Consider the following 72,089-nt stretch of genomic DNA (forward strand, 5'->3'; position numbering starts at 1 on the left):
TAGCCAGCATGGATTTGTAAAGAACAAATCGTGTCAAACCAACCTGATAGCTTTCTTTGATAGGATGAGTCTTGTGGATAAGGGAGAAGCGGTGAATGTGGTATACTTAGACTTTAGTAAGGCATTTAATACGGTCTCGCATGATATCCTTAGCAGTAAACTAGGCAAATACTATTTAGATGGGGCTACTATACGGTGGGTGCATAACTGGCTGGATAACTGTACTCAGAGAGTAGTTATTAATGATTCCCAATCCTGCTGGAAAGGTATAACAAGTGGGGTTACTGCAGGGTCTGTTTGGGACTGGCTCTGTTCAGTATCTTCATCAATGACTTAGATGTTGGCATAGAAAGTATGCTTATTAATTTGCAGATGATACCAAACTGGGAGGGATTGCAACTGCTTTAGAGGACAGGGTCATAATTCAAAAATGTCTGGACAAATTGGAGAAATAGTCTGAAGTAAACAGGATGAAGTTTAATAAAGACTAATGCAAAGTGCTCCACTTAGGAAGGAACAATCAGTTTCACACATAAAGAATGGGAAGAGATTGTCTAGGAAGCAGTACGGCAGAAAGGGATCTAGGGTTATAGCGGACCACAAAACTAAATATGAGATCGAACAGTGTGATGCTGTTGCAAAAAAAGCAACATATTCTGGATGCATTAACAGCGTGTGTTGTAAGCAAGACACGAAGAAGTCATTTCTCCTGCTCTACTCTGCACTGGTTAGGCTCAGCTGGAGTATTGTGTCCAGTTCTGGCACGGCATTCAAGAAAGATGTGGGAAAATTGGAGAGGGTCCAGAGAAAGCAAACAAGAATGATTAAAGGTCTTAAGAACATTGACCTAATGAAGGAAGGCTGAAAGAATTGGTTTGTTTAGTTTGGAAAAGAGAAGACTGAGAGGAGATGTGATAGCAGTTTCAGGTATCTAAAGAGTGTATCAGGAGGAGGAGAAAACTTGTTGACCTTAGCACTCTAAATGATAGAAAAAGAAGCAATGGCTTAAACCTGCAGCAAGGAGATTTAGGTTGACATTAGAAAATTTTCCTAACTGTCAGGGTGGTTAAACACTGGAATAAATTTGTCTCGTGAGGTTGTTGAATCTCCATCTCTGAGATTTAAGAGTAGGTTAGATAAATGTCTCTCAGGGATGGTCTAGACAGTATTTGGTCCTGCCATGAGGGCAGGGGACTGGACTCGATGACATCTCGAGGTCCCTTCCAGTTCTAGAGTCTATGAATCTATGAGTCTATGAATCTATGATGGGGGAGTATCTCAAGATTCTGTGGGGACAGAGAGAAATACTAGGAATCACCTAGCTGTGGGTCGTTAATACTGTACCATGCCATCACACATTTGCCAATGGCAGTTTATGATCATCTAGATGATGGTCTAGCTAATACTTAGTCCTGCTTTGAATTCAGGGGACTGGACTAGATGACCTTTCGATCCCTTCCAGTCCTATGATTCTATGATCATGTCACCCCTTACTGTTATTCTTTGCAAAAGTGACTGGAAGACGTGGAGCAATGAGAAAGTGACCTGATTCTGCTCCTGCTCCTTATTGCAGGACAAATGGTTATGCAGTGGAATAGGTGACTGGGTGGAATTTTGGCAGAACTTTCTGACATGTCAAAGATGGCTAACCTTGAGGATCAATGGCAGCTTATTCAACTTAATACCTGGTATATCTCTGATTTAACCAAGCTATCATTCAGTAAGAATATTTCATCAAGGGGTATAATAAAGAGTTATGTTCTCCAAGTTTCCATACTTAAATACATTGAAGTGTTTTAATTAAAGACACAGCTAGCAAAGCATATGTTAATTAAGAATATTAACTAATTGAAAAAAGTTGAGCACAATCCTTTGATTAAAGACAACAGATTCTTTAGATATTTGCCAATGTAAGGAGGATCTGTATTTTGTAAGCATTATTGATGTTTTGCAGTTATTGCTTTCCTTTGCTTTGATTTAGTGCTCATGTTGAATCCAGCCAAGTCTGTTTCTAGAGAGAGTATCTTGTGAACAATGATCAAAGTGTAAATTTATGCAAATTCAATGCTTCACCTTAATTACCTTGATAGCGCTTGTCAGCAGCCTTTTCCATGGTTTCACTGATTAGCAAGCCATCACAAATAATTATTATTTCATCTGCAATTACAATGATGCTGTGCACTGGCGTATTGCCCAGCCACTGTATTGCTGCCCGGCCCTCAGTCTGCTCTTTTGGAGTTATGCCACATTGCGCATCCAGAGTAAGCAGTCCTATTTCATTCTATCAATCACCATAAATCTCTGAACTTTATGATCCCATAAGGCACGTTCTCTCTCAACTTCTACAAGCAGGATTACTATATAAAACTGTTAAATATGCCCACAGAGTGTTAGGGCTAGACAGGGCTGTCTGCTGCATGCCTATTTTACCACACTCCAACTCTCTGCTGAATAAAACCTTCCCCCTACACTGCAGCAATTTATTTTAGCAAATCGTAAGAAGCTACTGTTGATGGCTGAACTATAGATTTTACATGTTGGTTCAGTTAGGTTTCAGTTGCGTTAATAAGAAATGCAAATTAAGGTTATCACATCCCTCCCTAGCACCCCAACGCTGTAACAGCAAACAGGGCTCCACAAGAGGAAAAGACAGACAGCCTTACAGCCTCCAAAGCCCCCAGTGAACCCCAGTAGCAAGTGCAGTCACCCGCAACCCCCTGACAGGCAACCCAAAGAGGTGACGTCAAGTGCCCATTTGCTTCTGTTCCTATTTCAATACTCTGATAGAAACCTGTATAATTTAGTCTTGTCCCTGATTCAAGAACAGAGGTTGTCTATAATCACATCACACAGCTCATATTTTTTTCACTCTCAGCATCTCCAAAGTGTAACAGTGAGGGGTGGAAGGAATGCAGGACAAAGGCTGATGTATCTGTTTTAAGTGTAAATGATCCATATATAGTCTAAATCATCAGCAAGAGATAACAAAAAAATCAAAGCACAAACCAATCAATAAATAAAAATAAATGATAAGCAACAACGTATGACCAAATATACAGAGTCCCTCAGGTGAGAAGGAATGCTAGAGAAAGTATTGCCAGATAAGCCCGAGAAGCATTATTTCTAGATTTTAGGAGCAAAAGGATGCTAAGACTGGAACAGGGAGAGCTGGCTTTGGATGGAAATTTCACAGGCCTAGGCTACCCAGTTCTAGGAGAACTGCAGCCAACCACATAGATGCTGTGAGAAAGGAAGTCCGTACAGGATAACAGTTGGTGTCTGGAAATACCCTACGTATTGTTCTATTTATAGCCTGGGACCAGGAGCCTTGTAGTGTAGGGATGTCTCCTCTCTCAGCCAATCAGGACAAATTCCTGGAAGGAGGGCAGCATATAATCTGCCTCTTGCTATGTCACAGGTCAAAGAGATGATAGGAAGGTACTGAACACTAACCCAGCAGAGATGCTTTGTGAGGGGAAGGATGTTTTATTTCTGAGAGGCTTTGTTAACAGCTTGGGCAGGGTGACTAGGGTGGTTGAGACAGTCCCTCTTTTAAGCCCTGTCCCGACTGTTTTGGCAAAACTGTGAATTTGTCCCATTTACTCTTGCCAACTGATCATAAACTGGCAAGAGCAAATGGGACAAATGCACAGATTTGCCAAAAAAGTGTGGTGCGACCCCTAGCAGGGCACAGAGGAACATGTGGGGAGGGGGAGCAGCAATGCCAGCCTTGTGCAGGTGGGAGGGCTAGGGAGAGCAGCTCAGGCCAGGCTGGCCCCCAGGTGCGGGCGAGAGAAGAGGGTTGGGGGGCATGGGAGGAGATGGGGGGGACGGCCCTTTGGGAAAATATGGTCACCCTAAGTCTGAGTAGTGCTGGGTGGAAGTCATTTAAGGGATCATCTAGGACAGAGGTCGGCAAACTTTCAGCAGTGGTGTGCCAAGTCTTCATTTATTCACTTTAATATAAGGTTTTGTGTGCCAGTAATACATTTTAACATTTTTAGAAGGTCTCTTTCTCTAAGTTTATAATATATAACTAAACTATTGCTGTATATAAAGTAAATAAGGTTTTTAAAATGTTTAAGAAGCTTCATTTAAAATTAAGTTAAAATGCAGAGCCCTTTGGACCAGTGGCCAGGACCTGGGCAGTGTGAATGCCACTGAAAATCAGCTCGCGTGCCGCCTTCGGCACACTTTCCTTAGGTTGCCTACCCCTGATCTAGGAGAAGCCAGCTCAGAGTTGTAGCCTGCCAAATCATGTTAATGTTGCTTTGGGCCTTCTCCTGATCCTATTGAACTCCATATAACTGGGGGATCAGGATCAAAGACACTAAATACATGGAATAAAGCTTTCTGTAGCTTTAATAACAACTTAATAATTTCAGTTATAAAAGCAGACAAGAAAACCTCATGCAAGTTGCACGAGAAATCAGGAGGAATGGGAAGAAATCACGCAGTATCTTGTATTATTAAACCAATGCAATCAGAATGCAAGGAAGTGAACATCTTCTAGGGTGTTTGAGTTACTTCTCCCCTTACTTAAAAAAATCTGATGTAGAAACTCTAAAACTAAATGGAAACTACAGCAGCACTGTCATAAACAGATAGCTAAGGGTTAATGTCTCTTTCACCTGTAAAGGGTTAACAAACAATGAACCAGAACACATAACCAGAGGACCAATCAGGAGACAAGATACTTTCAAATCTGGGTGGAGGGAAGCTTTTGTTTGTGTTCTTTGTTCTCTGTCCGTGTTCTCTCTGGGGTCTGAGAGGGACCAGACGTAAGCAGATTCCTCCAATCTTTCTAAAACAATCTCTTCTGTTCTAATTCTAGTAAGTATCAGGATAAAGGTGACTTTAGTCTTTTTAATTGTTTTTCTTTATTTGCAAATGTGTAGTTTGCTGGAAGTATTTTAATTTGTATTGTGCTGTGGGAGGAGGTTTTCTCTCTAGTGTCTATAAGCTGAAAGACCCTGTAAAATTACATCTTGAATTTACAGTGATTATCTTTACTCTTCTTTCTTTTATTAAAAGCTTTTCTCTTAAAAAACCTAATTGATTTTTTTCCCCTTGTTAAGGCTAAGGTATTGAGTCTGTACTCACCAGGGACTTGGTGGGAGAGAGAGGAGGGGGGGAAAGTTAAATGTCCTCTTTGTTTTAGACTCACGGAGCTTGAACCTGTATTGCCTCTGGGTGAGGGAAAAAGGGGAGGGGGAGGTGGAATTCCTCTGTGTTTTAAGATTCAAGGAGTTTGAATCACAGTGATCTTCCAGGGTAACCCAGGGAGGGAAAGTCTGGGAGAGGCAATGGTAAGGGAAAGGGTTTACTTTCCTTGTGTTAAGATCCAGGGGATCTGGCTCTTGGGGTCCCCAGGGAAGGTTTTAGGGAGACCAGAGTTTATCAGGCACTCCAAGTCCTGATTGGTGGCAGCTATCAGATCTAATCTGGTAATTAAGCTTAGGGGGATTCATGCTGGTACCCCATCTTTTGGACGCTAAGGTTCAGAGAAGGGAATTATACCATGACAAGCACAAACTCCTAGAATGAAAATGAAACAGAAACTGACACAGAACTGAAGTATGTAAGAGCCTCAAGCCACAAAATCCTGACAAAAATAAAAAAATCCCATCAAATCACAAAGCAGCAAAAGATCATAGAATGCATTGGAATCCCTAAATACACAGCCACTGCAACTCCCACAAAAAGGGGGGGAAAATGGTTTGATATCAGCTGCCATAAACAAAAAGAGAAATGTAAGAGGAACAATCTAACTTGAAACAAAAAGAACCTCTAAATATTAACCTACATGTTGCTCACCATCACATATTTTGCCTCTACAAATCAATGCTAAAGAAAAATAAAAATCAGAGCACAGGAAGGAAAAACTAACACTAATTGCATGTGACAAGCAAAGCATGGAAAGAATTGAAAGCCAATAAAAAGCAAGCCCAGTGATTCAGACTGGTAAAGTCAGGACAGAATGCTTCCAAGATCCATACAAAGGAAAACAACCTGGAGGGGCGGGGAGCTCAAAATATACTGAAGGACATAGTTTGAAAAGACAAGTACAATGAAGTCACCATTAAAAACAATCCCCCACAGAGGCCTATAAAAATACAAGGACTGAAAGAAAAAGCTTCAGAAACTTAAACTCAGGAAATAAAATAGACCTGATGAAAATAGTCCTGCAAACAAATACACTGATATCTTACATAGGAAGCCCAAAGTAAAAATGGTTAGAGAGCAGAACTCTACCAATAACCTTCCCTATTTAACCCAAAAGAAAGAATGCTAAATTTCTGGTGCCCTCTCAGCCAAAGCACTCCCTCCACCACATGGCAGTATATGGTCAAATGTTAAATATAAATAAAAGCATTAGAAACTTCTACATACTATCAGTCTCGGACCTCAACAAAGCTAGCCTCCCAATCAGTGGAGCAAACAACTCCTCCCAAATCTGAAAAAGCTCAAGACAGTGGACCAAGACCTAAATTACTAATATATAAGGTACTGGGAAGAACAAAGCAAAAATGGTAACAAGCTATAAACTTTAACAGATCCCTATAGAGAATGATCACACTAGCAGACTGCTTCACTATAGTGGAAGGTATGAAGATAGCCTATAGGGAAGATTCTCATAAAATAAGACGTTAAACACACTAAGACATGAGCACAGTGTAAACTCATAAAGGAGTTTCTGCAATCAATATAGTATAGGAGAAATTCAGATACATAGATAATTTCTACTCCAAAATCCAAAAATCCATGGAGTGGCAGGAAGATATTTTCTCAGATTACCACAGGTGATCAGAGACTTTTAAGGAAAAGGGAAAAAATAACAAAACAAAACAAGATGCAAACAAACAAACTATTCAGGATGGAAAGAGAGTGAAGGCATAGATGATACTGTGCTGTGTAGCAAAATGCTGCCAGCTGAGGAATGAAGGGTAAGGACAGATACACACAAGAAATAACACCCTAAATATGTTTTTGTAGCCCCACTTCTGAGGTGTGGCTCAAGCCTCCTTCCTGGTGCTTGCTAATGTCCCGCCCCCTCCCCCCCGCCACACTCACACATATGGATTGGGTCCTGGCTTCTTCGATGTGACACCTGGTGCCTGCACCCAAGGTGACTTCCATCTGTGCCTGGGACACAATAGATACTGTCCCTTGAAAAAATGACTGAGGTTATCACTCTTAACAAGGAGTATGACCCATTACTCACCAAAAACATACATTAATACAAACCCTAAACAAATGAAAAGTCACAACCAAAAATAGCAATATAACAAAGAGGACTTTATTGGAGATAGGAAAAAAGAGGCTCTTGGGAAGGAAAGATTAACTAATAAATGCTAAATCACTAATAATATAACAAATCCCCCCACCTTCCAGTATTCACAAGTGTACTACAAACCCCAGCTCCATCCCTGGCACCTTTCCAGGCAGACGGAATGCATAGGATGAGTCCACAGATGAGTGTAGCAGTGATGTGAATGTTGGACAACTGAAGAAAATGAAAGGGTCCCTCTTATAGTGTTTTCAGCCCTGGGTGGGGCAGTGTCCTTTCCTGACTCCCTGGTCCAGAGTCCTGCAGAAGTCTTGGCTGGCTCCTGGTAGCCAGCACCAGGCTGGTTCTCTTCCTTGCTGGATGCTGGTCTCCATAGGGCTTGAACTGACTGACTACATACTAGACCCTACAGCAATTCAAATTCTCCCTTTGTGGGGACTAGAAGTTAATCAGAGTCTCCCTGAGCTATTCTGATTTTCTGTCAGCTCCAATCTCACATATACCTCAAAAGCTCCAAAACTGAAACTAAACTAGACCCTTTGTCTCTAGGTCAGGCTGTCCCAGCCACTGAGGAACAAAACAGTCCTGATTACTGGCTCCTCACTAGCCCAACAAATTGTCTGTATAAGTCACCCCATCAGAAGCCTGTCTGTTGGCTTTTGCAGGAGTTTCTGTCTATTCTGTCGCTGACCCAGACTCTAAGCAGCCTGTGAAATGGTGTCTGGAAACTGTGTAGTCAGTGTAGGTGTTGTGCATAGGGCAGATCCCCTAGACGCTCAGTCCAGAAACATGTTCCAGGAGCTGACAAACTTCAGAAGAAGAAGTCATGGACAGATTGAATCCATGGCCAACAGATATTTGAGGGGTCTTTCTCTCTTACACTTAGTTACACTTGCTGTGTGTTATGACAATAAAGTATCATTGAACTGACGGCAGAGAGGAGGGAGAATTGTATTGAACATTAATTTCCTTTATTAACGGTGGGACAATTTACATGATTTGCCAGTTACTAATGGACAACTCTCAAAGCCTTCTTGAGTTAATGATCCGAGAGAGAATGTAAAAGATTTCATTCACTTACTGGGAAAAAATGGCCTTAGAGATTTGATGAACTTCACCAAATGAGCAATAATTTGACTGTAAATCACTACAGAAGTTAGAGATAGGAAAAAGCTATTATTTTGTCTAGTTTTGAATCAGGACCACAGATAGAAATTCCGGGACCCAGGGCCAGGGCCGTCCCTAGCAGGGGCAGAGCCCAGGGCAGAAATGACGAATCTGTCACTGCTGGGACCCCACCGCGAGGTCCCCCAAAGCACGGGCCCCAGATGCACATGCTTAGTCATCCTACAGCCCTGGGCGATTTTAAAGGGCCTGGAGCTCCTGGGCCCTTTTAAATTACCCGGTACCTGTCAGTTGGCCTGTGCAGGATTATTCCCTATTGTACGTTAACTTGTGTTTTGCCCAGCCTAGTTTTAAATGTAACTGTGAACCAGAATGCTAATACAACCACATGGCCCACCTTTGGTCAGACAGAGCACTGCACAGAGTCCACTCGATCAGTCAGCTTCTCTTGCCTGATTCCCTATGGTAGTCCCATTTTGAGATATGCAGGTTTTCTCCTTGTACATGGCAGTGTGTCCCTGTGCCTCAGTGGGTCACAGCTTAGAATACCAGATTCAGGGCAAACTGCTGAGAAATGGGGCAGACCCACCCCCAGGCTGGTGGTTATTCTTCCATAAGGTATATCAAGTCTGAAACAAAAGTAAACATCTGTCTCACCACACTGATTAACAAGAAGTCAGAAATGCAGTCTCCTTAGGTATTCCAGCCTTTTTTTTCACCACCCAGACACTAGATTTAAAGATGAGTGGTTATTGAAAACCAATTTAATCAAACAAAGAGTTCTTCTAATCCCAACAGATCAGCTACACAGCCAGGTCAATATACAGCTCAGATCTTACCCAATAATTACACTGTTGCCAGTCCTTTAGTATCTAATATCTAAAAGGTTATTTATAAGAGAAAAGAAAGAGAGAGTTAAATGGACAAAGGAATCAAATACAATCATTGCAAAGTTATTGGATCAGGTTTGTAGCAATGATGGAATAAACTGATGGCTTGTAAAGTCTCTGGTAGCTTCCAAAGGATTGGAAGGTTCTCAGTTCATTGGTTGGATTGCTCCTTTTAGGGTAAGTTCATAGTCCAGATATCAGAGCAGGAAAGAGGCAACATGGAGATGCTTCTAGAGCCTTTTATTCTTTCTCCCATGTGGAGAGAACTTCATGTGTTTGGGGAAAAGTATAGGAGTCACAAGATTGAGTCCAGGGTCACATGAGCAAGTCACATGCTTTTGCATGCGTTGATGAGTCTTTGCATGAGACGTTACCCATATTCTGACTAAAGCATTCAGTGGATGGCACATCGGGCGGAGACAAGCTTCTTCTATATCCATTGTGGGAGCTAAGTGTTCTTTGATGGGCTATCAAATTGAACAGTCCATTCACAATGTGCTGGCTAGACTGTATGTAAACTATCTGGTGGGTATTACCTCAGGAGCAAACACATTCGAAATACTGGTACATAGTCAATATTCATAACTTCAGGCACAAAAATAATATACACATACAAACAGGAGAATCACATTCAGCAAATCATAACTTTTCCATTGACACCTTACATTATGTATGTTGTATAAGATTTCTTGCAATTGTATAACAATGGTAGGAACAATGATATATATGGTCATCTTTTAGTCATATAACATCACACACAGAGTGAGCTGGTCTTGGTCCTCAGAGGGTCTGGAAACTTCTTTGGTTCATAAGTCTCTGCTGAGGGATCAGTAGGGGAACCCAGGCCCACCAGTTCCATTGGGCTCCAGTTTAGGGCTCTTAAACCAGACAGAATCAAGCTCAACAACTCCACCTTCTGTGCCCTGAGCTCCTTCCTACCTTCCTAGTTCTGTAGGCTTCTCCAGACTATAGATCCAGTTGTTCCTTCTTTGCAGTGTTGTCTCTGGGTAGCTTCTCACCAGCTTGCCAGTAAGACTTTTCCTCTCCAGCCTGCTTGATCCCCTTGAAGCCTCCCCACTCCTCTGCTTCTCAGCAATTTTATTCTCTCAGCTGCTGTGAGGCTGCTGATCACTCCTTTGATTGTCAGGCCAGCATGAGGTCTTTACACCCTATGACAGTACCAATAAAGCTTTTACCATTTGCCTTAGGAAAATATTTCACAAGCCAACAGATCAAAGTGTCAGGAAACTTATCTGGTTATTTAGCATATATTTTCTCCTTCTTATTGTCATCCCATTTCCTCATAGTTATGCCCTCATCCGCTTGGAGGTAAAACGTGTACATGCTGTGTATTACTGTACTTGTGTGCTGTACAGATGACTGGAATTTTGCATCAGCACTATTAGATTGAAATGTCTGCAGCACAATTATTGCCCGCTGGTGATTTTACGTGTCATGGAACAGTGTGTAACAGCTATGCTCCTTTTGAAGTGACCTGTAAACCATCACTATCGACTGACAGAGTTTATAGTCTGTAGCAAAATACTTTTCAGAGGGACACCTGTTAAACAAGCCCATGTTGATTAATGTTTGGGCTGTCGATATTGATATTACTGCTTGTGCATAAATGAATGAGCATTTGATCATGCGATAATTCACACCACTTGTAAAAGAATTCTGCTGTCTGGTCTGTTTTCTAAATCGTTTCGTGACCATCACATGTTCACTGTGCAAGAGCAGAATCCCTGTCACACAGAATGGCAGAGAGCACATAGCAAGAACCCTCTTTTTATGTATTGATACCTTGAAATGGTGGCTTACTCATAGCCTGATTGCAAGCCAATGCGGGGCCATCTAAATCAACTGCATAACTTTTAGGGCCACTGCATCTCTATTTTGTCTCAGTGGTCCAGCAAGGGCACCCACTCTCAGGTTTCTCACTCCCCAGCCTTTCTTGAGCAGAGACCTGCATCTCACTCCCTTCTGACCAGGGAATTTGCAGGCTGCATACTTCCCTGCCTACCCTGTGTTATTCCCAGCAGGGAAAGGCTGCCCAAGCACACCTGCTTGCTTTGTCTCTAGAGACAGTTAACAGTGTGACTGCCCAGGTTTATGTATACTAGACAGCTCTTTTTATGCAAGTCTATTTTACTCTTAAGGTAAAGACACTACAGAGAAAACATATTAAAAAAAAAAACAACCTACACACATACTAATAAGCTTACCAGTTGTCACTTGAACTCCAACATGGGCTCTGGTAGGAGTAGTCTTTCAAAACCCCAGAAAGTGAGGGTATCTTCTATGGTCAGCTGTTCATAACAGACTCAGCTCAGAACTAGCACCCAGACCTCAGTAGGCCAAGTCCTTCTAACCCTGCTCTGAGGATTGGGTCCCATGCGTTTGCTGGATTAGGAAGAAGGCCCCAGGCCAGTTTAAAACAAGACTATTTATCCAAATCCTTTCTTTGTCTGTTGGTACCTAAAAAATCCCTTTTGAACTAGTATGTGAACTATCTCTGCAGGAGAGTGGCTTCAAAGAGCTGATAATGTACAAATTACATTAGCATCCCCTTCCTACTAGAGCAAGTACATACAATAACACATACACAATAGCATTTTTAATACAATGGACCTTAAAAGTATTAAACCTAATCCAACAAGTGTAATTCAATAAAGTTTATCTTACTTCCATAGAGTTTGTTCAGGGTATGGTGAGTCCATCACAGCAACTATGCCTTCACTCTTCTTGGTCTGTAGGCATCTCCTCTATCCCAAAGAACTACAATGGCAGCACATTATGCCTGGGTTCCTCAGCGTCCATATCTTTGGCCTGCTGCTCATGTTGGTATCTTTATCACTACTCAGATTATGAGGCAAGAATTGAGTTTCCTTCCTTCAGAAACTTCCAGTAGGAATTGACTCCATGTTTAAGTCACCAGGTTAAAGTTAAATTTATACTAATTAAAATTAGGTTTTTTTGAGAAAAAATATATACTGTGGATAATATCATAAAAATATAGAGTAAATATAAAAGTGTTACAATCTAGTATTAGTACAAATATTGGTAAAAGGGCTAAAAACATTAAGTTACATGTATATACTGGTACTTTCAGCATGGGTACCTACATCTGTCCCTGACCACTTGCTTAGAAAAGCTGCTGTCTTCCCCATGGCATCTGTCTCTCTGCCAGAGGCTCTCAGAGCTGCTTGTATTAACCCATAGTAATATTCCTATTTCTGATCGGATTGTCTTCCAGTTCAGTCTCAAACTGATATTTGTACAGTGCAATATCCGAGACCAAAGCCATATGGTAGATGATTCACATTTCTCTCTGAATCTCCCAGAATGTATGGGCCATAAGTCAACTCCTCTTTTCACATCTCTTCATTGAAAGTGTCATCTTTAGTCATTAGTTTAATAACCTTCCAAAAGCACTTTCAGATCAGTTTCCATGTGCATTTATGCTGCCCAATCAATATCTGTAATGGATGATATCTGGCAGATTCCCCATGCTCCCTCCGTGAGTTATTTGCCCAGGAACACAAGTATAATTTGTTCATACATCTAGTACATAAAAGTTCAGATATAAAACACAACATTAGAACACAGATATCCAGAAATAGCTATCTATCACAAATAACTATTGACAAGCAGTATTGTTGATCATGAATTAGGGGACATGAACCTCAATGTTACTGAATGAACACAAACACATTATGTCAAGTATCAGAGGGGTAGCCATGTTAGTCTGGATCTGTAACAGCAGCAAAGAGTCCTGTGGCACCTTATAGACTAACACACGTATTGTTATGTTACCCATGCTTCCAACGAAGTGGGTATTCACCCACGAAAGCTCATGCTCTAATACGTCTGTTAGTCTATAAGGTGCCACAGGACTCTTTACTAATACATTATATTTCATCGTTAAAGGTGGATACAACCAGGGATGAAAGTAACTTACAGGACTTACTGGTACTGCCGGAGTCCTGAGGGGGGCGTGGCCTCATCCAGAGGAGACGTGGCCTCTTAATATTTAAAGGCCCTGGGGCACCAGCTGTGGCTGGGAGACCCAGGGCCTTTAAATCAATCAGGGTCTCCCAGCTGAAGAGGTGGCTGAGAGGCCCCCTGGGGGGGGACCCCGAGTTTTGCCTCACTGGGGCTGGGATTTAAAGGGCCCGAAGCTCCTGCCGCTGAGGGGAACCCCAAACCCTTTAAATCCTGGCCCCAGCCCGACCGCCAGAGCTGCGGCCATGATTCAAAGGGCTCTGGGCTGCCTGCAGCCACAGGGAGCACTGAGCCCTTTAAATCCTGGTCCCTGCCCAGCTGCTGGAGCTGTGGCCAGGATTTATAGGGCTCTGGGACGCCCACAGCCGCAAGGAGCTCTGAGTTCTTTAAATCCCAGCCGTGGAAGTTGGTGCGGTCTGGCACGGCATACTGGCTCTTGCCCGCACGCCGTACCGGACCGAACCGGCTTACTTTCACCTCTGGATACAGCTATAACCACTTAGAAACCAAAGTATCTGAACTAGCCCTAATGTGTGGCTATCACAACCATGTACACAGCCTCTCCACTGTTTCTTGGTAACATATTCTAATCACAAGGCTACTCAATACTTAAAGTATATCAGAACAAATGTCTGGGCTTTTAGTGAGACACACACATTCAAGGTCCTTGACCATGTAACTGGAGAATGCATACCAAACTGCTGCATAAGGTTTTCAACCAAATGCTCAGTTGAAATGGGACCGTGGCGGCTCCAGTTGCACCACCCGCCAGGCCATGAAAAGGCTGGTCGACAGTGCATCAGGGGCTCAGGGCTAAGCTAGGATCCCTGGCTGCCCTAGCTCTGTGCGGCTCCCAGAAGCGGCTGCCAAGTCCTTTGGACCCTAGGCACATGGACGGCTAGGGAGGCTCCACACGCTTCCCCTGCCCTGTGCTGGCTCTGCAGCTCCCATTGGCTAGAACCTATGACCAATGAGTGTTGTGGGGGCAATGCCAGCAGGCACAAGAATGGCGCCTGCGAGCGCGAGGGTAGCACTTGGAGTCTCCCTGGCTGCCCACGTGTCTAAGGGCTGCCAGGGACCTGGCGTCCAATTTTGTGGTAAGCTCATCCCCAGCCCCACCTCACCTCCCGCTGGAGCCCTCACCCCCGATTCTACACTCCAACTCCTGCCCAGCCTGTTGAAAATAAGTGAGACTGGAGGAGAGCTAGCAGCGGATGGAGGGGAAGTGAAGCAAGCAGGGGTGGGGCCTTTGGGCAGGTGGCAGGGAAGGGTGTTCAGTTTTGTGCAATCAGAAAGTTTTCAATCCTACAAACTGCACCCAGAAAAATCAAGATATTTATGAATGTTAGTAGTTACCCTAGACCATAGCAAGACCACAAAGACCATGGTAAGTAAATCACCATGGCACACCTGACACATACATAAAGAAGTGATTTTCTCATATAGGTCATTCACAAAGGCACAGCAAAATCACTAGGATACATTATGTATCCCTTATACAGAAGGATGGCAAGACAGAACAAAGCTGAGACAAACTGATCTGTGGAAGAGGGCAGCTATTGGAGTGATGATGGCATAGCATTTGGTATATGCTATTTCCCTCATTTTTTTCTGGTTCATTAGAAGCCTATCTGTTTTTTCCCAGTGCATCCCGCTGAGGTGCCAGATATGGTTTTGAGCTCTGCCACCAATTTCAAAGTCATTTGCTATAGAAATGCCACCATCTGGCTACTTGTAGTGTGGTGGCTGAATTGTTAAGGTACTTGGCTACACACCTGAAGAGTATGGATTTGGATCTCACTTAATCTCACACTCAAAAGGCACCTCTAGTTCATCCAGATGTGAAATGGATACCTGGTCCACCAAGTCAGGCCAGTCAAAGGCTGTTGGACAGATGTTGGTCACATCACTTCCTGGTGTACCATGGTCTATGAAACTGCTGTGACTTAATGGTGTCAGCCTGATGAGCTATTAGTTCAGTGGAATTTTGACTACTCACGATATGGCTGTGGGAAGCTGCACTGCTGCAGCCTTACCTATTGGTGTATTAGTTATTGTGTGGACACTGCAGAGCAACCCTTCTGTAGTACTTAGTGACAAAAGGCTTTTTATGGGCCTGCTTAGAATACTAGCTCTAAACATCTACCCTAATGCGACATAACACAATAGCACACCATAATGTGCTGAGTGGACACTACCACATTACAAATATTAAAGAATTATAGTAACACCATATGAATTAAAGCAAATATAATTTTTCTTCTTGTGTGGCCTATCTCGTATGTAATTGTGCTATAGTTTATCTGTCCCTCCAAAATGTGCAATAAAGAGAACACAATTAATTTGGTGGGAAGAGTCCCTTTCTTTACCAGCTCAGAAACCCACCTACCTTTTTTCCAGATCCAGATTAAAGCGTAGACACTGCATTGCTAGGGTCCCATCTCCTGGAGTCACATGATTATATCAGAATCTCATCTTTAATTTTTTAAAGTAACTATCTAGTCATCACTGCTGAGAATTAAAATTTGAAATTATGAAACAAGTATAACCAAAGCAATTACATTTGTTTAAGTCTGCAGACAACCTGAACCAACAGTTCAGAAAGGGATGAACTCCCCCAGGCATTTCAATGAGGTGTTCATTCCAAGATTCTCTGCTCTGCCCTGCCTTACCAATGCCACACCAACAGAGAACTCTTTGTGCATCAGGAAGGGGAGAGTGCAATGGACCTGGAGCTGCCACACAAGCAGATACACCCCAGTGGCTATGGTAAATATTATAGAATATCTCTGCTACCTCCTCTGCCTCTTTAGGGGGAGATGGGCTAATGATGCTCCCAGGAGGATGGGGCCCTTGCTACCACTCCAAGTTAGAAGGAGTGGGTCCCATGCCCATGCCACGGCCCGTGACCCATGAGAGAGGAGGATATTCCTTTGACTCTACAACTTCAAGGAGACAGGATTGTGGGAGTTTATCACTGGTGGTCCCAAGTTGTAGTGTGCCTAGGTCACCAGATTACCTTACTTTAACCTTGCCTGATGCTGGATCTGAAGAGGAAGGTGTAGAGGGAACATGAAAGGAATATAGCTGCTGGGAGTATGTTCAGTGAGTTCTGTTGTCTGTCTCTATTAGACTAATGTGACATTGCTCCACAGAAGGCTGCAGTCCCTGTGTGCCTCCTCCTGCTTCATGGAGTCTACGTGCTGCAAGACCCAGAGACTTTTGTGGCAGCTGGATGTATTGCAGCCTTCAGTACCTGGAACAGCTTCAGTCTTCACCCCTGGGAAAGTAATATTTCACCTTGCACTACATAATGCCACAGCGTAGCTCTTACTGACCAGCTGCCCCTGACAGCTACTCCTCGTTTTGCCTGAAGCTTCCGTGGGCCAAGCAATGCTGTTGAACACCACAACCCAGTTTGCATTGGTTGGCTGTTCCCTATACTTGTTTACAGACTGTACTGTTGATTTCCAAAGTTTGCCCTGAGATAAAATCATTTAGGGTAGGGCTGTGATCACAAGTGCATTCCATAGTTCTCCTGGAGCTGCAGAAACAGAAAGAACTGGGACATGTGTGAGAAGAATAGATATTATTTTCCTGTTTAACACTCTTTTATCTACAAGGACAGTGTTTTGGAGTTGGTGAATAGCTGCTCCTAAATATTAGAAGTATAACCCTTCTGCCAAGCCGAGTTGATAGCAGCAAGGGCTGGGTTCAGGACATAGGAGTCCCCTCCCATAACGTAATGCACAACCAGCTTGAGCCCCCACCCAGTGACCTGGGAAAATCTTACACACACCCCTGGATGCCTCAAAGAGGCAATACTTCCCCTCTCGCAAGCACAGAGTCTCAGTGTAGCAGAAAATGTTTAATAACCTGAGGTAAACAACATCAGCATTAAATTGGGAAAACACCACAGTTAGGGTTCATAGACCAAACCATGAGTAAAGACCCACCCCAGCAAATTGGGCCGTGTCCTTTCCCTTTGGTTCTTGAGTCCAGCAAACCAAAAATCACCCAAAGTCTCAAAAGTCCAACACCCAAAAAGTCTCTTGAGCCCAGTAACCCAAGAATCACCCACAGTCCCAAAAGTCTCACAACCCAAAAGTCTCTGTTCCTGGTCAGTGCAGCCCCAGAGTTCAAGAGTCTATCGGCAGGGTTTTACTCCTCCAGCCTGGGTGGAAAGGGGGGGCATGGTATTAAGGGGCACCTTACGTGGTCCGGGGCCGACTGTCCTGTCTCTCTGTGGGGTTCTGCTTCCTCCTTCACCACGAATTGCTCCACTTTACCAACCGCTCCGTTCTGCTCTGCTCTGCTCTATTCCTCCAGCTATCCCCGCAAACTGTTCAGCTCTGCTCGCTGTTCCATGGGCCGCTCCAACCATCCCACAAACTGGTCCATTCTGCCAGCCACTCTGCTCCACCAGCTGTCCCCACAAACTGCTCTGCTCCACAATATAGCTTCAGGCTCCCCCACTAGTTAAAATAGCTCTCAGTGATCTTAGCTCTTGAGAGACTTCAGCTTATAGTAGAGGAGCCCCAGTGCTAGTGCACCATTAGCCCGAAGTGATCTCAGCTCAGCAGCCTATAACTAGATTCTTAATGGAATCAAAATTAGTTCTGACATTCAACAGAAGATGCAATTGGTGTTTTGGGCACAAAGGGGGGGGCCCAGCCCACCATGTACAAATACTGCCCTAAGCCTCTTTCAATTCACTGAGTTTTGGAACCCATGTCCCTTGTTAGCGAGTGCTATTTAGTTGATGGTGAGAACCTCTGTCATAAAACAGTTTCATAGTCCTTCATTCACATAATCAGGGTAACACTGCTTTATTCTTCCTGCCCCAATAACAGAGAAATTGGGGATCCCACAGCTGTCAAAGTGACCATTTTGGGCTGCCTTGGGCTCATGCTAGATGGGGTGGGTGTGCCCATGCAAACAAGATCAGCCCCTGAAGTTCTTTTCCACACTTGCCATAATTCATCACCAGATGTCAGAGTAGAGCAGGTGTCAGAGTAGAGCTCCTGACTCTGCTTACAGAAGTGCTCTTGAGTAGTTCATCTGCAGAAGGAGGAAGCCGTTAACTAATTCCATTGTTTTGTGATTGGTGCTGTCAGTCTATTTAACAGTAGCCTTATTTACATGAGAAAGCAGTACCAATTTGGTTGTACCAAACCTTTGCATAGACACTCTTACATCAGTTTAAGAGTGGCTGATTTCATTTTAAAAAGAACAGGAGTACTTGTGGCACCTTAGAAACTAACAAATTTATTTGAGCATAAGCTTTCATGGGCTTTTTACAGATACAGACTAACATGGTTGCACTCTGATTTTCTTTTAGTGTACACTGACTTCTTATCAGTTTAAGAAAAAATAAAAGAATCCTGAGTTGAAACCAAAATAAGAATATTCGTGGGGAGGGAGGTTGCGCTTGTTTAACTAAACTGATTTAAAACCACGCTTTTATTACACTAGTGTAGACAGGTAGTGTAGTCATGAAGACAAAGCCAGTGATAGATACTCCTGGGGGAATTCTGCGCTACTACACGCATGCATAATAAATGAGCCGCACATATCTTTAATTTTTTGCACAGAAAAAAGCTTCTGCCAAAATGTTGATGCCAGAGGGCACTTTGGTGATAGAATGCAGAAGCAGCTCCTGGCCAGCTAGGGTACAGAAAGAGCCTGCCTTCTTCACAGTGCCTGTCAGGCCAGGTCAAAAGATAGGGGCTCTGGGGAGAGAGACAGCATTGGGTTCAGCACTGGCGGGTCAGGTGGGGCTCGTATGGGCTAGTGGGGAAGGACAGACTGGGGAAGAGGCTGAATAGGAGTGGAGGCACAGGGCCCAGAGGAGAGGGAAGTGCAGGGCCACATGGTGATGGAGGAGGGGTGCAGAGCTACATAGGGACAGAGGGTGGCTAAGTGGGGGCACAGAGACATATGGGGATGGAATGGCTGAGTGGGGCACAGAGACACGTGGAGACAGGCAGAGGGGGTACAGGGACACATAAGGACAGGAAAGCGGCTGATTTGGGGCACAGAGACACATGGAGACAGGGGGAGGGGGTACAGAGCCACATAGGGATGGGGGAGTGGGTTTCTGAGTAGGGGTGGAGGGACACATGTAGACTGGGGATGTAAGAGCACAAGTGGTGTAGGAATACATGGGGACTGGGGCAGGCGTGCCTGACTGAATGGGAGAGGCTAGGGGGTCAAACAGAGACTGCATGGGTGGAGCTCCCTAACAATCCTTCCCCGCCTCCCCCTCATCCCCCTCCCCATTCCATACTTTTCCCACCCATACCGAATAACCTTCTAAGTTCACACCCAGGCTCCTTCCCAGCAATTTACTTCCCTCTCCCTCAGTTCCTCCATTACCCCTGACTCGCCCAACTCTTTGAACTGCTTCTGAGGGGTGTGGGAAATACAGTTCTCTATTGTAGTTTAAATGAATTATTACTTGGAGGTCTGTATTAATATGCCTAATAAGGAATATATTTGTCAAAAAAATATTTCCTGAATATTTTTTGTTGTCTGTATTGTTATAGACATACTTGATGACAGGTATTTTGACATAAATTACCAAAAATAATGGGAACTGGTGTGATTATACTGTGTTATTTTGACAAATAAAGTATGCAGAACTTTGGAGAATTTTAAAATATTGTGCACAGAATTTTTAGTTTTTTGATGCAGAATTCCCCCAGGAGTAGATAAAGAAAGGGACATAGAATTAGGTTATCGCCAAACAGTTATTCTGACTATAGGCAAAGCATACCTGTACATTTATTTCTGTAATAGTAACAGGGCTTAGGTAGTGTTGCCTAGTGGATACAGCACTAGACTGGGATTTTGGAGAGCTCAATTCTGTTCCTAGCTCTACCACTGACCTGCTGGGTGACCCTGGGAAAGTCATTTCACCTCTCTGAACCTCAGTTCTGTAACCCTTTTCTTCTCCTGCCCTAACTTATTTTTCATGTTTTGTGCCCCTCCGTAAAATGAGACTAATGATATTGACCTCCTTTGTAAAGCTCTTTGAGATATACTGATGAAAAGTGTTTTGAGTCAGATATTATTATGTTCTGGTGATTTAGTACCTGGAGACAAATCCTACATCACTTTCAGTTCACAGGATTCTCCATGGCATTTCAGCAGCAGTCCAAGATCCAGACACTCATTCCATTTTTCAAGGCAGAGCCTTTGGTTGCATTGATATTAGGGGACTGAGTTTAAAAAATTCAAGTGTCTAAGGCAAGATAAGAATTCTGCATGCCTAATTTGCATGTTCAATTCCTACAATTGTGCACACAAACCAGGCATTTGCACATTCAAATGGACATCTATCCATGTAACTGACTTGAATGTGCAATTGTGTCAATTGTGCTTTAAAATACAGCTGATTGGCTGACCTTGTGAACTTTAGGCCCCATGAAACAGTGAAAACGGAGAAGATTAATGCACCTTGAATTAGGAGGAAACATTTAGTTGTATATGGACGGTGGTGCAATGGTTCAGAAGTGCCCACTAGCTACAATTACACTGAAGATGGCAACCTAAATATTGGTAAAATCATGTATTGTTTTCTATTGTTATATACTTGTTTGTAGTTCACAGTTCTTTCTTATTATGTATAGATGAGTTTGGCTTAATAGAAAGTCTGGATAAGTCTCTGGTTTGTTTATTTATTTTATTTTTCTATAAGCACCAGCCAATGTGGCAGCTAAGTGCTTTAATTATAGAAAATTAAAACACAAACAAGAACAAGGCAGGAACAGCTAATCAAATGCTAAATAAAAGAAATAAATCTTGTCTCCTACCCAGAACTCATTCAATTAATCATTGATTAAAGCTAAAGTAAAAAAGTGTGGGTAGCTTATAAACTATTCTATTCCAGAACTGTCTACTTACCAGTTAAAGAAGAAAATGTTAGCAATTCTAAATTTGTTGTATGTCTTGGCCTCCATGTTTCTGGCCTCCCCATTCCTAGTTGTAATGTGGAGGAGGTAAAAAGTAGTTTTACATGTCACCATTATCTCCCCCGCCCCCTTCCCAGCCAATAAAAGATACCCTTAAGAGTGCCCTTTCATTTCCCCCCTCATTTTCCATTAGAGTGTCCATGTTGCAGCTCGCTGAATACTCTTAATGCAGTTTCTTGCATCATCAGTGGGGCCACTAGACAACAATGTAAGACACATCCTCCCTCAGAGCTAAGTATGTTGCTTCATCAGCGCTCCCAGTGTATAGTGGTGAAGGAACCTTGCATGTGTTTTCTCATGTTGTATGCTTATAGTCAATTACTGGGCTACAAATGGCCAGCTTCCTCCAGGACACAACCAACTTCCTCCAGAGACTCTGCAACATTAACAGCCTCCCACAGAACACCCTCTTTGCCAGCATGGATGTCTATATACCCACTTCCCTCAAAATGACAGCATAACTGTCTGCCTCAAAGATCTACAAGACAATGGACAACACTCAGATATCCATCCAAACACGTTGTCAGATTCATCCAATTCATCCTCACCCGTAAAAATTTTACATTCAACAACAAACATTTTGTCCAAACCATCTGAACAGCCATGTATACTAGGATGGCTTCTCAATATGACAACCTCTTCAGGGGCCACCTTGAGGAAGAATTTCTGGACATTTGTCACGCAAAACCAATGATATACCTGAATACATTGATATTTTCATCCTCAGGACAGATGACCTAAACTCCCTCACAGATTTCTACCACAACTTCAACAATCACATATAGCTGTCACAACATGTAGTGTTCCTGCACATCTATCACAACATGTTCTGTACCTCATACAGTGCACTAAATGCCTTAACAACAACTATGTGGGTGAAACCAGACAATCATTATGTTCTCAAATAAGTTCACACAGAAAAATGATAAAAGATAAACCCTGCCATACCACCTGCGGGTGAACACTCTTCACAAAGTGATCACTCTGTATCTGACCTCTCAGTCCTCATCTACAAAGGAATCCTGAACACCTTCAAAAGATGAGCCTGGGAGCTTAAATTCATAACTTTGACAGACACTAACAAGGCTGGATTTAATAAAATCACTGGTTTATGCCTACTAACCCCTCTTTTTTTTTTTTGTCCTATGACTGCAGGTGTTAACTGACAACTTCACCTTGAATGGTCTCCTACAATATGTGTTTACTATGTATGCTAAAGAATCTGGTCCACTTTATGTTTAGCTGTGACACTCAGAGCAACTTTCTCTGACCTGAAGAAGAGCTCTGTGTAGCTCGAAAGCTTGTCTCTTTCACCAACAGAAATTGTTCCAATAAAAGATATTACCTCACACACCTTGTCTTTCAAATAATCTAGACACATGCAAGTAAGAAGGAGAAGTAGGGGCATCATTTTAAGGAAGCTGCAATTTGCCAGTCCTGTTCCCTATATGACCACTAAAACCCAACAACTTTTGTTCTAATGCTTTGAAACTTGGCAATGAAATGAACATCCAAATGTGAAAGGCAGGTCATCAAATGTATTTGTACACCTATTAACTATACGGCTGAGGCAATTGGTTTTCAATATACTTTCAGTGATTGATAACTATTTCAACCATCATTAAAGCATCATTAAAATATAAGGCATCTGTAGTGTGTTTTTTGTCAATAGAACAAAAGATAAAAAGTCTGCATTATACAGCTTAACATTTGTGAAGCAATAATGAACAGAACATTATAGACTTATAAATTTGGAGAAACTAACACAAATATAAGAAGTAAAAAGTATTGTTAATGTCAGCAACTTTCAGCCACTGGAACACTACATAGCATATAACATTTTATTAGAAAAATAAATAGATACAAACAGTAACCAGGCAAGATGGATGTTAAATTTAGCTTTATTAACATTTAAACTAATATTGCTTACAATATTAATAAAAAAACAGAAAACCTCAAACATCTGGACCAGAGCTGCTGTTAAAATTATTTTCTGGTACTAGAAAGATTGCTACCAACGATAACTTGTTCACTTAGATAAATTCCATGTTTATGAGTTTCTAGGGTGACTAGATCGCAACAGTAAAATATTGGGACACTTGGGTCCAGTCAGCCCCACTCACAGTCCACCCCTGCTCTTCCCAGGCTCTGCCCCAGGTCCCGCCCCCTCCCCGCTTGCCTCTCCCCACCATGCCGTTCCTCATCCCCTGTCCCCTTGCTGGCTTGCTGCGTTCCTCCTCAGTCCCTCACCCATTGCTCTCCTCCTCGCCTCCCCGACCTGCCCGCTGTCTACTCACTCACTCACCTCTTTACCCTCCCCACTTGCCACTTGCCTCTTCACACACACATATCCTGCCTGCCACTTGCCCCAACGGCACCGACTTCCCCTCTGCCAGGTGGGTGCTTGCCCCTCCTTTCCCACCCAAGCATTTGCCCTCACTCCGCGTCCATTCCACCCCTTCCCTCAAGTCCCCGCCCCTGCCTTGCCTCTTCTCCACCTCCTCCCCTGAGCATGCCATGTCCCCACTTCTCTCCCCTCCCTCCTGGAAAGTGCTAAGCGCTGCCAGACAGCTGTTAGGCAGCAGGAAGAGCTGGGAGGGGAGAGGAGCGGGAATGCGGTGCTCTGGGGGGAGGAGAGAAAAGAACGTGAGGAGGGAGGAGCTTAGCTTCAATTTTTCGCCATGGGTGCTCCAACCCTGGAGCACCCATAAAGTCGGTGCCTCCCTCCCGCTCTTCTCCTTACCTGAATATTGGGACAAATGGCGTCCAGATCGTACATTGACTGGGACATGGGACAAAGGGTTAAATATTGGGACAGTCTCGATTTTATCAGGACATCTGGTCACCCTATGAGTTTGAAATTTGAAAGAGGATTTCAATCTTACTATGGTTAAGATTGCTTTGTAATATGGAGCCCTGTAATAATTTTCTAAACTGAAAAGTCTAGGAAACTTTTTAACTGCAAATTTAAAAGTAAATATACATTCATGCTATCTATAATTGTCTTTTTAATGTTAATAAGTACTCTCCTCTATTGTTGTCCCTCCATTATATGTATTGTGTATACATTTTTAATAATCATTTTTAAAAATAAAACTTTGTTTTATATTTTCCCCTTAAATATAATACACCTCCAATTTTTTTATGCTGTTTTTTCTCTGCCTGCAATACTGCTATGGGAAGATTGTGGGAGAATAACAAAAAAAGTTTTTTCACACAAAAAAATGAATGTCAGGGGAAAAATAAAATTAAATTAAAACACCAAGTTTCTACCAAAAAGTCATAATGAAGTCATAAATCACCAAATAATAAAGATTCTGTAGTGCAGATTCTGTCCTGAAATCACACTTGTGGAGCTTTATTTTCTACAAGCTGCTCCTATGCAACTTTTATTTTCTCCAATATGGTTGCACAAGTGTGAATGAGAGAAGAATTTGAAGACCATGGGATTGAACAGGTGGTTCACAATTAGAATTTAGTTAATTTTATTGGCAGTGCATGTAAATTGCATGATTGGATATCACAAGATGGTGCTATGAATGGATAAAAGTTAGGTCTTGAAAGAAATGCTGCTTTTCATTCTTATCTGGGATGCAGTTTATTCAGATGCTAAGTCTAACACCAGTAAGATTGCCCATGTGTCTCTTTCTTTCTTTGACTGATATGCTTGTTTAAGTATAGCTGCTGCCTTCAGATTACAAGTATGTGTCAGTGAACCAAATCTTACATGGTGCCAAGAAAGAAAGGGATCTGTCTCATGCTCCCAGGGCTGTATGAATTCCACAATGCTACCATTCATCAAATTGGATTTGATGCTGCTGAAGTCAGCTGATGTAAGTCAGTACAGATCTGCTGAGTAAGAAGGTGCCATTTTTACACAGACACTTTGAGGTAAAGCTTAACATTACAAATGAGTGTGGTATGACTGGCTTTGGACCATGTGTAACTGTGCCTGCTTGCTGTGGTGCTCTGTCCTCCTCTAGGGGCAGCTAGACCATCTAGAGATTAATGAGCTGCTAAGGCCGTAGCTTAGAGGCATGTAGCTTTTAGCTCATTCAAAAGAGATTCATGCATTAAGCTTCAGAGGTCCCAGGTTCAATCCTGCTCATCAGTGACTGAGGTCTGTTAACATTACACATGCAATTACACATCACATACTAAATGGCTGACCGATACAAATGCTGTTTGCTTACAATTAGTAGTAAAAGGTGTTACTTGTGTGACAGTGTTTATTAGTTATGTAGCATGTCCTGTTATCTTGGGGTTAGGTTGCCTTCTGGGCATGTAGGGTATTCTAATACACCTCTACCCCATTATAACACCACTTGATATAACACGAATTCGGATATAATGCAGTAAAGCGGCACTCCGGGAGGGCTGTGCTCTCTGGCAGATCAAATCAAGTTCAAGTTCAATATAGGTTTCACCTATAACATGGTAAGATTTTTTGGCTCCTAAGGACAGCGTTATATCAAGGTAGAGGTGTATCTTTCAGTGGCTACTCAGAACTGAGAACACTTAACAAAGAACTATTTCACACCAATACATCATTTTGCACCAAAAAGTACAATTCTTAGTTTCAAAATTAGGAGAGAATACATAATTAAAATTCATTGACCCAGAAAAGTCTGGTTGTAACACGCACCAAAATAAGTAGCAGTGTAGGCTGTGAATACAAATAATTTCTAGCAAACAACATGCTGCATATATATATCCTTCCTGTTTGTAATCTGCACTCCTGAGAACCTTGGAAGTGAATATACAATATATGAATTGAATAAGAGTGTCACCTTTCAAATAAAGCTACTAAAACATGTACAATCATATATTTTATCACTTCCAAGGCAAAGCAGTTAAAAATAGATGTGAATTCTGAAACAACAAAATATTTCTCAGGCTGCAAAGTAAAAGTGAATATGAAACCAGGTATCCAGAATGTTTTCCATTTGCAAACAAAAATATCTAATTTCTGTTATCAGAGGAAAAGTATATATTGTGCATTTGTCATCTTGCAGTCTTTAGGGAGGCTGATGTAGAAGTCCTATGATAAACTCACTTTCCTATATAAAGATAATATTCATAATAGCTTGTCTTAGTAGAAATCAAAGAGGGTCAGAATGCTGACTCAGACCTTGATAGTTTCTTTAAATAAATGAAATTCTATCACTTGAACAAATATGTAAAATCTTTGTGTCATTGAGAAGACAATAAAAGCAATTGTCTGTTATTTAATTGGGCAGCATACTACCTGGATGTTTAGGATATTATTTCAGTGTTCCACTACCATGTTATTTTTCAATAACAGACAGGACCAGATTTTAGAAGGGTGAAAAAAAGCATATCTATTTCAGAAAGAATGATCCTGTAAGATCATTATCAGTTTAACAGTGGAATCTAAATTGAAGTTCCATTTTTCAGACATAGAGAAGCAATATCAAAATGTGTTGTGCGGTGTTATGCCATTTCTTAGAACTCTTTAGAGCTATGGTTAGAAAAAAAATATTTTTAAATGCAGGAAGCCCAGGGCAGATTAGGGAGGTAAGAGAGCAGGATTTCTAACAGTATGCAAGAGTCTTCCAACACTAGGTTCAAATCATTAACTAAAATCCATTACTTTCTGAGGGCTGTGTTGAAATGCATTGATTTCAGTCTAGTTCCCAGTGGACTGATTTTCACATGACAAAAAGATGATTACTGTTTGCAGTAGTTGGCACGCTTGCTGACATTCTCAGCAGAGAAGGCAAAGATTGAACGGGGCTCAAGTATGAATTATTTTTCATTCCTAGAGAGTTCTCTGGATTGACCATCATGGTGCTGCAGACTGGAGAATCTTGCAGTCTCGCTGCAATTGTTAGACCTAAAAAAATAATAAAATTCCAGGTATACCAACCTATCACCTGTAACAAAATGTGCTTTAAAAAAAAAATAAAAATAAAAATATTTAAATACAGTAATAGTGTAATAAAGGTCTTCCTTAATTGCCTAGATAACATCTTCTCTGACTCCTCTTATCTGAGCTTCCTCGGGCACCTTAATTAGAGCTATGTGTGTGTTCATTACAAAGATGTAGTAGTCATGATGCAGCATTTTTGTCCCATACCAGAAAAAAGTAAGAGAAATGCTGCTCAGTGTTCTAAATACTAGCTTGCTAGTTTCATGAATAATTGATTTCTTTTCACTGGACCTAGGAAACTTTGATATGTTGGTATGTACAAGAAATATATGGTATCCAGAGGACTACTTCATACAATTTTAATTTTTACTGCTCCACTGGGGTTACTTTCAAATGTTGCCTACTACTGTTCATAAAACCCAGCTTTCCTTTAATATTAATGAAAGGTCAGTGGAATATATTCTAATAGCTACAACTTTCAGTACATGGGCAATTTTCTTGTGAAGATATTGCCAACTTGTTTAGAGCCACAAAGTTTAATTTAAGAGAAAAAGGATGCCAGGGATAACATAACACAAAGTAGTCTTTTAGCTCATGCTATGTTATCTTAGATATGAAACACAGGAATACAAATATTACCAGTGCTTCTCCTTGTGGAATTATGGCAAGCTCTATCCCATCTTTACTTCCATGGCTTCACAGGGAGGCACATCAATGAACACAAAGCTTCAGGTGATCATAATCATCATAATTAACATGATTTTTTCTTTTCAGCATCACATGCCCAAGGTCTTGTCACCTTAGGAATGATTATTAAATAATAAAACTGATCAAGACTTTTCAACAAAAAATTGTAGTCAGTTTTGATGAGAAAAAAAGGGAACAGAAATTGGCAACGTTTTTGTTTATTTCCCCTGCCTTTGTAGATCAGCATTACTAAATGACATTACTAAAATTAACCAAATAAGAAACATGCCAATGTAAATAGCCAGTAAATCCAGATCAGAAATAAAATATAAAGAAGACATCTCCCTGATGTCCCCCATCAAAGGAAACAAACGGATAAACAAATACCACTACCTCGCATGCATGTAACAGAAGTTTTACCAAGCTAATTGACTCCCACCCCTAAGTTGCCAGAAATGTAGTATGGCAAATTGTGATGTCTAAGGGAAAAATGTTCCAAAGGTTCAGAACCATAAAAAGAAAGATTTTACACATCATCACTTAGATCATTAAAGAGATAGGGATGGAGCCTCTATCCTGGTAAGACTTAGTTCAGTTTTTCACTTACAGCAGGAATTTAGCTTCTTTGTTGACAGATGTACTTTATCATCCCCAAATTTACAACACCTAATATCTGGTTTTAGGAGATTTTCAACTAAATGTATTACTTAGTTTCTGAGTTAAAATTAATTAGGAAATGAGACCTTTACACAATTTTTCACCAGCCTCTCAAATTTATTGTAACTCTTTTCTGCTTTGCTATCAAATGGCTGCTTTGCTATCAATCACACTTTCCATATAGGTAAAGCTCATTGCCAATTAGCTTCAAGCGTACATTTGAAAAAAATAGGTTGTAATTTAGCAAAATTAATTTTCCCCCACCTTCCCTGTTATATTAATAATTTCCCTTAAATCAACATGGCTGCCATGTCCCATAATTTGTAATGTGACTGAAGCTACTCAGTGAGATTAAAGCCACATCAAAGTGGAACCTCAGAAACATTAGTAACTATTCAAGTCTTGACATATGTGCACAATTTAAGTGTACCGTATGTTATGTTTTTAGGAGGGAAGCATAAGTTTGTAATTAAGGGAGGGAGATTAATGTGTTGTGTACAGTTTTTCCTTATCATTGAGAAGCAGAAGGAAGTTCCTTGGTGGAAATGTGTGTAGGCATTAGCGTGCAACTAATATTATGTATCCCATAATTAGATATCTCCATGTTTTTTACAGTTTGCATGGTGCGGGATAGTTTTTGTTTGTGGAAGTTTATTATTATGGAATGGTCAACAGGTCTAAATTCCAATTCTGTAATAGGGCATAAACCAACAGAAAATCCTTTAGGTAAACTGGTCCTATATCAGGGACCATTTTTATTACTCTTGAGGACAATGGGAATTTTGGCCTATTGGGATATTGGGGATTTTTGGATCAGGAGTTCTACCCCTACTCAGGATTCAACAAGCTAAAAGTAAAACCATTAAGTGCATTCACTGACAACCAGTTTCAGGCTTTTTTGTTTAACATAGCATATGCTGATTCTTGCTGGCAAAGGCCATTGAGAAGTTGTGTCACCATGTTCTACAGTTGCAAGAAGCTGCAATTTGCAAGTAGCTTCCAAGGGGAACTTGAAATACATCCCACCCCACAAACACTGGAGTTGCAGTGACAGATCCAATTTCAGGCAAAGCCGGTGCTGTTGCTTGACATCTTTGTAAACTTAAGATCCACCTTCCATTTATCAGCCTTAACTGACAGGATAATTAAGGCTTCGCTACAGCTAAAACAGCATAGCACACTCAGTGTTCTAAGCCATTTAAAATTGTCTCAGAAAAACTCATATGAGAACATCCAGGTTTTAAGGATTCATCAGTTCAAAAATACTAAACAGATGTCTTCAACTTTCTACACTTTTTCTTACTCAGTGGCAGCTACAGAACAAAGAAGACATAAAGTTTCTAGCTTCAGCCAGTTTTTAGTTGTGCAACACATACTTTCAATCTGAAAGTACATTTTTCTTTTACGCTTACATAACTCAACAATGACTGAAATGATTTTGCACAGACTTTCCAGAGATAAAAATTACCTTTGGCCTGAGAGGAATGATTAGGAACAAATGGAATTGTTTGGAAAAAGTTCTGAGTAACTGAAAACCGGGGGTTAGAATTGAAAGTAGTATTATTTCAAAATACCTGTCAGTAAGTATGTCTGTAACAATACAAAAACGAGGAGTACTTGAGGTACCTTAGAGACTAACAAATGTATTCGGGCATAAGCTTTCGTGGGCTAAAATCCACTCCCAGTCTTTATTCGGGCCTAATTTGATGGTGTTCAGTTTGCAAATTAATTCCAGTTCTGCAGTTCGTCTTTGGAGTCTGTTTTTGAAGTTTTTTTGTTGAAGAATTGCCACTTTTAGGTCTGTAATTGAGTGTTCAGGGAGGCTGAAGTGCTCTCCTACTGGTTTTTCAATGTTATAATTCTTGATGTCTGATTTGGGTCCACTTATTCTTTTGCATAGAGACTGTCCGGTTTGGCCAATGTACATGGCAGATGGGCATTGAAATACAGACACACACAAAAATTCCCCCAGGAGTAGAGAGTTAAAGAAACTCCTGTGACAACCCATTTCCTGTTTCTCTGCCCCCTTCCCACCCACCTGAGCCTGGATAGGGAGCCAGACACCCACAACCCACAGAGTCCAGCTGCAGACCTCCAGCCCAGATACCCACAAACCTTCCCCCGCAGAGCCCAGCTGTAGGCTCCAGCTTTGCCAAGGTACCACCCCATCATCCTGCAGAGCCTAGGGATCCAGAGAGAGAAGCAGCCTGCCTGACGCTCAATCCCAAGCTTGCAGAGAGTCTCCTTCCCTCAGGGCATACTGGAAACTATTGCTGCCAGGAACTTTCTAGCTTCCTCCCCATCTCCCTTTCCCCCAGCAGCATCTTCTATGTGTCTCTGTTGGATCCAGTATCCCCTACTGTCAGCCAGCAGCACTGCAGCCCATTTCTGTAGGGGAAAGGAAATTCTGCGTGCAAAATGTTAATTTCTGCAAAAATCTGCATTGTGCAAAGGTGCAGAAATCCCCCAGCAGTAACATGTGGACAATCTGAATCATTATTGGGAAAAGATCAATTGTTGGGTGTCTTAGACATTTTCTCCGAAGTTTCCAAAACTCTTTAGTGACTTTTAACTGTACATGCATCAGAATGGACATTTCTAAACAACATAATTCCCTAAAAATCATCAGAATGGACATTGCTAAAGAACATAGTTCCCTAAAAATTAGACATATCTGGGAAGAATTTTTATATTATATACAGCAGCCGCATCTGATGTTTTTCTGGCAGATGATAACGTGCGTATTTCAATTATTTAGCCCAATTCTTGGGACTTTTTGCACAGTTCTCAAAGTATTTGGCATTTAAAGTGTTATTTGTGGCTAAAGCCAATGATTTGTGGGGGTGGGGTAACAGCCAAAAAGACTTAAAGTGAATGGAAATGTGCCTATTGTCAGCTTTTTGGTAAAAGCACTGTATTAAACAACGATACAAAACAATAGCCTTTGACAAGCCCAGCAGGCTTCTAAATTATAACAGCCTTTGAACTCTGCCATAACGTCAAACAATGGTGGCCCCTCTGAGCTTTGAATGTGAGGATTCTTGCTACTAAAATAGAAGCTCCGTTGTGTTCTCTCTGTTCTATATAACAAAATGAAGGAAAAACTCTCTTCTATTTACTTAAATGGGAGTTTTGATTTGGGATTCAATATTCAATTCCCCAATTTTGGTAAGTAAATTAGTAGAGTAGATGCCCACTCTATCTATAAGAATACAGAATGTTTGTCCAGGGATGCCCATCTCTTTATAGGTGCAATTCTCCTATTGATATGATTTGGACATTTTGTAGCACCATAAGCATATTATTATTATTATTATTTTATTATACAAGTGAAATTTCTGACATGCCCCACACCATGGCACAATCTGGTGGAAACTCCAGTAGGGGAGCATGCAAAGATTTCTATCTCCTATAAATTATTTTTCTTTGTAGGGAAATGATCTGGGCCATAGTGGTTTTTTTCTCTACTGAGTAAGTTCGCTAATAGCTGTGAAATGTGCCTGGCAGCTGAGAGAGAGAGAAAAAAAGTGATTACAGTAATGGCTGGAAGGGCCAGAGGCTTGCTGCCAAAAAAAAGTGGGATAGCAGGCAGCTGTGATAGATGACTTAGTATCAGAGATGAAGAAGTTTTAACAAGTGTATATGAGAGAGCGAGAGCAAGAGAGAGAGAATAAAACACAGGGTACTGGGAGAAGAGATGGAGGGGAAACAATTGGACTCTGAAGTGGCAAAGAGATTGGGTAACTCAAAAGAATATCATTCTAGTCCCTATAAAGCAGCAAAAATCAGTCACAGGAAACTGTCATCCAACATTTCTGAATTTTATACTAGGTAAAATAATGAAGCCAATAACCAGGGAATTAAAATACCATTTGAAGATAATGCATTCATGTGAAATAGAGGTCTAGAGCTATAATCAGGTCACAACAGATCATGTCAAACAAACCCATTAGGTTTCTTTGAAAAATCCAAAAGAAGGACACAGGAAACTCAGAGTGTATCATTAGCAAAACATTTCTCATGGTTCCTTATGAAATTTTGCTCAAGTAAATTGCTGTGACTAGGAAAGAAATAGCTCAGAAATCCAATCACAGAGTTGTGATTAAAAATATATTATAAAATTGTCAAGCATTTTCAGGCAGTAATTTCTCTACCTGATATATTTTCACCTGATTGGAAATTATACGGAGACTGAAGAAAGTGGCACATAAATCAAATTTACAAAGGATATGACCCACACACCTATACCAATATAAACTCTTAATGATTATTTATTTTTAATGAAGCAAGCATAACAAAAACAGGCAATCTCACAACCTTGTTTTGTAGGAACTTTCCTTTCTCCTTCCCCTTTCCCCCCATCCCTTCTGTCATCAGAATTGTAATCTCTTTGGCTCTATCTATCTAGGTGCCAGGGCCAGCTCCAGGCCCCAGCACGCCAAGCGCGTGCTTGGGGTGGCATGCCACGGGGGGCGCTATGCCGGTTGCCGGGAGGGTGGCAGGCGGTCCCGCTAGTCCTGTGGCTCCGGTGGAGCATCCGCAGGGACGCCTGCAGGAAGTCCACCGGAGCCGCGGGACAGGCGAGCTGCAGAGCGCCCCCTGCAGCGTGCCGCCGTGCTTGGGGCAGCGAAATGGCTAGAGCCGGCCCTGCTAGGTACTTATATGGCTTTCATCAAATTAGAATCTGAACAACACCATTCAAGCATTAAATAATTTGCCTTCACAAGAACACTGAAATGTAGGAAAGTGGTGTTGTTCCCATTTTATGGGGGAGACATCAAAACTGAGTTTAAGTGACTTGACCAAGGTCACATGGGATGTCTGTGACAGTGCAAGAATCCAAGTCTCCTGAGTCCTAGTCCAGTGACCATACTTGGTTATGTAAAATGTCATGCACACCTACAGTCTGTGCTATATACAAATAATAAATTATTAATAAAATTAAAGATAATTTTTGATTTGGTGCATTTGGTTTTACTTTGCTCTGATTACCTCTGTTGTAACAATGAACTCACCATGAGGTCTAAAAGAGGTGACTTTTTAGGCTTCAATCCACACACTCCATGCACAAAGCCTGAGTATGTAGGCTTTGCACAGACATTCTACATAGGGGCCATAATCCACCCTACAAGCTTTAAGCTCTAAAATAGCCAATGAATGCCATGCCTCTTCACTCAACTCCTTCAGCCTGTGTGCAGTTTCCACTACCACTGAGATGTTGATCCACCAGCCTCATGCATGGTTTAGGTGAGACTAGTGAAATAGAAGATTTTGTGCAAGTCCTCAGTGCAAGGGTGAGTTATTCCCATAATGCCTTTGCCATGGGGACCTTAATTTAGAGCTGGTCCCTCATATTTTTTTCTAAAAATAAATATAGAGATGTAGATGGGAAAAAACCTAAAATTTACACAGAAAGCAGACATTTTTCCCCAAAACTGAATTTTCTGTGAAAAAGGAAAACAGTATTTGAGCAGACCTAATTAATATGCAAATTCCTTTCCTGTTAATTAATATCAGCTCAAGGTGTTTATGTCTCTTTTGAAAACCACCTCTTTTTCATCTTCTTAATAGGACTGGATTCTGTCTATGGGGCGTTGGAGTGGAGGGCAACTATTCTGAAGCTGGAGTCCTCAGCAGAACCTGAGTCTTGACTCAGAGCTTCTCTTCACTACCCTGCTAAGTTGATGCCCTGCGATCTATACAGCAGTGTCAATTTAGCGTATCTGGTGAAGGTGCGCAACATCAGTGGGAGTACACTTGCCCATTTCAATGAGAGGCAGAAGCTATGGCAGAGGTATAGTGTTTCCTTCCGACATAACACAGTGTAGACAGCGTAGTTAAGGTGACATAAGTTACATTGCTCAAGGGTGTGTGTTTTTCATACCCCTGAATGACGTAACTTGCATGGACTTAAGCAGTAGCATAGGCAAGGCCTGACTATTCTCCCAGCTCTTTCTTGCAGCTCCCAGAAAGCGGCAACTTGAACACCCAATTCTGCTGCTTGTCTGACTCCACACTTCTGAATACATTCCTGCAGTATTTAACAGCTTCTATAGAAATAAAATAGGGCAAAATTGAAATGACTCTGAAAACTTATAGCGTTTAATAGAGAATGAAATCCTTTCTGTAGTACTTCTAACCATCCTATAGACTTCCAGCAGAGATATAAGTCTATAGAAAGGTTATCATATTCTATTCAATGCAGTAGGGCTTTTCCTTAACATCCCCACTTCACCCGTTCATACAGCTTAGGGTCGTTTGGGCTTGCACTCCCCACCCATATCATAGCTGGCCTCAAGTTTGGGGCAGAAGAAGGAGGAAATGGCTCCTACACCCAGATTCTCAAAGGTATTTAGGCGCCTAACTAAATAATGTTAAAAAATAAAACTAAAAGTTAGGTGCCTAAATACCTTTGGGGATCTGGTCCCTATAGCCCTTTATGTGCTCCCTGCACCACTAACCAGACCATAACAGACACATTAAGAAAATTACAAATATAACGTTTCCTTTTTGCCACCTAAAATAAAGTTAAAAGGGGGAATTTAAGGGGAGAGAAAGAAAACAATGTGTTATGTCAACAACATTGTTTATCTTTAATACACCTAAAATTAGGAAAGAATTACTGAATAATAAACAAACTGGAGGCAAATGAAAAGTCAATGAGCAACAGCTATTTACTCTCTGTGGTTTTATTACTATTCATCTTTACCTCTCAAGTGTTGTGCTCAATTACTAGGTCTAGAAGTGATAATTATTTCCTCATTGCAGAGCAGACTGATTTCCATATTTATCAAGGGGAAACTGGATGGCTCTGAGCTTATCACTGAACTATTTGCATATTTAGAACCAAGAATTTACAAAAGTTATAGATGTCTTGGTCCTAATTATTGTACTAGTGTGTGTGTTTACACAACAGTTTTGCTCAGTGGTTGTTATCCTATTAGTATTGCCACCCTCAAGGGTTCAAAAATCATGAGATTGGCTTAAATCATGATTAAAAATACTATTTGTTGGATCTTTTTAGTTGTATTCTAATTTTTGAACATTTCTCCACAATCATGGACAGCTTATCTTTGTTTTTAATATAAATGTCGAAAGTCTCACAACTCCAGCCACTGGAGCTTTAAGAAAAACACCCAGTTATAATGAAACTAACAATAAAATCCTGAGAGTTGGCAAGACTGTCACAGATTGATGCATTAAAGACGAGGGTAACTTTTTTTTCACGATACTCCTCTCAAAATTTGTATGGACAGATACAGTTCTGCCCAATTGAAGTTTAGCTTATAGATGCTGAAGTGCAGAAGATTCAACATTTATTTTTTATTCTTATCGTGGAGTGGAGTCCCGTAAAGCCTAGTTCTGAATCCCTGTGACTTCAAAACTCCCTCTGATTTCAGTAGAAGTTTTTGGAATACTTGCATTAAAGACAGGTTTTTTTTATTTAAAAAAATGGTTTCATTAAAAAAAATAAAAGAATAAAGGAATCTGTACCAGATTCTTGGTGATCCATGCTCCCTCCACTTTCACAAGCAGAGATGATCCTCTGTTAACGGAAGGAGACAGCTATCTCTTCACAGCTTGATCCTAAGCACAGAGAACCTTCTCTGCAAGGTTCAATTTCCTTAGAGTTGGAAGAGACATTGTGGGGATAGGTTAGGAGCAGGAAGGTCTGGGGCCATAAAAAGCAGGATGTATTTTGACGTGTGTAAAAGCATGTGAATTAGAGCTGGTCTAATGTTTCTGATTTTGATTTTTTTTGGTGAACACTTTTGTTGGAGGTTTGTTTTATGTTGTTTTCTGGACAGCTAAAGATGTTTGAAATAAAAAAAAATAGTGAAAATATTTGTAAAACATTTGCAAGTTTTTTTAAAAAAAATATTTGTTTTGAGCAGCTCTAATGTATCTACACAAGGTCATTTAACTAATTAAATCAAGAGAAAACAAACAAACAAATACGTAACATGGAGTGCTTTACTGATAATATTATTTAGGTTTGTTTCTAAAACAGTGTCTCTGACTAAGGCCATGATCCTGCAAACACTTCCAAAGTAGTATCTGCAGGATTGGGGCCTTATACACTATATTGCTAATATTACTAAGAGGTAGATTGTGGCTGGCCCTGTGCAAAGGTCCAAAGGATGGAACGGAATACAGAAGTTCTCCATGAGCTTAGCCTTTGTGCTCATGGAGTAGGAGGGGTCTCTTTTAAGTGGGCAGGATGGAGTAATGGCCATGTCCTATCTGTATCAGGGCTTGCAGGTAGGGAGAAGCAAACATTTCCCCTTTCAAAAAATGTAGCAGTAGTAGCCCAGGTAATGACAGAGATGTCAAGGAATAATATGGTTTCTTTACAGTTTTTCCTAGAATTTACATGAATAAATAATACAAGTATTGTATCAGTAATTATATTTCTGTTTGGTGTATCCCTGTGTGTGTGTGTGTGTGTGTTTCATTTTATGATTCATTTTCTATATTCCAGTTATACTCAATATTGTAATATGCTTGGTCTATTTTCAGTTCATCAAGTGTTTTAGTTGTTGTCCTTGTACTCTGGGAGGTGTCTCATTACATCAGCTATGTGTTTTTTTAATAGGGATATAGTGCATAAATGCATATATAGCCTTTCTTAAATTACCTACTTAAATTACGCTCATAGAAATTAAAGATTGGCAATTTGTAGGCAGGAATGGTGTCCCTGGCCTCTGTTTGCCAGAAGCTGGGAATGAGCGTCAGGGGATGGATACTTGATGATTACCTGTTCTGTTCATTCCCCCTGGGGCACCTGGCATTGACCACAGTCAGAAGACAGGACACTGGGCAAGATGGACCTTTGGTCTGACCCAGTAGGGCCGTTCTTATGTACTATACTTAGGAATTGAGCATATTCTACTCTTAACAGTACTTTGGGAGGAGCAGGCAAGGGGTGACAATGTTCCCAGGCATCATATCTATTGCACTGTATTCTGTTTAAGTGATAAGTGTCTACCCATATTTCCAGGGTCAGGAGCCTTTGTCTTAGCTTCGCCTAGTCTCAGCCAGAGATCTAGCATGTAACAGCCTTCGTGACTTAAGCAATGAGCCCTGCAGCAAAAGGTATCTAAGTCTACATTAATGTAGGATCTTGCAGATTTACAGTAAAGCCTTATTAGGCATCTTGTTCATATGCTTGCCAATGCAGGATTGTTTTCTACAGTATATTTTCCAAGACTTTGCCAACAGCTCATTTCTTGCCATTTTATTTGGTTCAGGTTTTTTTCTCACTTCATAGAGTAAATCAAACTACTCTATTCTTTTTTCACTCCCTTGTTTTTCCTGCCAGTGATATCAAGCTCTGAGACAGTTTACATTATTAGGATAAGCATGCAAAAGATTTTGGCAAATGCCATTAGAGTGGGCTCTACAGGAGACAGGTATGTGCTTGAATATGTTATATAATTTAAATGTCTCAGTTTTAGTGATACTCTATCTCATCAGTTCTATGACAGGAATGTAGTTTTATCTGCTTTTGAAAAACAAGTTAATAATAAATAAACTTATGAACACTCTTGTACTATCTACAGTGTTTATTAGATGAATATATTGTTGAAGAGACTGTTACCAATTAATAATGTAGCAATGTTGCCTCTTTTGTGTCATATGTCACTGAACTCCTGTTGTAAATGGAACAAATGAAAAAGTCTTTATTAGAATTACTTATATTCAGAAATACATTTTTCATTTAATGGATGGCCACTTTTCAAAAAACAACCTTATTATCGGTAGATCTGGGCAAAATATTCCATCAAAAAAATTTTTGGTGAAAAATTAAGATCTGTTGATGCTGAAATATTTTGCAACTCTTTGGTGATTTTGTCAAATTGTTTCAGTCCGAAAAAAACAAAATAAAAAATTTCTGAAAAAAAAATTGAAGTTGTTTTATTTTTTATATGTTTTAAATGATATGTTTTGATTTTTCAATTCAAAATGACTTCATTTTGACGTATCTTTTAATTTAATTGATTTTTTAAACAATTTTAAAAGGTTCAAAGTAGAAACAAAATGTTTTATTTCAGGTCAAATTAAACACTTATTTTAAACCTGAAACCATTTTTTTTAATTTTTCAATTTGTTGAAAATTTTGAAAATGTTTATCTTTGGGTTTACGTGAATAATTGTTGTTTTTCTGGAATTGACAGCAAACCAAAAAAACACATTACTCACACAGCTGTAATGTTATAGGAAGAGCCAGTAGCTCCACTTATTATTAAAGTTGATTGACACTTTCCATTACAAGACCTTGTTTTTAGTTGCTTATCACTGTGCTGAACTTTGGACTGAAATTTTCCAGACGGATGCCTGCTTTGGGCTGATTTTTTTTTTTTAAGTTTCAGCCAAAATAGGTCAGCCATTTCTGGGAATGTGGCTAAGGGAAAATGCATTGTTTTGTCTGTGTTGAAAACATTCCTTAAAACCATTTTGTTGAGAAGCTCAAGCACCCTGGTGTTTGAGCTGGAACTTGCCTTTTCACAGGGGGATGGCTTTTGTGCTGGGAATGTGCCTCTTGCTGTTCGCATGAAAATCTGCCCACATATGGCCAAATTAGAAGTCTTTGAAAAAAATCTCTGTTTGTGCATGCTCAGTAGAAACTCATTAGCATATGTCAGCTAAATTCTCCAAAGACTGACATACTTTGGGCCTGTCACAGCTCCTATGTGTGACTGGGCTGTGCAGCCACCATTCTGACAAGAGCAATTGAGCATGCTCCAGACTAGGACTTCAATGGCTATTGCTGCAGGCTAGGGTGGGCCTAATATGAGAACAGACACATTATCCCTCCTGGGCTCTCAGGGACCCCCTTTCTAATGTCCAGGCAACATGGAGAAAGAAGGTGCCTGACTCAAATGCCAAGGGGTCAAGAGCCAGACCAGGGGGTGGGGAGAGAGAAGGAGTAGGTAGGGGTGAGGAGCCAGTAGAAGCAGGGAGAACAAGACTAGACACTGACAGGAGGGAAGTGGGAAGAGTGAAACAGGGAGCCAGGGAGGGGAGGGAAAAGTCTGCATCTGGCTGGGCAAGAAAACTAGAACAGTCAGAGGGAGACTGGAATGCAGTTGGGGAGACTTGAGGGGTAGACTAGGACTAGCTGGACTAGGAGGTGGCCTGGGATGAGAAGCCTGAGAATTTGAGACTGGCTAGGTGAGGAGAATGGGACCGTGGGGAGGAGCCAGGGACAGAGAAAAGACAGGACTGGGGCAGGGACAATTTGGGGCATTGGAGTAACAGACGTCAAGCTTTGGGGGCGGGGGGAATGAGCTAATTAAAGCATGCTCCCCTCAAGGTCCTGGAATGGAAGCCAATATCCCTGACTTCAACTGTGTCAGCAAACATCTGTTGAAATGAGAGTAAACGCATTAACACGAAGAAGTAATTAATATATATAGACAGATTATGTATTGTGGATATGTGTGACATAGAGTCGGATCAATAATACCATATTTTCCATATAAGATTTGCTCAAATTAAAATGAAATGATTTCATCAGCTGTTTCATAACCTATTTTGTCACTTCCTCACCTGAACATGTTGAATGAGCTACAGAACAGTAAATTTATGCTCAATGCACTCAACTACTCACTGGGAAACATGGAATTGCTTTATATGGCTTCGGTATGCTGCTTTGACTGGCAGGGTGAAAAATCACCATACTCATTCCAGGGAACCTTGACACTCAAGCACTAAGGTGAGGGCCAGACTGGGAGGTCATAATTTCATCCTTTCACAAGCAGGATGAAACGGCTGTTAAAACTATGTGACTGACATCAAACCAATAGATCATTTTAACGCATGTTGTTGTTAGATAACCAGGATTGTTTGTTTTTTGGGGCATATGATTTCAACAACTTCGTTGAATTCATTTATTTTTTAAAAAATATAAATTGCAATGTTCCCATTTAATTCTGTTCACCACAACAATTATATTTCTTCATCCTGCTATCATTTAGCTTTTGGTTCATTAAGTCTGGTGGCCTATCGAGTTTCTCCCTCTCCACAACTCCAAATCCGTGGTCCATCAAAGCCCTATGAAAATAGTCTTACTCGGGACATGTGGAATCTTGAGGGACATCTAAGGACATGTCAAAGTGAGAGTCTAAAGGAGAAGTCTGATTATTGTGATGTAGAGATACACTAGGGAATTATCATGTGGAGTATAGAGGAAAACAATATATAAATAATCATTAGTGGGCGAGGGCCACGTAAAGAATTGTTGCGTTTTGGTGTCACTGATGGCCGCTGTGCTATCGTCGAGAGTATTATCACACAATGGTCTCCAGCAGGACATTATGTAGAGTTTGCCTACACAACATGCACTCATCAAGCATATAGACTCAAAACATCTCTGCTGGTGTTGCCTGTGGGTAATTAGAACCTGTCTAAAATAATGTATGTGCTTCCTAAATGACAGCTACTGTCACTGAATGTGGTAGCGTTTGCAGCAAACCTCATGCATGATAAAGTATTCCCATGCAGTGGAGATATGTTAACCTAACTGGAAAATGCTTAAAGGCAGTATGCAACGTGACTGAAATCAGGCAGCAGGGTCCTCTGGAAACTGTGAGTGAAAAAGTATCTGAGAAGCATATGTCTGGCCTCAAACGATTGCGTGAAATGATAAGATAACTAGAAAGATAATGGGACTTCTGCATATACCTACTTCTGCGTTTTATAAAAATGGTTTTCCATTAAAGGACCTGATAATGAGCCGGTGTTCGGACTCCAGACTTCTTGTGAATTACTCCCTGTTTCTGTTTTATGTCTATTCCTAACTCCCCTACATTCCTGCTCGTTAGTGATTATTAAGGCACCATTACTCACATAGATCAATTAGTTTTAGCAAAGAAATATATATGACAAAAGTTTTGGTTTCTAGTGATTAGCAAAAAGTGAATTTGAGACTGGCTAGGTGAGGAGAATGGGACCGTGGGGAGGAGCCAGGGACAGAGAAAAGACAGGACTGGGGCAGGGACAATTTGGGGCATTGGAGTAACAGACGTCAAGCTGTCTATAAAACCTTATGGTGGTTGTAAAGATGTAAGCTGGTTCTCTTTGAAGACGAGCTTGCTCTTTGTTGTCGTGTGCACTCTTCAATAAAGAGCTTTTTGTTCAGACTTTGCTGGTGTGGCCTGTCACTCTCGCGGTCAGACAACGAACCTGCCATTTTTTGGGGCACTGGGGTCCCCGACAATATCAACAAAGATCATTCACAGAGCAAAGTGATTATCTCATGAATATTAGCTACAGTCACAGTTTTTTTTATTTTGGCTTAACAGAGACTTCACATAGTGCTTCAGTTTGTCCCTAGTTAAGTTAGCATTGCCTTTTCTACATAGACAAACAACACAGTTGAGTTCTGCAATGACAGTAAGAAATATGGATGCTGATTATGCTCAAACTACAGCACACAGAAAAACTGAAATAAGAAACCAGCTGTATAATGTCCTTGTCTGTCTTAGTTTTTACATTTTTAAGGCCAGAACAGTCCATTATAATTATCTAATCTAACCTCCTGCATAACAGAGGCTATAAAATTTCACCCAACAATTTCTGGAGCACAGGGAAATAGTTTTCATTACACACAGGTGAACAAACTTCAAGTGTAATAACTTGTGATTGAACTTGAGCATACATTTCTATGGAGATTTTAGTTGTGTTAATTTCCTGTATTTCAATCTACAAATCAGCAGTAGCAACATGAAGAACAGATTTTACAGTAAGGTTATAAAAATGTGGAGTAACATGCAGAAACGGACTGTCTGAATTCAAAAGCAGATGAGTACTGTACATGGGTCACAGAAAAGAATGGTATTTTTCCAGAAAGAACAATCAGTTCTTCTCTCACACTCATTAATTTAGTTTTTGACTAGGTGTAGATGTACACCATAATGACTAGAACAGAAAATAATTACATGAGCTAAAGGAGAAATAAGACTAGTGCTTCTTCAGTCCCCTTTTCAATCATGCCACTAAAAAGAGAGAGAGTTACAAACTGAGGGTGAGATCCTGCATACACTCACCTATGGCTACATCTATACCAGTGGCAGCGGCAAGTAGTGTATTTGTAGCTACAAACTGCAATGGAAAGCACTTTGTATCCACACTGTGATGTGCAGCTACATGTTCTCAGTGAAAGGATCTGGCAGAGGGAGGCAGGGCCGGCTCTACAGTTTTCGCCGCCCCAAACAGCATGCCAAATTGCCGCCTCTGGGGGTGGGGGCAATCCGTGTGCCCTTAGGCGGCAGGCATATTTCCGCGGCTGTGGTAATTCGGCGGCAGCTTCTTTGTCTAGCTGAAGCCGCCGTGGACAGCTAAACGTAGAAGCTGCCACTGAATTGTCGCCACCATGGAAACATGCCTGCCGCCCTAAGGGCACACGGACTGCCCCCGCCCTCCATGGCAGCAATTTGGTGCGCTGCTTGGCAGCAAAAGAACAGGGCCTGCCGCCCCTTGCAGATTGCTGCCCCAGGCACCAGCTTGGAATGCTGATGCCTGGAGCCGGCCCTGGAGGGAAGTCTTTCCCTGCTCTCTTTCCCCGCCACAGTCTTTCCCCGCTGCCAGAGTCTTTCCCTGCTGCAGAGAAAGGCTTCAGCAACGGGAAGCTGCCAGAGCTTTTCCCCACTGCTGGAGTCTTTCTCTGAGGTGGGAGAAGGGCTCCAGGAGGTGAGAACTATTGGAGTCTTTTCCTGTGCTGGGTTCCAGCGGTGGGACACTACACTGCTAAAAATAGCATGGTAGGTAAGGATGCACTCCTTGAGTGAGTAGAGAGCAGTGTAGGGTGTATAATCAAGTATGTAGCCACACCCGTCATGTGTGTCTTTCCTCGCCTAAGCCATGCCTCACAGTCTACACTGCTATTTATACCTGCACTAGGAGGGTTTTGTGTATATGTACACTACATATGGCTGCAGTATTTATGTTCCTGCGCGAGGTCATTCGTATTAACATCTTGTTAACCTTTTTCTCAGTCTTACCAAGACATAAATATACTAAGCAGGTACATGAATACAGAAGAAATCAATTTACGTTAGGATCCACTTGGAAATTTATGTTCAGACTCAGGAAATTATATGGCCTTAAAGTGTTAAGAAAATATATTACAGAGACATAATAAATTAAGTTTTAAGGTATTTTAAGTAGCTGGTCATCCAGCCTGGTGACCTTCAATCTTGGATTAAAATCACATACAATTTACAAAAGTATGATTAGTAACTAGAGTTGTTAGTGGACCTACCTGTCAATTCTTGTTCTTCTCCTTGTTGTTCTTAATGCAACCCACATTCACATTTTAAAACAAACACTTGCATTAGTGTTTACTGAGCCTTTTCAATAAAAAAGTTATTTCTGAACAAAAACACCCTGGCATATAATTTGAGCACATTTAGAATCACATAAAATGTTATTAAGCAAACTAGTTCTGTTCTAGTTTCAAGAACTTTGTCTCTCTCCCTATATATTTTCTTGAACTGTCAAGTTTTATTTAGCTAAATAACACTTTGACCAGTGTATGCAATGCATTGTGCCACTCAAGAAATTTTCTGTAATGTATTCTTAAATCTATTATGGTTTGTTGGCACTTTACAATGTCTGACATGTAATAACGGCACCAAAAAGAAATAAAACATCTTTTAAAAGAGAGACAGGCTCTAGGGTATGGGGTGGTCCCAGTTCACTTGCATTAGGGCCTTAGTAAAGGCTGATTATATCTGAACGCTTAGCTTTAATGATAATTTATGGGCACATTTTGCTTTTAATGATATTTGTTCAACCCTAGTGAGTAGGTGTAATTTGAAGCACCCTTTGAGATTTTTTTATTTTTCATGCTGAGAGCCATCCACAGGCTTTTTGGAAGTTAATTAAGACCTTAATTAATTAAGACCTTATTTCATTATTTCATTGGAGTTTCATTAGTGTTTAACAGACCTATTAACTACACAGGCATGTCCACTCTGTGGCTGATGTAGGAAAAGCTAAGTATAAGAACATAAGAATGAACTTACAGGGCCAGACCAAAGGTTCATCTTGCCCAGTATTCTGTCTTCTGACAGTGGCCAATGCCAGGTGCTTAAGAGGGAATGAACAGAACAGGAAATGATCAAGTGATCCATCCCCAGTCGCCTATTCCCAGCTTCTGGCAAACAGAGGCTAGGGACACCATGCCTGCCCATTCTGGCTAATAGCAATTGATGGATCTATCCTCCATGAACGTATCTAGCTTTTTTTTTAACCTTGCTACAGTTTGCCGTTCACAATATCCTCTGGCAAGGAGTTCCACAGATTGACTGTGCGTTGTGTGAAAAATATTTCCTTTTGTTTGTTCTAAACCTGCTACCTATTGGTTTTGTTTCGTGACCCCTAGTTCTTGTGCTATGAGAGGGAGTAAGTACCACTTTCTTATTTACTTTCTCCATACCAGTCTTGATTTTATAGACCTCCCTCTATCACAGGGATCAGCAATGTATGGCATGCGGCCTGCCAAGGTAAGTCACCTGGTAATCCCCCTAGCAGGCCGGGCTGGTTTGTTTACTTGCCGTGTCCACAGGTTCGGCAGAGCGCAGCTCCCACTGGCTGTGGTTCGCTGCTCCAGGCCAGTGGGGGCTGCGGGAAGCAGCATGGGATGAAGGATGTGCTGGTTGCAGCTTCCCGCAGTCCCCATTGGCCTTGAGTGGCAAACCGCAGCCAGTGGGTGCCACGATTGGCTCAACCTGCCGATGTGGCAGGTAAACAAACCGGCCCGGCCCACCACGGGGCTTACCCTGGTGGGCCACAGGCCAAACTTTGCATAAGAAAAAGCAATATTTGGCAATATTTGATACATGCATTCAAGACCAACTGTATTTTCTTCAGTTTTCTTATACACAATAATTATTTAAAAAGCATGATTTACACTAACACAGCTTTCCCTTATGTTAAATTTCACGTGAGAAACTGAACACAAAGAACACTTCTTTGCTATTAATCAGTGGTGTAATAAAATAAAAATAGCTTTATCAGAAAACAAAGTAACAATTTACCCATCTGTAAGAGTGGGATTCTGGTGTTAGTCAATTTCCCAATATGTGTGTTCTGGGCACAAAATCAGCCCTTGCCTTTTCCGGATAACACTTGTAATACAAACACTATGAAATTCAAACAGTGAGCTCACTACAGGGAAAAAAAAAACAAGGTGTCAGAAAATATTACATTGCATTATAATGTTACATTATTTTAGAAAGCAATTTCCTAGTATTATTTTTCCTGTCTTTTAATAATGTTAGTCCTATGGAAACTGCATCAAAAATATGAATGCAGTACATTTGTTTTCTCCACTAAAAGGACACAAGTAAACATTGGCAGAAAAATACCTTTTTTTATTCTTTGTAAATGTTTTCTTTTTGCACCACACACCAGTTACTTCTGAATAACTCTAAATAAAACAAACCTACATCTGTCCTTTGCTCTGACACATACCAGACAAGTTAAAGCCTGGTCATAATCCATAATCCAAAGGTAGACTGCAAATGTGTAAAGTCACAGCAGACACTGGCAAGCTTTAAAGCCTAGGAGTGAGTAAAATCCAGAAGCATCCAAACTAAGCAAGGGGACTGGTTCTTTGGAGACAGAAAGGCTGCATTTGGTGGCCTTCTGAAAAACAACCACAGTATTTTAGGATCTGGAGCACAGATTCATGTGTTAGAAATTTCCTTCCTAGGATAAAAGTCTGGTTTTACAATTATGCTAATGAAGGAATGATTTACCCTTGCCATGTATTAAATGACATACCTTTACTGTTTTCACTTCCTTCAAGGCAGCCAGATATTAAATAGATCTTGTCAGTCTACCATCTGCTTCCTATGGAAGCCAAGGGACAGGCACATTTATAACGAAAGCTGTGTAGCTATAAACTAAAATAGTTTCTAAAAATATTTAACTATTAAAAAAAAACCCTGCTAATCCCAAAAGGAAATCTCATTAATTAAAAATCAATGAAGTTACATTAGAGATTAATTTGACCAGAGGAGTCAATGTGGGGATACATGCAGGATAGGTGGTATCAGATAGGTGTAAATGGAACAGGGTCAGTGAAGGAAGTGGATGTGTGCATGCATGTGTGGAGAAAGTTGGTTAGGGATATTATTTGGGAGCAGGTGATAAGGTCAGCAAGAGCAGAATAGAGAAGCCATTTGGTAGAGGCAATTTTATTATTTGGAGGGGAATGCATGTCAATAATAACTAATGTACCGAGCTTGCAAATATGTATGTGAGTAACTCTGCTCACATGAGTAGTTCCACTAACTGCAATATGACTAGTAATATTACATGCGTGAATGGTTACAAGACTGGGCAATAAATGATAAAGTGGATAAGGAGCATCTTGAAAGGTAAAATAGGTCGTCAAATAAAGTTTTCATTTAAAGTTAGAACTCTGTTAGAGCTGTTCAATATCACCAGCTTTCATTTTGCAAAATGTTCACAGGAAAAATCAAGATTTTTTTTCTAACACCTTGCAAAATAATTGTGAATTTTGGTCCACTCTGAAATTCAGTGAGCACAATTTTATTATTTCCACAAAATATGCATTGTTTTCTCAATAATGTACACTTTCTATAAAAAAAAGTAGATATTTATTATTGATAATCATGTTTATTATGTAGTGCCTAAGGACCGACCAAGATTGTGTCCTCATTGAGCTAGGCAAAATACTAACACAGAGTAGTAGACTATATCTGCCCTGGAAAGCTTGCTTGGAGACTTTCCTCTAGCAAAATCAGCTTGTACCTTTCTACCTACAGGATAGATATAGATGTTAAAAACTCACACTGGCTTCAGTGGGAGTTAGATAGGCTTATGTTATAGAAGATCCTAGGGTCTAATCAGATTAAAAAGGAGAGGGTCAGATTGAGATACAGGGTCAGATCCCTGTATGGATTCTAATGAACCATAGATATGCAGGGCTGGAAGGAACCTTAAGAGGTCCTCTAGTCCAACCCAGCACACTAAGGCAGGACCAAGCATACATAAGACATTTCTGACAGGTTTATCTAACCTGTTCTTTAAAACCTCCAGTGATGGGAATTCCACAACCTCTGTTGGCAACCTCTTCCAGCGCTTAACTATCCTTATTGGTAGAAATCTCTTTCTTAAATCTCCGTTGGTGCAGATTAATTTAATGAATTCTTGTCCTGCCTTCAGTGGACATAGGGTACGTCTACACTATGGGAGTATTCCGATTTTACAGAAACTGGTTTTTGTAAACAGATTGTATAAAGTCGAGTCCACGCTGCCACACGAAGCACATTAATTTGGCTGTGTGCATCCATGTACTGACGCTAATGTCGATTTCTGGAGCATTGCACTGTGGGTAGCTATCCCATAGTTCCCACAGTCTCCCCCGCCCATTGGAATCCTGTGTTGACATCCCAATGCCTGATGGGGCAAAAAACATTGTCGCTGGTGTTTCTGGGTACATGCTCCCCCTCCCTCCGTGAAAGCAATGGCAGACAACTGTTTCGCACCTTTTTTCCTGGGTGAACTGTGCAGACGCCATAACAAGGCAAGCATGGAGCCCGCTCAGCTCAAGACAGCAGTCATGAACATTGTAAACACTTTCCACATTCTCGTGCAGTTTATGCTGAACCAGGACCTGAAAAACCAAGTGAGGAGAAGGCGGCTACGGCAGCGCAGCAACAAACGCGATGAGGACATGGACACACAATTCTCTCAAACCGTGGGCCCTGGCGCTTTGGAGATCATGCTGTTAATGGGGCAGGTTATAGCCGTGGAACACCGATTCTGAGCCTGGGAAACAAGTACAGACTGGTGGGATCGCATAGTGTTGCAGATGTGGGATGATTCCCAGTGGCTGCGAAACTTTCGCATGCGTAAGGGCACTTTCATGGAACTTTGTGAGTTGCTTTCCCCTGCCCTGAAGCACCAGAATACCAAGGTGAGAGCAGCTTTCACAGTTCACAAGCAAGTGACAATAGCCCTATGGAAGTTTGCAATGCCAGACAGCTACTGGTCAGTTGGGAATCAATTTGGAGTGGGCAAATCTACTGTGGGGGCTGCTGTGATGCAAGTAGCCAAAGCAATCACTGAGCTGCTGCTACCAAAGGTAGTGACTCTGGGAAAAGTGCAGAGTCATTGAGTATGATTTGGCTTGGTGCAGATGAAATATCCCCTAATCCTTGGTGGGACATTTATAGAATGGGAACCCTATACCTATTCTTGGCAGCGAGGAGCAACCATGGAGGCTACCCCGTGACATAAACCTATAGGGGTATTTCATAAGGTGCTGCACGCATCTTGGTGGTCTGCTAAGGTACGGGGTCATCCAACAGCAGGGGTACCGATTTGAAGGGTTCATCGACGCGGAGTCCTATCAGAAGAAGCACGACGCCGGAATAATCGGCCCCAGCAAGGAAGGGAAATGCCCCAGACTCAGATATACTATACAGTGGAGATGTTGAAATGCCTATGTTATCCTTCCTGAGGATCCAAATTTTGCCTAGCCCGTAAGTCCATGGCTCATGAAGCCCTACCTTACACTAGCAGGCCGGACAGTAGTCCAGGCCGCTGTTGAACTACGGGCTGAGCAAGTGCAGCAATGGTGAGGAATGTGTATTGGGATGTTAAACGATCAGCTGGCGGCAGGTTATTCGAAGCAGCTCAGACCTGCAGCCAATCCAAGGTCCCCATGTTACGTCTTGCGGCTGTGGCTCTCACAATTGCTGGGAGAGAAGGGAGACATGATCGGGCGGCGGTCGGAGACTGAGGCAAATCACCTGGCCACTGATTACGCACAGCCATACACCAGGTCTATTAGAGGAGCACACCAGGAAGCGCTGTGCATCAGAGAAGATTTGAAAACCAGTTTCACGACTGGCCAGATATGGTGTGAAAGTCCTGTTTCTTCTTGATGAAAACCAGCCCCCTTGATTGACTCATTCCCTGTAAGACACCCACCCTCCCCCTTCGATCACAGCTTGCTTTCTAAGGAAATAAAGTCACTATCGTTTAAAAATCATGTACTCTCTATTAACTTAATTAAAGAGGGAGAGAACTGACAAGGTAGCCTGGGTGGGGTTTGGGAAGAGGATAGGAGAGAAGGAAAAGGCCACTTCAGAAGTTCAAAATAATGACAGCCTTTTGCTTGGGCTGTCCACTGGGGTGGAGACTTTAACTTATTTGAAAATGATATCAGGTTTCCTCCTCAGTCTTCTTTTCTCAAGACTAAACATACCTAGTTTTTTTAAACTTTTTTGCAGAGGTCAGGTATTCTAAATCTGTTATCATTTTAGCTGCTCTCCTCTGGACTCTCTCCAGTTTGTGCACATCTTTCTTAAAGTGTGGTGTCCAAAACTGGACACAGTACTTCAGCTGAGGCCTCACCATGTGGAGTAGAACAGAACAATTACCTTCTATGTCTAAACTATGACACTCCTGTTAATATACCCCAGAAAGGTATTAGCCCTTTTTGCAACTGCATGACATTGTTGGCTAATGCTGAATTTGTGATGCACTATAACCCCCAGATCCTTTTCAGCAATACTAGCACCTAGCCAGTTATTCCCTATTTTGTATTTGTGCATTGATTTTTCCTTTCTAAGTAAAGTGCTTTGCACTTGTCTTTATTGAATTTCATCTTGTTGATTCCAGACCAGTTTACCAATTTCTAGGTAAGTTTGAATTCTAATCCTGTTGTCCAACGTGCTTATAACCCTTTCAGCATTGTCATTTGAAAATGTTATAAGCATATTCTCCACATCACTATACAAATCATTAATGAAAATATTGATTATTACTAGACAGTGCGAGAACTCCATTAAACATGCTCCCCAAGTTTGACAGCAAACCATTGATAACTACTATTTGAGTACATTTTTTTCAACAAGTTGTGCACTCATTTTATAGTGATTTCATATAGACCACATTAACAGTGCTATGAAGAGTTATACCAGCTGAAGATTTGACCCATAATTTTTCATTATTTCATGACCACACAACATTACAAACCACACAAGATGGGGGAAATGTGGTGTGAAATCCTGGCCAATGGGAGTCATGCCATTGACTTTATTAGATTTCACCCATGATGTCTACTCTAGTGCCTTTCTACCTGTTAGCAGAAATAATCTACTGCTTTATCTTTTGCAGTCACTTCTAGGTTAAAATAGAACATTTAATAAGGTAAGACCTTCCAATGGTAATGATGACATCAGCAAGAAGAAGCTTTTTTTTAAAATGCACAGTTATCAGGCATATTTGCCTGCCACATATCATGCTTCTTATACAGATATCAATATAGTAAAGGATTTATGGAGTAATTAGTTCTTGACACCAGGAAACTATTACAAAAATAATATGGCATGTTATGCCATCTCCTTGGAGATCCTTACATGATTTAACTACACTTTAGATTTTTTACTTCATCTTGTCCTATACTTTGAGACACAGAAATACTCATTTGCTCTTACATACTGAGCTTCTTGGAGAAATTATGATTCTGAGCAGCTGATGATTCAATCCTGGCTTTGAAGTAAGTAGTGTTTTCTGAATCATTTGATATATATTTTGAATAGTTTAAAGATGCCAATTAAATTATATAAAAAAAAATAGTTCTTACCCCTGTCTAAAGTCAAATGCTGGGTCCACTCTTGCCAACTCCAAGCATTCAAAAACCACCAGTGAGGCCCAAGAGATCATGCAATTGGTTTAAAAGTAATGCTTTTTAAAATAAAATGAAACATTATGGTTTCTTCTGGGACAAGTTTGTGAAGGTCTTACACTCAACTTGGTTGTATTTCTCTATCTGACTGTCTGTATGTAACATCTTAACTTTTGCATGCTGCGTCTGATCAATTCCAAAATTTCAGGGAATGTTCTAGGCATCAGGGGACCAGAACCATATTGATTTTTGGGGGGAGGAGGGAATTGGACAAATGAATGGGGAAATGACACATACTGTCTCTGATATCTGTTTAGTATGGCCACAGTTTCAAGCACCTCTGCAATTGTCTGTAAATCAGAGTTCTTGATGGCACCCATTGACATCTTCTAGCATAACAATATCTCCATCTCATCTCTGTTCATCCTTCCGATAGAGTTTAACGTGTTGACACCCTGAATGACTTTTAAATAATAAAACAAACACACAATAATGGTGTAGAGAGAAAGGGGGAATGAGGGCATCCACACATTGCATGAGGGAAAAAGAAAATGGGGGGGGCATATACAATCCCTGGTGGAGGGAAATGGGGGAGGATATGAGGGGAGGGAGACACAGAGATCTTAGTATGGAGGGAAGAAAGAAATGGGGGGTCAGACAGCGGACTCTGGAATGGGGTGGAGAATGGGGGATCCTAGCATAGGAAGATGAAGGAGTGGGGTGCACATAAAACCCCTGGGTGGGGAAAACGGGGCATGGAGGGAACACACAGAATCCCTGCCATGAGGTGGAGATGGGGATCCCAGGGGATAGTGGGGGATTCTCGTATGGGGCGGGGGTAGCACAAAGAGCGCTTGGCATGGGGGGCAGTGAGAATGGGCATGCACACAGAGACACGTTCATGGTGGTAGACTAGAAAACACTGGTATTGAAAGAGAAGTGAATGGGGGCACATAGAGCTCCTACCACAGGGAATATTCGGGGAGTTGCAGGAGTCCCTGTGTAGAGGAGGGAGCAGGAGTGGCACATGAAAGCTTGTGCGGTGCATGTAGGAATGGAAATAGACCCTGTATGTGAAATAAACTCGGTTTACAAAAGCACATCAGCTACTTATTGTTAAATGAAAGCTCAGATTCTGGTGTAATCACTTGACCTGAAGGGATGGGTCCCTAGGCATGAGTGTACAGTGTATGTGCCTTAATCTGGTTTTTCCTAGAGCAGAAGAACCACACCTGGGTGATGGACTCTTCTCTTCCTATCCCCTATGCAGATCATTAGTATACAGCTTAGCCATTCAGACTATTTGTTATGGTCCAGAATTTGATCCAACAAAACTCTTATATGTCTCTTCTTTTGGAGTCTAAATTGAATTGATTCACATAAAACATAAATAAGAAAATGGGTAGCAGCTCATTGTTCAAAGTGACAGAGAAACACATTCTTTCTCCAGTAGGGAGAGAGCCATACAGGTAAAAGTAAGAAGAAAGAGATGGGTGTGTAAAATGCACGGACAGAGAATATATCCTAAATGGAAAAGTATTGTCTGCATAAATTCTAAATATGCTAATGATAGGGAAGGCTCTTCAGACGTGAAGTGATTCATTTTCTGACGGCTGCGTCAACTAAGTGCTGAGTTCAGCTATGCGGCCTTCATCTTCCCCATCTTTAACATTTACACTAAGTAAATAGACTTTTTAAATGCACATTTTAAGCATATGCACTTAGACTCCGTATTGGAAAGATGACAATCTGTCAGTGTACTAAAGAGAAATAACGGCTTGAAAAACTGGCCACTTGGAAAGGAATTAGATGGACATTCTGTGTTCAGTGTGGCTGCTTGTGGAATTAAAACGGTTCAGACTAATTTGGGTCCAAACAAATTACTCCAGGTAAATCTAAAGGAAAAGTGACCAGCCCTCTGAAAGCTTTTAGGTGCAACTTTTCACTTTGTTTCTTCTGCTGGCTGAGGATCATTTTCACAGAGTTTATTAGATATGATTTTGGGTGTTATTTTGAAAGAACATTCTAGCCACCTCTGCCTGAGAAGTTATCCATGCTACATACCATAATCTTTCACTGATTGACATTGTGTCTGAGCTAACATTATGCTGAACTCTGCATTTCCAAACAGTTTCTAAACCTTTAAAATACAGAATATAGGCTGTTTTGAAACTCAGTGAGATTTGGTTTCAGAGTAGCAGCCGTGTTAGTCTGTATCCGCAAAAAGAACAGGAGTTCTTGTGGCACCTTAGAGACTAATGCATTTATTTGAGCATAAGCTTTTTTGGGCTATATCCCACTTCTTCAGATGCATAGAATGGAACATAGTAAGGAGAGATATATACATACAGAATATGAAAAGGTGGAAGCAGCCATATCAACTCTAAGAGGCTAATTAATTAAGATGAGCTATTATCAGCACGAGAAAAAAAACTTTTGTAGTGATAATCAAGATGGCCCATTTCAGACAGTTGACAAGAGGTGTGAGGATACTTAAGATTTCATCTGTGTAATGACTCAGTCATTCCAGTCTCTATTTAAGCCTAAACTAATGGTACCTAGTTTCATATTAATTCAAATTCAGCAGTTTCTCGTGGAGTCTGTTTTTGAAGCTTTTCTGTTGCAAAATTGCCACCTTTAGTCTGTTACTGAGTGACCAGAGAGGTTGAAGTGTTCTCCTACTGGTTTTTGAATGTTATGATTCCAGATGTCAGATTTGTGTCCATTTATTCAGGAATCATAACGTTCAAAAACCAGTAGGAGAACACTTCAACCTCTCTGGTCACTCAGTAACAGACTTAAAGGTGGCAATTTTGCAACAGAAAAGCTTCAAAAACAGACTCCAATGAGAAACTGGAATTATTCCTGAATCCTGGGTTCATTGTTCCAGTTTAGCTTAATCCGTAAATGGATTAACATAAAGCAGAACAAGGAACTTTTATTCTGGAATAAGATTGCACATACTTGATTTTAATCAGGGATAGTTAACCAGGGATAATTCCATGTATAGACTAGATCTTAGTAGTCAGGCAAGGTCTGTGTTTTTCGCACACGTTTAAGGTTGATTTTTGTAACCTGAAATAATCACCCACAAATTAGTGGAAAGAGGAGCTTCATCCTAAAGGTTAAAAAAACAGAACAAAACAAACATATTCTAATTAATCTAGGTTGCACACTTTTGGGAATCTGATTCAAGATTCTTGAATGGGTTTACTCAGACTATTACTGAGAGTGGTGATGAGATGCCTTTGTTATGTTTACTGCTTTGCTTTTGGGCCTGAGATCATCTGCATTTTGACTTTGGTGAAAACCACAATGGACACATTTAAAAAATAAAATAAATAAATAGATTTTGTTATCAAGTACTTCTTAATATATCAATAATCAGCAATTGGTAATACCTTTTATTGTAAATAGTAAATAATATTTTTTCCTTTAAATTTGCTCTTCTGGTTTTTGAGAGGAACGGGTTACATGTTTTGTTCACATTACATAATGGCACTGTTGTGTCACTGAGGAATCCCCGTCACTAGATAGAAAACTACAATAAAAAACAGACTTTTCTCTCATCGTTGGTTTATTCAGTTACAATTTTTTTATTTATTTTGCTAAAGTAGCTGCAGGCGTTGCCTGCATTGGTAGGTAAATAACAGATTAAATCATCTGTGAAAAACAATTCTGTCTCCATTTATGCACATACAAATATGGTAAATGTACTGTAAGAGATTTTACCTTAGCATATAGATTAACAATTGCCTGCAGTTGCTGTGCAATAATATATAGTAATGAAGATTTACCTCAAGGTCACCAGATTCTTCAAAAATATGAAGTGTGTAAACTACATCTTGCATGGGGATTTGAAAGCACTTAAATTAGGAGATAGAACAGGTTTCCTAGGAAATCAAGTAATTTAGATTTGAAGGCTCCATTTTATGTCAAAGTAAAATACAGAGGATTGTTGCTATTCACCACAAGAAGGAGGAAGTACCACTGTTTATTCTTTTTTCAAATAGACCAGAAATGATTCCTTCAGTCAAGTTAAAATCAATACGTAAACTGTTTGGCCCAGGTCTTAAAGCTGTTTAGGCTCCTAATTTCCATTGACATCAATGAGAGTTAGGTGCCTAATACCTTTGAGGATCTGGGCCCTTCTGGATGTTTAACCTGTCAAAATAATGGGTTCAAAATAATCTACAAACCTGGACCTATGCCCATTTGTCTCCTTTCATACTGTTGCCAGCACAAAGCGCCCGAGGGAAGCAACAGCAGGGTTCGTTGCCCGGTGTGTGTCGCGCCAATAAACACACCAGGGTGGAGAAGCAAGCAAAGTTTATTTGAGATCTCAAAGCGGTGCAAGGAGACTGGCACGTCTCAGATCAAGCACACCTAAACCAAGCAGTTCTCCCCACTTTTATACCCAAGTTGTCTCCTACAGTACTTTTCCACTGTTAAGTCACTTTGATTCCCCCTTCCACCCTCCCCTTTACTGAAGCCATGTCCACATTCTTGCAGCCGGTTTTAACTGGTTCTAACCAGCAGCTCAGGGTCTTTCTACACATTTCCCAGCTATCAGCTTGTCGAGTCAATTAAAGTTGAACATGGAGGAACCTTGGCTCACTTTGGCCTAGAGCAAGGGGGCTTCATCGACACTCATGGTCTTCCACCACCACCCCCCGAGTTACCTAGAGTTATGCCCAGTGACACCAACAATACTCTTCCCCCTGCAAGGTTATGTAATCTCATCAGAGGAAACAGATGCCTGCTGGCAATTAGCTTTGTCTGCATTCCCCCAATGAACCCTTAATTAGGTCTAATTTTAGGAGTTTAACTTTAGGCATCTGCTTTTGAAATTTTTGGCCTACTTGAGCAATTGAAGTTCCTACAACACTGATATTCCATTGTTTGAGATCTTTAAACACTCAAGACATGTCAATATATATTGTATGTATGAGGAGAGAGAAGAAAATACAGATAAAGGAGAGATACACAACCACAATTAATAACATCCTCTTTGTTATAAATTGGGTAATGATCTGTAGCATACTTGATCGTCAATGTTTCCCCACCACCTTTAAGACCATATATATCTAAGTAGTGAGAGCATCTTCTGTAATCCCATAGAAAATGACTTGCATATTGAGAGTTAGAACTGAATTGTGACAGGCTCTTGTGCAGATGTACAAAGGGACAATACAAGTAACTTTCTCCTGCCCTCCGTCCATTTGCACAACCCACACAAGGGCCAGTCCCTACACTCAGTGGACCTCAGGAACTATTCCCATGGCCTGCTCCAAAGGGAATAGGAAAAGGAGCAGAAAGTAGGTGAGGCTATAGATTGGGCCATCTGCAAAGTATACTATCCCCACAGACAATGTTGCTTCAGCAGGGAGTGGGACTACACTAGATTAAGGTAGGGAGGTGCAGCTCCACTCACCTCCTACTCAGGCATATTGCTAAATGCCACAAATTGGCTTGTAATGCCTGGAATTTCAGCAGCTCATAAGCCATATTAGTACTTTACAGAGAAGACACTATGACAAGAAAACCAAAGTATCTTTTTTCCCCTGGATCCAGTTCTCAGCACAACTTAAACATGGCAGGGTTGAAAATCAACATGAACTTTGAACAGTGATGGCTCAGAATCTATTTGGCCATCCTTACTAGAAAAGACTAATGAGATTTTAATCACTCATCAAAATAGATTACTCCCCTTGAGATGAGCAGGTAAACAGAATTTTGCAAGGCTGATGTACACTACTTTGGATGGATTAGCATTAGAATCCTGGTGCGGTGGACAGATTTTTATTTTATATTTGACCTGTAACTGTTAGCAGACAGCTTTGGGGGAGAGATTTTTGAGCTGGATGGGACAGAAAGAATGAGAGATCCACTAAAACTTTCTCTGTCACACATCATATTGAGTTTACTATTTTTTCTCTATCCTCCCACATCCTCACCACCCATATTTCCCATTGCATAGATAAGATTAGATAGAGACTGGCTGAAGAACACTTTCTGTCATTGCATGTAAAAGTGCTGTGTTGTCTCAAGGACAAGCTTTAATTTAAAGGGACAATACAAGTAACTTTCTTGAAAAAGGGAAAGTGAAACAGAGATGATAGTCTGGTTCAACAATATTGCTGTTAACTAGCACTAGAGAACTTTTAATGGAGTTGTTGTTTTGCTGTATTATTTATATGCCATAATATGCAGGGTCCCTGTCCAGAAAGTCTTACAGTCTAGGGTCCTGAGCCAAAGTCCACTGAAGTCAATGGAAAAGAATCTTGTTGATTTCAGAGGGTTTTGGATCAGGCCGTAGGAAAGCTCTATGTAGTAGTTTATTTGACAGCAATAGTAGAAGAAGAGACGTTGAATTCAGCATTGGTTGATGCTAAATAATTTGTAGAGCTCATTGAAGTTAGGCCCATAAGTAGTGGTTGTGGTTGTTAAATATAATTTTCATATTGCTTGCTTTGACTAGACCCATACAATTTCCTTTCATTTGTTTTCTTGCCTTTTCAGTTCCAGGCAGCAGTTGCTGGAGCTATTATTATTAATGATGAAGATATTCCTAGTTCAAACGTACAACCTTCCTCAAACCTATTCATTAACTCATTAAATATAAAATACAATGAATAAGTATATACTTATTTTTAAAATATTTGATTTTCTCCATGATACAATGGGTATGTCTACACAGCAACTAGAGACCTGTAGCTGGCCTGGACCAGCCAATTTGGGCTTGCAGGGCTTAGGTTGCATGCTTTATCATTGCTGTGTAAACTTCCAGTGTTAGGCTGGAGCCTAGGCTCTAGGACAGAGCACAGTTTCCAGCCTGAGCCCGGAAATCTTCACAGCAATGAAACAGCGCAGCCTGAGTCAGCTGGCACAAGCCAGCCATGGGTCTTTCTTTGCTGTCTTGTCATAGCTAATGAGTCTTGTGTGAGTTTTGTGTGAGTTTTGTTTTCTTACAGCTGTCCCCATATGCCATTTTATTCTCCTGTGGCCGCCCCTCCCTGGCTGTTAAGTTGTTTACCAGGGCCACTGCCCTTCTCAAAGGGAGGGCCCCTTAAAGTTGTTCACCAAGAGCCATTGCCCTTCTCAAAGGGATGGCCACTTGTGCTAAGTGGGACCACTGCCCTGTTCAAAGGGTTAGTCCTGTTATCACCTTGTCAAACCTGGGCTTGGTGTAGGGTAGGCAATGTCCAGAGCTGCAAGACCTATTGTGTTTTTAAAATCCTAGGCATGAGTCATAGGCCTCATGTACTTTTGAGTCACCTACTGCACAGGACTCTGCCCAGACATGTCTCTGTGCTCACCTACAGTTTTTCCCTGCCTCCTCTTCTCTCCTGTATCAAGAGGAGCCAATCAAAAGTACTGGCGGGAAACTGCCTGAGTTTGCCTTTAAAAACAGACATTTAAACCTAAAGATCAGAAAAAGGTCTCTGCATTGCGCCTGTCCGATCAGCCAAGGTTCTGGGGGTCCTTCTAGTTCGCCTCCGCTCGCAACTTATTTTGAGCAGGGCCCCCGCAGTTTGTGAAAACCCGCGCCGCACGAAGAGCGAATGCATGGCTGAGAAGAATCCATAGATATTAGAACTGATTAACCTAGCTTTCCGATGCTTCCTTCGTGTCATGTTGCCTCTGCTGTTCCTTTGGCTGGTAAGAATCGCTCTGAAACCTCTGTACTTATTTTATTATTTAGCTACTGTTCTGCTCCCCGGCACACAGACTCAGCTAAACCTTGGCCTGTGCCTTAAAACCTCTCCTAAAACTCCCTGGCACTGCTGCTAAAATAAATTTGTGCCCGCAAGCTCTGCTCCTGTGGGCTTGCTGGGCTCTCCGCTTGCCAGCTATCCACTGCTGCAGCCACCATCCCTGGCACTACCACTCTGCCCTCTGTAACTCCCCATAACATAAGGTGCACACATAAGGTTTTTTTTAGTTTAATACGTTAATTTGTTAAAGATTATAGAGCTTGTAATTTCACTGCCTTGTTCTTGTTGCTCCCATAGATGTAAGCTTGTAAGTTTCACCTGCCTGTTATAGTTTGCTTATCTATGCTCCCTATAGTGCTTGTTATAGTTTGCTTAGAATTGTGATACTGTGTTTGGCCTAGTTGTTGGTTAAAAGATAAGGTTTTTGCTGCTTCCCTCTGTATACTTTGTCTGTTTTCCCCCGCTCATATCCCCCTCCCCCCGTGCTTAAAACCTCTCTCTAGCCTGTTGTCCCTTACTTGCAGGCTCAAAGTGTCTCGCTGTCCAGCTGCACTCTCCCGTCCTCAGTTGCCAAACTGAATTTACTCCGCCTCCCCGCCTGTTCCTATAACCCACTATTTTTTTTTTTTTTTTTTTTTTTTTTTTTTTTTTTTTTTTTTTTGTTATTTATTTTTTTTTTTTTGTTTTTTATTTTTTTTTTTTTTTGTTTTTTTTTTTGTTTTTTTTTATTATTTTATTATTATTTTTTTTGTTTTTTTTTTTTTTTTTTTTTATTTGTTTTATTTTTTTTTTTACGTTTAGGGACTAGGCTGCACAGACGAGTGACCTCACACATTTATAGTCAGTCATCTTCCGTACATAGCATAATACTACTTATGCGAACGCTATATTGCGATATACTGTATTTACAATAAACCATTGGTTACATGTATATAAGGCCAACCTACCACGTAATACATTCATCAGAATGTTAACCATTTAATAGAAGCTAACCATTTTATAATTTGCGATTCTGTTGGTACATTTTGCATTTCACACTGTATCTAGAATTGTTCCTATATAAAGTTGAGTTGCTTATTGACTGTACTGTATCCCATTGTGCTGAACCCCACTTACTGCACCCCACTGTTAGAACTACCTACACTGTTCAAAAAGGAACCCCCCCCATCATTGTCTATTGTAAACACCCTATACACCCCATCCCTTCATATTTTATTGTTAAATTCCCACCACTTCCTTTTTCCTTTAATAAAGAAATTAATTGGCACCCCACCTGTGTGGTTATTGCTCCCCAAGATCCCATATACCTGCTGGCAGGGACAAAAGTCAGAAGTTTGTGCTAAGAGTCTAATCTTACACCTTTAGAAATCAATGGAATAGCGCCTATTGACTTTGTTGGGTTATAGATAAGGGTCTAAAATATTGGCTCAAATTCTCTTCTCTCTGACAGCAGAGGATTACTTCCACTTCACACTGTCTGAAGTCAATATCCTCAGTAATGTAGCTTTGCCCAGCTTATCCTGAATGGTGCTATAGACATTTTTTGTAAACTTGAACAGAAAAAAAATACAGTAATTATGGCCTGTAATGACTTTTAAAATCTAGTTCTTCCAATTCTTTTCCTTCACCCATGCACACGTGCCAGATTCATTGTGTTCTAGGAGCATCCCTTTGCTTTGGGAAAATTTTATTACATACATTGTATATTGCTTCTGAATAGTTTGTGACACTCACTTGTTTTCTTTCATTTAGAGATGCCTGAAGAAATATGCTAATATTAAGAACCTTTCTATTAGAGTACAAGTTGTTTTTTCTCACTGGAAAAACTGTAGAAAGACAATCTCAGCACTGGAAAGTGTGGCATATTGTCTGAGGTAGGATGCATGTAATACTTAGTTTACTTCTAAGAACCCACATATTAAACTTGTTTCATGCTTTAATTATGGGTATTTCATAGGTCTGAAACAAAATGATAGAAAATCTGGGTCTTGGTCCTAATTCCATCATTACTTTGAATTTAACTAATAAGTTAATTTACAAGTTCTGTAGAAGTTGTCACAGAATTTATTTTGCTCAAATACTTATTCTAATTTCCTTTTCAGATGTTTGTGTCACTAATTTCTCTATGTTCAACAATCTTCTCTGCATGTTATAAGAGAGATTCTTGGGGAGAGAAAGCACAGCTTGTGCTCTTTTTCTTTTTCAGAATAAACCATTCCTCGCTCATTATATTTACTCTCGTTTTAAACTTTGCTTTGTTTGTTGTTCCACATGTTCATATTGTAATGCTGTAATCCAGTTGCTGACTACCCTTTACCATTAGGCACAAAGCATCAAGCACAAAAGTCAGTTATTAAATAGACTCTGTTAAAATTAGCAGTGGTACTTGCTACATTCCCTTTTTTGGTCATCAGTTTTTGTTTATTGCAATGGTTGTGTCTTAGCTTATGAGTCTAACTCCAGGGCTTTCTAAAAAGATAGACATTTAGCATTATCATTACAAAAAAAATGCTCAACACTCAAAGAATTTCAGAGAAGACAAACTTTGAAAAGAGACTTAAGCAATAATTCTTTTGACACCACAGGAAATTTTTGCCCATACTCTTTTTACCAAAACTGACTTCTAATTTTTGTCAGTGGTCAAGTTCCAGACTTTGCTTAATTTGTGTCATAGCTTCCTACTCAGATTTGAACCTTAGCATTCATAAACTGAGAAGCGAGCATGAACTCTCTAAGCTTAATTGCCAGCTTAGATCTGATATCGCTGCCACCAGCCAGGAATTTCCAGGGCCTGACTCCCTCTCTGGTCTCCCAAAACCTTCTCTGGGGGACCCCAAGACTCAGAGGCCCTGAGTGTGGGAAATAACTCGAGATAATAGGCTTTATAATGGTAATTGGTCTGAACCGGATGTAAAATGTTACGAGTGTGGGAAGTAGAACCATTGTCTTTGTGCCTCCGCGAATTATGTTTCAGGAATTGGGGAATCCATCTCTTAAAGTTGAATGCAGGCACCCTGTTATCGAGAGTCTTGGATTTTCCCTTCTTAAATATCAGCCAGAGCAAATAAAGCCGCGTGTTCTGCGGAAGACAAGAGGGGAAGTCAATCGTGTACCTGGAATGAAATACATCTCCCTGGCTGGTGGCAGCGATAAGCTATGTACAAGATCAGTATCTAAATAGTTTAACAGGCGTCTTTTTCTTTAATCACTGTTTCTTTAAGAAGTAAAAGTATTCATAAGCTTTCTTTTAAAACTGGTCCTTCGAGTTTTCTCTGGTGCTTTAACCGTGCAGAAATGGGAATGAAGATGACCTAAGGAAGGGGTATGGAGAAAAATCCGACAGTAGGACGCTCTGTTTAAAGAACTCTCCTATAGTTGACAATCACAAACCTATATAAAAAGGCGACAAAGTCTGGACGGATACCATGACCGAAAGCCATAAAGGGGAGAGAGAGTTGAAAAGAGATAAAGGGCAATAACGTTTTCTTTATTGCTGGGTATTTCCGTGTAATTTGGGGTTGTCTGTAAATGATGAGAGTAATTGGGAGGAGCAAATATTCTTATGTGGAGGGCTAAATCTGAAGATAGTGAATATTGGCCTTAAAAAGTACGTCTATTGCCAATCAGTGTTGTACCCTTCTCATATTGAATACTTCCCTTTCTGAGTGTTGAAGCGCATCCAAGGTTTTATTGTAAATCCCAAGAAAAGGGAAAAGCCCTAAAGTAAACTGGGTGAATGTCTCTTATGTAGAGAAGAGCCCCCGAGTGTAAGCGAACAATGGGGCGTAGACCAACAAACTGGAAGTTGCAATATACAATAACGTGAATTTGCCCCCAAAAAAAGGGGATGTAGCAAAGTACTAACCTTGCGTTGCTGAATATGGCTCAAAGAGAATTCGTCTATTTTAAAAGATAAACTGATTGTTGTGCCTTTCGATGGGGTCTTTGTCCTATGTAAAAAGGGGAGTTCCAGCAGACTGTTAAGCCATGCCAAGGTTGAAGCAGTTTATATGGGACATAAGTGTGGAAAACACACACAAAACGCCAACAGTTAAACAAACGAGAGTAAGATACTAATGACGAAGGAATGGTTATTCAAAAAGAAAAAGAGCAAGGCGGAAGCTGTGCTTCTCTCGGAAACCCCTGAAAACCTTCTTGGGTGGCAAAATTGGCGAAACCGTTCCCGTATAATCTAAGAACATAGTCATGTAAGATAGCTATCTCGTCGAAAGCTTTAAGAAAGAGTTCATGCTAACTAAATCAACTCATGATCAGAAGAGCGAGGAAGGACTAAGGTTGCGATAAAAAAGAAGAGAGTATTTCCTCTGATGTGTAATAAGGTAAGATGATTCTTGAGCGTAGGACGGACAGGAGCATACACCAAACAGCTTGTGATCCCATTTTCGTTTTATCAGAATAAAACACATCTATCCTTCGTAGCTATCATTAAAATTTACTTCAGAATCACTCAGGCTCCCGTTATTTTAATAAAAACACTGCTTTTGTTTTGTTCCTCATACAGGTATCATACCTTCGAAAATATGCTGATATCCCAGTGAGAATCCCCAAGATCGGACTGCTTGACTACCCTTACCAACATAGGCCACAAAGCATCATAGCACAAAAGTCAGTTATTAAACTGAAGCGAGCTGAAGTCCCTATCAAAAGTAGGAGACCAAGTGAGAGGCTTATCTTTGGCCTCAACCATGTGCCCCTTAATTTGGGTCCACGATACCGACCACAAGTGAATTGCTAATAAATTGTCTATAATTGCATGGTTGCCTTGTCCTAAGCCTTATGTCATGCTCTAATTAAACTTTCTCTCTAAAAGTCCGCTTCCTAAAAAGTAGAACACCCGAATTATAGCATCTAGCATCTCTCTCATTACACCCCCATAAAAAAATGCCCAATCCAACTACAATAAGTTCAGAAGCATATCCACCATAACTTGGAGAAAAGATATGTAACCTTTACAAGCCAAAACTCTTGTGAGAACACAAGACTCACGACAGCATCTCTCACCCTCAGGGAAAATTTTTTGCACTCCACATTAACTGCGTTCAGCTAAGACATATTAAACACTGAATATCTATTTGTGGCAGTGGTCAGTTCCAGACTTCGTCCTTAAATTGTGTGTCCTAGCTAGTCCCGTCCACCTCAGTTTGTGATCAAACTGGCCTTATGAATATAGTCCTAAATACAGACTGGAAAGAGTTCGAGACTCTCAGGAACTGCCCTTTCTAATGTTCTGTCAGTGCTATAAGCTTAAATTGCCCCAGCCCTTACCTTCGGAGTGGTAAACGATCTGATATTCCGCTGCAACGGCGAAGATTGCCCGAAGGGATACAACTTTCCAGGGCTAGCACTTATACCCTCTGACATAGAGTTCTCAATTCATCCCCTCGACCTATATCAAACACCTCTATCTACTCTACTCGAGGGGACCCACAACCAAAAGACTCCAATGAAGGCACCCCGAAGTTTCACACCAAAGGGAAAAAACAAGCTCCTGCCCACTGGATTGTCTTATGCAGGTCATGGTGCGCATGCGTTTGCAGGAAGTTTAGATATATCAAAGATAAAATCTGATAAAATGAGTACTTCATCGCGAAATCGGAACTCTCAATTTCCATACAAGAAAGAATAATGCCACTCTTGCGCCTCTCCTCCACTTCTCCTCTCTGGGTACTCTGGCCATGACTCTTCTTCGTATCTTATACACCCTCCCCCCCTCCTTGCAAATGCAAAAACTACGAGAGGGCAATCTTACTGTCCATTCCTATTAATAAATCCATACCCACCCGCGAGGAATTGGCATACGTCAGGACATTAGAACGAGCTGCCATACATGAAGCGCGTCGCTACATTGCTTATATACCCGCTTCTTGGGATTTGCTGTACGCCGCTACCACGTGGCCGGATAATTGAGTGGCGATGTGATGTTAGTGCAAGAATTCAGCTATATAACACTATGTGAGAAAATTCAAGATAGGTTGCATAGCAGGCCTAAACACAAAAGAGATCCCCTGCCTAGAAATACAAGCAGAAAGCGAAGCTTCGTCTAGCTTAAGGAACTACAGTTTAAAAGAAGCTTATAATAAAGAGAAGACATAAAAATATCTCTGTATCAGGTTGACAATACAGGGTCAATTACTTAAAGAAAATATGAATAACAGCCTTATTCAAAAAGAAATACAATTTAACATTCCAGCAAACTACACACATGTAATACAAAAAAAAACAATAACAGCCTATTTTTCTACCTTTGTACCACAACTTGAAACTGAAGATTAGAAGCTTGAAGAAGAAGATCCTCTCATAGCCGAGAACAGACAAAAGACACAGACCCGACATTCGTCTCTGAGCTTGAAGAATCCGGTTTCCTGATTGGTCCTCTGGTCAGGTGTTTGGTTCCCTTTGTTAACCCTTTACAGGTGAAAGAAACATTAACCCGTAGCTATCTATTTATGACAATTTGTAAATCAGATGTGAAGTAAGAGCTGCACTGCTGAACTATTTTAACATGTTGAAATAGTTTTGCACTTAAAAAGTGAAATGCGTTTTGTCTGCTTTTAAATTGTCACTCTAATAAGTAATTGAATATGAATATAACGATGTTTTGGTTACTACCCCAGGGGTAAATGACCATGATTTTCCCATTGCTAATCCTCACTTCTTGAAGTATAGTATAATAACTATTTTAACTGCTGGAAATACATTTTCAGTGCCAGAAAATCTGTATCGATACATTAATTCTGTGGGTCAGCAAATAAAAGTTGTACTCATAAGTAGTGTGCATTTAACTATTCAGGCATTTCTATTAACTATGCAATAACTTTGTGCCACAGTAACAGAATACCTTAGCTGCCTCTAGTTTTCAGTGAAATAATTTCTTGATTCATTTTCACAAAATGAATATACTTTCCAAGCATACATTTCTAAAGAGTCCAAAATGTTTAATTATTACATTGAAAAGACTATTTTAAGACTATATTTGGGAAAAGAAACCGTTCTTTTCTTTCACGGTTTAGCTGAGATTATGATTAAAGTAGTTAAGTGATTGATAATGTCTTGTACTTTCATTCTCTAACATCTATTTTTCTGTTTTTGGCAGTCACATATTTCCCTTTGGTTAACTTATTTTATTGTTTATGTAAAAGTATAGTATATCTTAATTTGCTACATCAAAACAATTAAAGGAAACAGAAAATATAGTTAATATCCATGAAGTTATTAGATCACAGGCCCTGGTTCTCATGGGAGACTTTAATCACCCTGATATCTGCTGGATACAGTGGTGCACAGACAATCCAGGAAGTTTTTGGGAAGTATATGGGACAATTTCCTGGTGCAAATGCTGGAGGAACCAACTAGGGGCAGAGCTCTTCTTGACCTGCTGCTCACAAACAGGGAAGAATTAGTAGGGGAAGCAAAAGTGGATGGGAATCTGGGAGGAAGTGACCATGAGATGGTCGAGTTCAGGATCCTGACCCGATCCTGGAAGAAAAGAGAGCAGCAGAATACGGACCCTGGACTTCCGAAAAGCAGACTTTGACTCCCTCAGGGAACTGATGGGCAGGATCCCCTGGGAGAATAACATGAGGGGGAAAGGAGTCCAGGGAGCTGGCTGTATTTTAAAGAATCCTTATTGAGGTTACAGGAACAAACCATCTTGATGTGTAGAAAGAATAGTAAATCTGGCAGGCGACCAGCTTGGCTTAACAGTGAAATCCTTGCTGATCTTAAACACAAAAAAGAAGCTTACAAGAAGTGGAAGCTTGGACAAATGACCAGGGAGGAGTTATAAAAGTATGGCTCAGGCATGCAGAGTGAAATTAGGAAGGTCAAAACCAACTTGGAGTTGCAGCTAGCAAGGATGTTAAGAGTAACAAGAAGGGTTTCTTCAAGAATGTTAGCAACAGAAAGAAAGTCAAGGAAAGTGAGCACCTTACTGAATGAGGGAGGCAACCTAGTGACAAAGGATGTGTAAAAAGCTAATGTACTCAATGCTTTTTTACCTCTGTCTTCTACGAACAAGGTCAGCTCCCAGACTATTGCACTGGGAAGCACAGCTTGGGGAGGAGGGCACCAGCCCTTGTGGAGAAAAGAAGTTCAGGACTATTTAGAAAAGTTGGATGAGCACAAGTGCATGGGCCAGATTCACTGCATCCAAGGTGCTAAAAGAGTTGGCGAATGTGATTGCAGAGGCCACTGGCAATTATCTTTGAAAACTCATGTGATCAGGGATGTCCCAGATGATTGGAAAAAGGGCTAAGTAGTGCCCATCTTTTAAAAAGTAAGAAGGGAGGATCCGGGGAACATACAGACCAGTCAGCCTCACCTCAATCCTGGGAAAACATGGAGCAGGTCCTCAAGATCAATTCTGAAGCACTTAGAGAAGAAGAAAATGATCAGGAACAGTCAGCATGGATTCATCACGGGCAATGTCATGCTGAATTAATCTAATTGCCTTCTATGCTGAGATAACTGGCTCTGCAGATGACGGGAAAGCAGTGAATGTGTTATTCCTGACTTTAACCAAAGCTTTTGATACAGTCTCCCATAGTATCTTGCCAGCAAGTTAAAGAAGTAGGCTGGATGAATGAACTATAAGGTGGATAGAATGCTGGCATAGGATCATCGGGCTCAATGGGTAGTGATTGATGGCTCCATGTCTAGTTGGCAGCTGGTATCAAGGGGAGTGCCCCAAGGTTGGTCCTGCAGCCTACAGACTAGGGACGAATGCTAGGCAGCAGTTCTGCAGAAAGGACCTGGGGTTACAGTGAAGAGAAGCTGGATATGAGTCGATAGTGTGCCCTGGTGCCAAGAAGGCTTACAGCATTTTGGTCGTATAAGTAGGGGCATTGTCAGCAGATCGACGGGATGTGATCATCACCTCTATTTGACATGGTAGGCCTCATCTGGAGTACTGTGTCCAGTTGGCCCCACACTACAAGAAGCATGTGGAAAAATTGGAAAGAGTCCAGCAGAGAGCAGCAAAAATGATTAGGGGGTGGGCACATGACTTATGAGGAGTAGACTGAGGGAACTGGATTGTTTAGTTGCCGGAAGAGAAGAATGAGGGGGAATTGATAGCTGCTTTCAACTACCTGAAGGGGTTCCAAGAAGGATGATCTAGGCTTTTCTCAATGGTACCGGATGACAGAACAAGAAGTAATGTCTCAAGTTGCAGTGGAGGAGGTTAGGTTGGATGTTAGGAAAACTTTTTCACTAGAGAGGAAGTGGAAGCACTGGAATGGGTTACCTAGGGAGGTGGTGGAATCTTCTTCCTTAGAGGTTTTTAAGGTCAGGCTTGACAAAGCCCTGGGGATTGGTCCTGCTTTGAGCAGGGGGTTGGACTAGATGATCTCCTGAGGTCCCTTCCAACCCTGATATTCTATGATTCTGATTCTATTCTAAGATTTATCTTTCTAAGGGATCTTACACTTCTATTTGGAGTTAAAGTGAAGTTTCTTTGATACATATAAGCATTGTCCAAGTCCAGGATGCTCAGTTATTCATTGTTCTTCCCTTTAGAATGGAAGAAGGGATGCTGATAAATCCATGTAGAAAGAGATTTTCACAAGACGTATTTTACTTCAGAGCTTTAGTATAGCCATAGAAAGTCCCTCTATTTGGCAAAAATTCCCCTGCTTTCAACTACCTGAAAGGGGGTTTCAAAGAGGATGGATCTAGTCTGTTCTCAGTGGTACCAGATGACAGAACAAGAAGAACTTTTTCACTAGGAGGGTGGTGAAGCACTGGAATGGGTTATCTAGGGAGATGGTGGAATCTCCTTCCTTAGAGGTTTTTAAGGTCAGGCTTGACAAAGCCCTGGCTGGGATGATTTAGTTGGGAATTGGTCCTGCTTTGACCAGGGGTTGGACTAGACGACCTCCTGAGGTCCCCTGCAACCCTGATATTCTATGATTCTAAGAGTTGAATGTTTGCTTCCATTCTTGTCACATTTTACATTTTGCTAACACTCTATTTTGCTGTAAAATGCTTATTGAAAAGGCTAAAATGTAGCTGTCTATAAAAGTTCTTCTTATTGCATGGTTCTAATTCTGTAGTCTACAGAAATATTGTCCTTTTGTTCAGGATAGACTAGTGAACTGTTAAAATAATATACTTAAGTCTCATGAGTGAAAATGGTAGTAGCGTGGATCTAAAGATGATTCCCATTGTGAGAGTGAATTACCTAGTATCTTGGTCTTTCCCTATTTAACTATCTATATCATCTATATCTCTCTATATATCTAACAGTTTTTTATTGGACAATAGAATACTTTTTTTAGTATACAGAACTGGAGCCATGCAATTAGCGGAATTTCTATCTGTAAGGATAAAGTTGTATTAACCCAGTAACACACCTAAACCATAGCCCGCAGCTGGAATAACAAATGTCATGCTTATTTCTGAAAGCCTTTGTAGCAGCCTTAGTACAACTAACAGATCAGTAGAGGAGGGGGAAGTGAGTGACCACAAGAAGTGAACATGACCCTCTGCCCTCCCGACTTGAGCTTTTTGCCGAAGCATGCAGTTTTGCAAGATGGAAAGTCTAGCAATAGTTAACTATTCCTATGTGAGATACAGCTTGTTAACTGATGGAATACACCACACTACAGGCTGGAAAACTCCATACTTTACTTAGCTTCTACTCAGCACTTTTTTTGATGAACAAGCTATGTAATACTAACAAATTGGGTATAAAAAGAGGAAGAACTCTGGGCTCGGTGGACACTTGGACACCTGAACACTTGGAAACCTCTCATGTTCCCCTGCAGATGGAAGGCTGGCCACTGGAATCTACAGTTAGCCACTCGAGATCTCTTAAGACCCTGGATGAATATGAATCTGGGGGTAATTAAGGCTGCTCCACTAACCTGTTGCGGACAGGTGTAAGTGCTGGAGGCTAAATAAAGTAGAAGTTTTGGGGGAAAGCACTTTTCTTTGCCTGCTTGCATCAACTGTCTATCAGCCAGACAGCCCGTCCCCATTGATTAATTTCCTGCCACTGCCTTGCACAGAATAAAGTTACAAAGAGCTTTGCATTCCACAAAACCCTGGGTAATAGAGGCCCAAAAGAAGATGATGGAGAGGAAGGGGACTGTTGATGCAAACCAAAATGATGTCTATTGCAATAGGAAGTAGAGGATGGTGAGGTGGGGTTGCTACCTACAGTTCTCATGTTGTAACTCACAAGTCAATTTATGGATAAATTCTGTTACTGGGACTTAGAGCTCAGGCTGGTGTCCTGTTCAAGTGAGGAATTATGTCCAAAGGAAAGGAAACATCTGGAAAGAAAGAACAGTTGAAAATGGGGAAACAGCTTGGCTGATTTTATACAGGGGTAACATGCCCTGAAACCTGGAGCTTTGACTGGCCCCAGGGTGATCCCGCAGCTCTGTAAGCAGATAATAGTGATAGTAGTAGATGGGGAGATAGGTCAGTTAAAGGCAAGTGTAGAGGAACTGAGAAATATAAAATTGAGAAAGACAAAGAGATATCCAGCCTGAAGACTGAGTTAGACATCCTCCAAAGCTCAGATAGTCAGAGTGCAAAAGCAAGTGTGTGTGACATTGACAGCGAGAGGGTGAGTGGGAAGCTGAAACAGGAGGTGTCTAGACTGAAACATTCGACAGTGGAGAGTGAACGAATTGTTAGAACCTTACTGAAGGATTCTCAGGCTAAGATCCAGGCAGATCATGGGGAATATAAGAGACAAATTTGTGCTCTCAGAGCCATTGGGGGAGAGAAGAAGGGAACAGTGGCTTTAATTAGAGGAAGTTGTAGTCTAGGAAGGGGGTATAGTTCAGAGAACGACCCCAACTTGCATCCTTCTTATGATGATGAGAGGGATTATCACCAAAAACTTTCCTTTCCTTTGGGTTTTTCCAGGCAGTCTCCATATAGTTCCTTGCTTGAAACACTGGAAGAGCTGCAGACTTCCATGCCCATAGCCCCCTCAGTGAGGAAGATTGATCCCCAAGGGGGTAACTAAGGAGGAAAGGAATGGGTAGAGGTCAGGCCCTTCACCCCTGACCACGCTACGATACCAGGGAAATTGGTTGTCCCATTAAACTGGAGCCCAGTCTTGGGATGCATATCTGGCAAGGACAGCTGGCACCTCCCAGTCTCACTCTGGTGGGTGTTGTAGCAGCCTTCACTCTCCTCTCAGAGCCAGTTTAGGGGTACAGGTTCCCAGATTCTTTGGCTCAGGGAGCCCCACTTGTTGTTGTTTTCTGTGCTTTATTTTTTTGCTTAAATTTCCCTTCCTTCTTAAGTCGTTCTTCACACACATGGACACATCTTCCCCCACACACACGCTGTTTGTTTGTTTTTTTTGTGCATTTTTGTTTTGAAAGTTAAGGGTTAAAACCAGAGCTGGCTTTACTTTACTGCCATTGAAAATACAGTTGCCAAGCAACAGGAAAGTTTATTTTGCTACTCATTTTAATTACTGCCTGAAAATCAGTTTTGAGAAAAGTAGTAAATTAACAAAAGAAGGATCAGGCCCAAAGCTGTTTATTTTATAGCTATAGGGAATTTGTTGCTCCGAATGAAGGAACCACGTGTAAATCAATAGCCCTCCCAGATAAGACTCTAAAGGAAGGCGAGGACTAAAGGGGAGAAAGGAAAGAGAAGAGATTCTGGGAATTGATGCTTTAACAGCATGAGAGTGCTGGTTGATTTTGCTAACACCTCCCGGCGCTCTCTGGGAGCCAGTGGAGATTTGAGCAAAGTACCGGAGAGCAGCCCTGAAGGCATCTGAAGAACTGAAGTGGCCCAATTGGCCCCCAGAAGTCCTAGTAATTGCAGAGAAATATCAGGAATGTGGGGCAAAAATAAGATAAAATATGGTAAAATTGATGCAGAAATCCTAGTTACCAGCCCTGATCCCACAGGCCAGTTCAGTATAGGTAGCCGAAGGAGGCAAAAGCCAGCCTGAAAGAAGCATTTGATGGGCTTTTGGGCCAAGGAGTTTTGGTAGAACAGGCAAAACCCCAATAATGCTGCTCTGTGGCCACTCCTTAAAGATGATGGTAATACTTGGAGGCTTGTGTTGGATTTTTTGCCCCTTAATTGGATGACCCCGCTGATGTCCCCATAATGGCTAAATGTCAGGAGGGGATGGCATCCATGGTAGGAGGGGCCCAGTTGGTTTC

The sequence above is a fragment of the Chelonoidis abingdonii genome, chromosome 1, assembly GCF_003597395.2.
Source record: "Chelonoidis abingdonii isolate Lonesome George chromosome 1, CheloAbing_2.0, whole genome shotgun sequence".
NCBI lineage: Eukaryota > Metazoa > Chordata > Testudines > Testudinidae > Chelonoidis > Chelonoidis abingdonii.